The sequence below is a fragment of the Solanum lycopersicum genome, chromosome 10, assembly GCF_036512215.1.
Source record: "Solanum lycopersicum chromosome 10, SLM_r2.1".
NCBI lineage: Eukaryota > Viridiplantae > Streptophyta > Magnoliopsida > Solanales > Solanaceae > Solanum > Solanum lycopersicum.
This window is the reverse complement of record NC_090809.1, coordinates 13,839,897-13,911,985: the sequence shown is the minus strand read 5'-3', so window position 1 is coordinate 13,911,985 and position 72,089 is coordinate 13,839,897. Positions and strand designations below refer to the sequence as shown.

Below are 72,089 nucleotides of genomic sequence, written 5' to 3'. Positions count from 1 at the left end.
TGCTAATTGAATAGTACTCTGACTATCACAAAATATTGTGATTCCTTCTTGTCCAATACTAAATTTTCTAAGAAATCCTTGAAGCCAAATTTCTTCCTTAGTAGCCACTGTAATTGTCATGTACTCTATCTCAGTGGTAGATAAAGCAACTATTGACTCCAAAGTAGGCTTTCAACTAGCTGGTGCATTTGCAATAGTGAAAACATAACCAGTAGTTGATCTTTGTTTATCCAAATCACATGCATAATCTGTGTCACAATATCCAATAAGATTTCGACTATCTTTCTGCTCGAAAACCAAAGCAACATCCACAGTATTATGATTATACCGTAGAATTCATTTTATAGCCTGCTAATGGTCCTTTTCCAGGATTATGCATGTACCTGCTTACAACTCCAATAACGTGTGAAATACTATCCTTGTGCAAACCATTCCATACATCAAGCTACCAATAACATTCGCATATGGTACTTTTGACACATATTCTTGTTCACATTCATTCATAGTGACATAGCATCACTAAGCTTAAAATGAGGAGCAAGCAGAGTGCTAACCGACTTTATTTTTTTCATTCATACCGAATCGGTTTAGCACTCTCTTCAAATATTCTTTCTGAGATAATTAGAGTTTCTTTAAATTTCTATCTCTTTTTATCTCCATGCCAAGAATCTTCTTTGCATCACCCAAATCCTTCATCTCAAACTCCTTTCTTAGTTAAATTTTTAACTTCTCAATTTCTGCTTGACTTTTAGAAGATCAACATATCATCAACATATAGGAGAAGATATATAAAGGCATCATCTTCAAGCTTCCGCAAATACATTCAATGATAGTATTTGCTTCTTATGGACCTTTGCTGCATCATAAACTTGCCAAATCGATTGTACCACTGTATAGAAGATTCTTTCAATCCATACAATAATTTTTCAAGTTTGCACACTATATTTTCTTTTCCATCAACTTTGAATCCTTCTGGCTGATTCATATAGATATCCTCTTCCAAGTCTCCATGTAATAATACAGTTTTTATATCCAACTGAACTAGTTCAAAATTCAACTATGATACCAAAGACAACAAAACTCTAATGGAGGAGTGTTTCACAACTAGAGAAAATGCCTCATTATAATCAATTCCCTCCTTTCGAGCATATCCTTTGGACACCAATCTTGCATTATATCGAATTTCTTCTTGGTTAGAAAATCCATCTTTCTTTGCAAATGCCCATTTCCACCCAATTGCTTCTTTCCCTCCGGGAGATTGGCCAATCTCCATGTATGGTTCTAATAAAGGGACTACATTTCTTCATCCATGGAAATTGTAACATCTGGGAATACTTCCTAGACGTAATCAGGGTTGTCATCATCTTTGAGGACTAAGACTAGCCTCTTAGCTTACATCATTACATTCATAGGTCAAAATTAGTGGAAATTTATAACTTTTTATTGCTTATACATTGGGGTTTACATAGACCTCTACATACACATAGTGTATATATATAGAGAGAATATACATATACCCTTTGTATACATCCAGATTCGATAAATTTTGTGGGTAATGCGCAAAGAGGGGGAGACCAACAAAACTATGGGAACACCTACAACCTGAGTTGGCAAAATCACCCAAACTTCTTGTGGGGTGGAAATCAGAGTCAAGTTCAAGGTCAAAATCAGTACAGATTTCAAGGTAACAGTCAAGGATATCAAGGGCAGATTCAAAGAGAACAATCTAAACCACAACCTGGTAATATGAGTGTTGAAGAGATGTTAAACAAAATCATGGCAGATCAAGATGATGATGAGGGAACTCATCAACATTAATTTGAACCTATCCCAAGCTTGGTATAAGTTTTCACCACCTTTCTTCCTAAAGGTAAGAATATCACTTCTTAACTTAGTGGTCTTCCCAAAAGGGAAGATTCTAATGAGGAATTTCTAGGCAAGATCATCCCAAGTGGTGATTGAGTTAGCAGGATCTGAGTTCAACCATATCTTTGCTTGCCCCAAAAGAGAAAAGGGGAATAAGGTGAGCCTCACATGATCTTTATTTACTCCTGATGGAGTATATGTCACTGATCTCTAAGAAATACTGAATGTGAACTATGTGATCCTTATGAGAGAGACCAGTAAATTGCCCATTTGAGTGCAATATCAGCACTTTACTCTGTTTAAATTCAAATCTTCCACCAGCCTCCGGTTTCTGAATACAACAAGTAGCATTGGTGGGTCATGGGATTGCTACATCTCTAACTCTCATTTCATTAGCAACCATTGTTTCGGGTGTCAACTCTCTTTCTTATGTTTTTTGAATTAGAGTTGCTGATTCCCCAAACTCTAGAGAAATTGAATGCTCTGCTTGTCTCAGTTTCCTATGTATGAATATTTAAGGTTCTGAGAGTGGTGACAATAGGTCACGATCGTTGTCCAGTTTCCTATGTATGAATCTTTGACGTTCTGAAATGCTAAGATCAAGTTGCCAACATTTGTGATAGGCTTTTAGAAATAGAAATTAAATGACTTCTAATTAATGCAGTCCCCAGCAGCGGCGCCAAAAACTTGATGCGGTCTAATCACACACGGAAGTGCACGTGATCATATAAGCAATATAATGGTTCTTGTTAAAAAGTTGGGTATCGTACACACAGAGACTACAAACTAGATTGTATTAACTTTTCCAATTCCTAGATTAAAACAAGTACACTGTCTAAATTTCAGAAATGGCTATACTAAAATTTATGGTTAACTAAAACTAATTACTATGATTCAATTTCCTAACTTGTAATGATTATAAATGGAGAGATCCGGGATTGTAGATTTAATCAGGACTTAGGAAGTTGACATCATCTGATAAAATTTTCAGACGTTATCTCATCGATGAACCACAGGATTAAATATATGATGATGGTCTCTGCTGTGAGTACTCGTAGTGGGATACATTTAGACGAATTGTCTCCAAGGAAAAATGTTATCGAAGTGGTGAGTAAAGACGGTGAACCAACAAAGGGTGTGTCCCAGAATAAGGAAGAAGTGGAATCTGCAACAAACAGTAAGACCACCTCCTCCATTCCCTAAAAAGTTTACGAAGCAAAAGGAGGATGAATGCTTTGGTAAGTTTCCATTTTTCTTTAAAAAGTTCATATTAACTTGACTTTGGTAGATGTTTTGCAAGGTATACCCAGGTATGCGAAGTATGTGAAAGAATTTGTAGCAAATAAAATGAGATTGACTGAATACGAGACAGTTGCACTTACTAAAGAGTGTAGCTCGAGGATTCAGAATAGGTTTCCTATGAAGCTAAAAGATCCTAGGAGATTTACGGTACAAATTACCATCGTCCAAAGTATCCATGCGTGAGGTTGTGCCATTTGGGGGCCAACATTAATTTAATTCCAACTTCATTATATAAGAAACTTGGGTTGGGTAACCTAAGATAACCATTGTAATTTTACAATTGACTGATAGATCTGTAGGTAGACCAGAAGGAGTTGTAGAAGATGTACTGGTGCAAGTGGGATCTTTAATTTTTCGATGGATTTTGTGGTATTGAATTTTGAGCCAGATCCTAAGGTTCCATTCACATTAGGACGACCATTTTTGGCCATTGGGAAAGTAATGATTGATGTAGCTGCTAGTCAACTAACTATGCGAGATCACGATAAGGTAGAGGTTATGATGTATATAAAGCCTTAAAAATTCCACCGCTGTATGAGGAGTTATCTGCCATCACTCTGGTAGATCTGGAGGTAGATAGTAATCACATCATGGCTAAAGACTCTCTAGAACGAGTAATGATGGGTGATGAGATCTATGGAGATGCTGAGGCATAGGAAATGATGCAGATGTTAGACTTGGTAGTCATAGAAGAATTAGGGTGAAGATGTAAACCATTGAACAGAGTATTAGGGTCGCAACCTAAGCCCTCTATTGAAGAAGCTCCTCAATTAGAATTTAAAGACCTTCCAGCGCATCTAAGGTATGCATTTTTAGGTGCAAATGATACTTTACCTGTTATTTTGTCTACAACATTAATTGATGGACAGGTGGAAGCAACATTCGTGATTCTAAAGAAGCGCAAAACAGCAATATGATGGCAGATGTCAGATATCCAAGTCATAAGTCCTGATTTGTGTATGCATAAGATCTACATGGAGGAAACATATAAAGCCAGTGCTCAACAGCAACAAAGATTAAATCCTTTGATGAAGGATGTGGTTGGAAAAAAGGTGATCAAGTTGTTAGATGCAGGGATAGTGTATTCAATATCAGACAACAAATGGGTAAGTCTAGTATAATATGTGCCTAAGAAAGGGGGGATAACTGTAGTGACCAATGACATAAATGAATTGATTCCCACAACAATAGTAAATGCGTGGAGAATATGTATGGACTACAATGTCGTATGAGTTTGTCACCAATTAGACCTATAAACAACCCCTTCTCATCAATAACAGTTATACCTTTCCACAATGACACAACACCTAACCCATTATTCAGCGATTTTGTTGGATATTCAAGACTTCACCAACTACATAATTCTCAATTCATCACCCTCACACATCCGGTTCCATTCATTGACCAAATGTTGGACAGATTGGCAAGTAAAAAAATACTATTACTTTATGGATGGATATTCAAGGTATAACCAGATTGTAATTGCACCTGAGGATCAAAAGAAGATAACATTCATATGCCCTTATGGTACCTATGCCTTCAAACGCATGCCATTCGGGTTATGTAATGCTCCAGCTACTTTTTGGAGATGCATAATGGCAATCTTTCACGATATGGTGGAGATTTTGTAGAGGTGTTTATGGATGACTTCTCATTGTTTGGTGAGTCCTATGAGCTATGCTTGTTAAATGTTGACAGAGTCTTAGCAAGATGTGAAGAAAAAAATTTAGTTTTAAATTGGGAAAAATGTCACTTCTTGGTAAGAGAAGGAATTGTATTGGGACACAAGGTGTCGAAGAATGGGCTAGAGGTGTATAAAGCCAAGATTGAAGTAATTGAGAAATTGCCACTTCCAGTATTGGTTAAATGGTTAGAAGCTTTTTAGTCTATGCGGGTTTTTATTGAAGGTTCATTAAATATTTCTCTAAAACTGCAAAACCGATGTGTGATCTATTAGAAAAGGAGGTTAAATTCAAGTTTGACAAGAACTATTTAGAGGTCTTGAAAGTGTTGAAATAAAATTTAATAGAAGCCCATATCCTTGTAGCCCCAGATTGGGAGTTGCCATTTGAATTGATGTGTAACGCAAGTGATATTGTTGTCAGGTCAATGTTAGGACAAAAACGAAATCAAGTTTTTCACTCTATTTACTATACGAGTAAGACACTAGATGCATCACAAGCGAACTACACAATAACTGAGAAAGAAATGTTGGCCTTAGTGTTTGCATTTGACAAATTTAGGTCATATGTGGTGGTAACGAAGGTGATAGTCTATACTGACCATGCAGCCATTAAATATCTTTTCAATAAGAAGGATTCAAAACCACGATTGATCAGATGGGTCTTACTTCTCCAGGAATTTGATTTAGAGATTAAATATAGAAAGGATTCAGAGAATCAGATAGCGAACCATTTTTTCTAGATTAGAAGATTCATCTCATGTGTCAGAGAAAAGAAAAATTCGGGAAGAATTCCTTGATAAACAGCTGTTAGCAATGGATATTACACAGGTACCCTGGTATGCAGACATTGTGAATTATTTGGTGAGTGGTTTATTCCCACTTGGGCATCACCACATTAGAGGCATATATTGAGGTACGATGCTAAATTCTATATATGAGATGAGCCTTATCTATTTAAGCAGGGTCTGGATCAAATGTCGAGAAGATGTATAGCTGAGGAAGAGGCCCCAAAAGTGTTAGAAAGTTGTCACTCCTCACCATATGGCGGACATCATGGGGGTGAACGAACTGAGCATAAAGTATTACAATCTGGATTCTTTTGGCCTACCTTATTTAAAGATGTTATGTTGTTTGTAAAAAGATGTGACCAGTGCCAACGAATGGGCACAATTTCAAGAAGGCATGAGACGCCTTTACGTAATATTCTGGAGGTGGAAATTTTTTATGTTTGGGGGATCTATTTCATGGGACCATTTCCATCGTCTAGAGGAAATCAGTATTCTACTAGTGGTAGACTATGTGTCCAAGTGAGTTGAAGTAGTATCCTTACCAACCAATGACTCTAAAGTGGTTGTGAAGTTTATAAGGAAACACATCTTTACTAGGTTTGGCACTACCAGCGCGATCATCAGTGATGGAGGTAAGCATTTTATAAATAAATCCATGTATAACTTATCGGCTAAGTATGGGGTAAGGCACAAAGTGGCTACTACATACCATCCTCAAACAAGTGGACATGTTGAAGTATCTAACTGGGAAATTTAGCAGATCCTCCAGAAAACTATAAATGCTCAAAGGAAGGATTGGTCAGATAATCTAGATGATGCTTTATGGGCATATAGAACTGCGTATAACACACCAGTAGGGACGTCTCCCTACCAAATGGTTTTTGGAAAAGCATGCCACTTGCCCGCCGAGTTAGAACACAGAGCATATTGGGCAATAAAAAAACTAAGTTTGGATGCTAAGTTAGTCGGGCAGGACAGAGTAACACTACTGAATGAGCTGGAGGAGTTCAGGCTGCATGCATATGACAATGCAAAGTTCTATAAGGAAAAAACAAAAAAATGGCATGACAAGCACATAGTGTCACACACTTGAGCCAGGCCAACTAGTATTGTTGTTCAACTCCAGATTGAAATTGTTTCAAAGGAAGATCCGTTCTAAATGGAGTGGTCCGTTTGAGGTGGTGCAAATGACTTAACACGGAGTAGTTGAGTTACAAAACAAAAGCAATAGTTCCACGTTCTTAGTGAATGGATAAAGGGTCAAACTCTACATGGGAAAGGATGTAGATCGTGAGGTTGAAGATATCATTCTGGACGAGGAATGAGTTCTAAGATGGGTCGTGCCGCGATGTTTAATCAAGCGCTCCACGGGAGGAAACCTGTGACTTAATAGTAATAGTTAGATGTTATTTTTTCTAAAAAAAATAAAAAATTCATGCATTGTGCGTTGACCGTAAATACGGCGCTGGTTGGAGGCACCCCATCAAGGTTTTCACTAACAGGGTGTTTATGCAAGACTTGGCATCAAAGGGCGGAAAAGGCAGTGTACCTCGTGTAAGCTTTGCGTTGCAAGGTGGAATGCTAAAAATTTGAGGCAGAATACCTCGTGTAAGGAGCGCGTCGCGCGGTGTAGGTTTTAAATTAATTTCGACGGTAAAAGTAATTTACATAACACAAATACACTACCTCGTATCGTCGCGCGATGGGGAGCACGTGTGCGTCAAATTGAATTAAAATTCCAATGGACCTCATGCCACTCGCGCGTCGCGAGGTCCAGGTGAGTTTTTGAATCTCATTAATTATAAACGAGTTTACCCGTTTCCAAATCAATAAAAACACCCAACCCATCCCCCAACTCCCCCTATCGGAATTAAAACCGTCATAATACCCTAATTCCCCTCCCCCATCACGCCTCCCTCTTTCTTTTCTCTCTAATTTTCCATTAAAAATCCTTCTTCATGCGTCGCCCAAGCTTCACATTGCTTCTTCTTGCTCTTGCACGTAGGAAAGGTCACTCCCCAGGTATGTCCTTCTTTATTTGTTCTTGTTTGGAAATTACTCAGTTGAAATTGTATAGTGGTGGTGAAATAGAATTTAGGGGTAGTGTTTCTATGTGGGATTCTGATTTTGAAGTATTGATTAGAAATTTGGATGCATACAAGAATGGGGTACTAAAAGAATTAAGGGGATTTATATTTCTCATCACTAGAAGTTTGAAATTGTTGAGTCTCATGTGTGAGGGTGATGAATTGAGAATTATGTAGTTGGTGAAGTCTTGAGTATCCAACAAAATCGCTGAATAAATGGGTTAGGTGTTGTGCCATTGTGGGAAGGTATAACTGTTGTTGATGAGAAGGGGTTGTTTATAGGTATAATTGGTGAGAAACTCATATGAAATTGTGATGGGTTCAGTGTGATATAGTATTATGTGGGAGAATATGTGGACCCCCATTAAATATTGTTTGTTATCAAGTATGGGGTAGAATGTGGCTAAAGTGGGCATGAATTAAAACTAAATTATATCGTGTTTCCTTTCGCAGATACAATGTATTCGTCACAAAGGTCAGGACACACAACTGCACATGGGTCAAAGAAGAAGAGGCCTCATAGTGAGAATGTTCCACTTGCACCCCCCTCTCTCGGAGGGCAGACCCTCATCTACAGGTCAAAAGTAGTCTCCAAAGAGGGGAAGACGTGGTATAGGCACACCGAGTCCTAATATATCTCGGATGTGTGTGTTGATAGGGATAGTATAATCTGAGAGTTCCCCCAAATTGTGAGGCAGATACAAGAGTTGCAGATGGGGTTTATCTTCCAGGAACAAGATGAATGCAACCTTAGCATGGTTCACAAATTCTATGCTAACTGGATTCCTGACACTCACTTCTCACTTTGTCACGGTATATGGTCGGAATATGCCTACCATTCCAACCATTATAAATGATATTCTGGGAAAAACTGATGGCACCAACCCTCTGGTGTTAACCCGGTTGAACATCCGGCCACCGTATCAAGAAATCTGCCATTTAATGTGGTTACCTCAATCCATGGCTCAGTGGACTTGTCATAGTCGAAAGCAATATCAGAAGATGCTCCCGTATGCTCATATGTTACGTGAGACTCGTGTTTGGCTAAAAAATGTTATGAACTGTTTGATACCTGGGCTGCACTGCACTGACATTACACGTGACCGGGTGTGTTTGGTATATGCATTGATGACGAACTCGAAGTTAAATATTGGAGCGATTATCAAATCGACTATGCAAAAGTTTAGAGTGCATAAGGGCCACGGTATGCATTTGGAGGTCTTATTACTAACATCTGTCATCGTGCAGGTGTATCAGAAAAAGATTTAAATTACATTTCCCCTTTATTCCCTGCAGTTGTGGATGTTACTCGTGCGAAAGGGCCTGATACTGAGTTAGGCCCCACTCTCATCACTGCAGAGAGGCACATAAGGATCGAGTTAATTATGGCACGGATGTACGGATTAAAGATGTTGCGGCACAAAACCAGAGGTCAACCGTCAAATTGCTCTGAGCTTGACGCGGTCATCTGCCAATATCCCTATAATGTGCATGCTAATGTGCTATTGGGGATAGGACCTATGTTTGCAGATCCATTTTGGGATGATGTCCCAACTGATGAGGACAATTTACAAACTGGCTCCAATGTTGAGTCGAACTCGGAGGATGAAATTGAGCTTCTTCACACCGGCGCTGATAATGACATGGAAGATTAGCAGGAAGTATTTCCCTTACCCTTTCATGTGTTTTAGTATGTTTTCTGTGCACTGAGGACAATGGTATTGTTTCAGTATGGGGTGGGGAGGCATTTTCTATGTATGCTTTCAGTTTATTCTGTTTATTTTTTAAGGCATTGTTTTGTGTTTGGGTTTCTTGGTAGTTTTTAAAGGTTCTTTAGCCAAGGAGAGTCCCTTTGAACCGTACCAAAAATAGTTAATAATATTTTTTTATTTGTTAGGAGTAAGTCTGTAGTTGTTATAAATTAAGTCAGACCTCCCAATGATAGATGGATGACGACCGTCTTAAAGGTGAATGTCATTGATCGAGTTTAGGGTGGGTCGTGCTGAAATTGTAGTCCTTCTGAAAAGCTTTGTACGAAAAGAAATAGTGAGATGAAGGATATATGAAGTGCAACTGTTTGTCATGCTATAGAAAAGTACAACCTAAGTTGAAATGACCCTCTCGTGTAACACATAATGGGCTGAGTTGATCTTTCAAAAATGCAACATGTACGTAGATTTGTGAGTTATTTTATATTCACTGTATGTTGATTGAGTCTAGAACTTGCCCAGGTTGTAATTGAAGCGATATATGATTGTGTGGTACTCAAAAACATGATAACTGTTCTTCTTTTGAATTAGTATAGAAATGCAGCCTCATCTCATTCCTTAGTCAGCCCCTTTGAGCTTTTAACTTACCCTTTTGTTGAAACCTTGAAAATAAGTTGTATCCCCTTTATTAAGCACCTGAGAATTGATCTCGATCCTTAATGCACTTTGTTACACTGAGGGACTAAGATAAAGAAATATGTCCAAATGAAGAAAGAAAGTATGTTTGAAGGGAAAATAATAGGTAAAGGCAAAATAAATACTGGAGGTAATTTGAAGATCCGTAAAAAATAATTAAAAAAAAAGACACACACACACACACACATATATATATACACTTAAATTTAGGATACGAAAATTGGGAACGATTAAATTTGAAGAAAACATGTTAAACAAGAAGGATGAAGAAGAAAAAGGAGATATTTAAAGTCAAAGTCAAGCATAGTGCATTAGGTAGAATAAGTCACTATTTTCCTAGATATAAATTTGTCGTGACCCTGAGCCAACATTACAACCTTAACAAGTCCTAGTTGATCTTTGAGTATAATACATATCAGTAGTAGAGATATACATAATGGGCAAACATATGGTTCTCAATGCATACATGTGATTTCTTTTAGGAGAGTGAGATGATTTGATGATGATCCGTAAATGAAGTGAAATAATGCATAAGTAAGCGGATTATTCATTAGTGTGAGAGGTACTTGTTGCATGAGGTAAAGTGATACAAGAAAGTACATAGTGAATTACAAGGATGGGTGCATGAAGTTGTCTTAACATGATCCAATCAGTAGCAGGTCATAAACGGAAGCAGGAAGAGATGATGATAGAAGCACGATCTAAGTAGTATCCATGTCTAGAAGTCACTAGAAATTATCCAAGGACAAACAAAGCTTTTAGGTGTGGGATAGTGATTTTGGGCAGATTTCCATGCCCATAATACTATTTATGACTGCATGAGATCTTTTTTTGAAGTCGATAATTATAGATTAATATTATTATTCAGTAAATTCAGGATTTCAAAACTAGCCAACATGATTAGCTATGCAGGAAGGCGAGGTGCAAGAGATCTGAATCAAAAGAGCAAAAAGAGGCAACGTGTAAATCTGAGGATGAAAGAAAGCAAAGTGAAGTGGAGAAATGCAGCAAAGGCATGATCACAATAGCCTCGCGGCGCGCAGAGTGGAATAAAATTTTAAGTGTGAAGTAAAATTCTAAAGAGAATATTGCGTGTCTACTCCACATCGCTAGCTGCTGGGCCTTAAATTTGAGATTCCAAAATTTAGCATAAATAAGACCTTAATGTAATTTTATTATGACTCTTTTTTTTCAATTTTTAATGAGGAGACATCAAGAACGATTCTAGGAGGTTGTTAGGGTTTCATTCTATTTCTTTTTCTCTGGTAATTATTAAGAATTATTTCAAGAATTTTGAATATTGTTATGACAATCATAAGTAGCTTAATACCCTAGATCTAGGGTTGTGGCTACAGGATGAATGAAGTTCGCTTAATTTGTTATCAAGAGTTATATATGATTCGATCTTACTTTCATTCTTTTTATATTTCATGTCTGGCCACCGTAGAAATAGAGTTATTGTCCAAATTGAACTCGGGAGAGGAATAAGAGGATAGAACATGGAAAGTAAGAAGTCTGGTTGACTCTAAATAGATAGGGTTGATTCGTTTTTAGGATAGAGATATGCCTGGAAACCGCTTCACACCTTTCGCCTATCGGAACACCACCCCGATCTTGAAAGCTGAAGTGGGTTTACTTGGACTATCATACAGTAACATTACTTAATGATCAACTTTTGTTCATCCTATCCCCGCTCAACAATGTAGTTAAAGTTGTAATAGTTGTAGGCGATTAGAGGTCGAGAGACCATGATCATATATTTAACCATGTGGTTCATCGATGAGATAATGTTAGAAAATTTTTATCAGATGATGGCAACTTCATAATTCCTGATAAAATCTAGAATCCTGGATCCCTCCATTAATAATCGTTACAAGTTAGGAAATTGAATCATAGTAGGTAGTTTTAGTTAACCATAAATTTCAATATATCCATATGAAATTTTGACAGTGCACTGTTTTTAAGCTAAGAATTGGAAAAGGTATATATTCTAGTTTGTTGTCCTTGAGGGTACGATGTCCGACTCCTTAACAAGAGACATTATATTGCTTGCACAATCACGTGAACTTGCGTGTGCGATTAGACCGCAACAAAACCCCTTGAGGAAAGAGGTCTTAAAGGTGAAAGAGATCCTATAACTTACTAATTGATGAGTATTGATGGAGAAAATTGACCCTTTTAAGCCCTTAAATCCACCTCTAGATTGTTCTTCAATGGGGTTTATTTGGGAGAGAGAAAGAAGAGAGAAAGAAGAGAGTTTTGGGTTTGGGAAATTATAAGAGCTTAGGTTAGTCTAATTAGGTTAGGGCTTTATATAGGTGGTTAATTAACTTAATTACACCTCCGTTAAACCATAATTAAGTTTCTAACTAATCCAAAAAATTAATTAACTAAAGTTAAAACGTGCAATAAAAACCATTCATTAGAGACGACACACGATCGACGGATCGTGGGTCAATCAACGACCACTGCCCTCTTCCGTGCTGCACATTCGTCGATGAGTTCAGAGACTATGAAAAATGACCCTTAAAAGAATTTGGCTAAGTGACCATCGACGCCCCGCTATTGACACACGCCCCGTCGATGGCACTTGTTTCTGCAAATTGTCTTGGGCAGTCCTTTGACCTCAAGATGCAAGGGTCCTCATCAAGGTCCCTTTGGTTGGTCCTTGGGGAATCATTCCCAGAAGTTTCGACTCTTTAATACATGTTAGACACCCTTCCACAAATTTTCATCATTTTTCGACTCCTAAAAGCTAGACAAATACGCTAAGGCACACTAGCACCTCATTGAACTAGTTTCCAAACGTCATGGACGTTTTTGGATGTTTTGATTTCTAGACTTCCTAAATGACTTTTATTCATTAAAATAGACTTTAAAAAAGTGTCTAAACTGTATGACACTCATTTGTCTCTAGAACACGTCTTAGATTTTTGAAGTGTTACACTATCCCTCCCCCCACCCCCACCCCCCTTTAGGAACATTCGTCCCCCAATGACACTAAAAATCTTTTGAAGGAAGGAATAGACTCAAGACTAGAAGCACAACAAACAAAAACGCATAACAACATCAATCATATCCTTTACACAAGGCAATTCAAAACGTCAATTACCATGCATAAGGTTCAAAATCACATTATGAGGAATTTCTTTCTCACAACAAAAAGAGTTCAATAATATCTTATATGAGTCAATTATGTCATATCTTAACTTATTAACATGCTACTGTCATTTCATAAAGACTCACTATCAAATTGCACAATAACTCATCACAAGAAGATATGCATATTTTCAAGTCAAAATCCACATTTCACTGTAATATTCACTGTGATGACACCAAAGATGCACATTTTTTAAGACTTCACCAAAATCAAAGAACTTCAATTTTTAGTCATTATTTTCATTATTAATAGGAATACCTAACCTTAGTTATCAAATATATGAGGGCAATAGGACTTCATGTCGGCCTCGGCCTCCCATGTTGCACCCTCAACTAGGTGAATTTTCCATAACACGTTTACAGAAGCTACCTCCTTGTTCCTTAACTTCTTTACTTGCGTATCAAGGATTTGAACTGAAACCTCCTCATAAGAGAGGTTATCCTTCACACTAATACCCTCAATCAGAAGAATAGACTCGGGATTATCAATACACTTCTTAAGCATAGAAACATGGAAAATCGGATGAATCGAAGCCAATTCACTAACCAACTTCAACTCATAGCCACCCTACAAATCTGTTGCAAGATTTCATAGGTACCCACATAACAAGGACATAACTTCCCTTTCTTGCCAAATCTAACCACCCCTTTGATAGGCAAAATTTTCAAATACTCATTATCATCTTCTTCAAACTCTAATTCCCTTCTCCTTATGATATGAACCGTCTCCAAAGTCTTATAAATCAAAGAAGGACCCAACTCGCCCACTTCAAACCATCCAATCGGGGATATATATGTCCTACCGTACAAGGATTCATAGGAGCCATCGGTATAGATGAATGGTAGCTATTGTTGTAAGCAAACTCCACCAAATGCAAATAATTATCCCAATTTCCCTTGAAATCAATGATACAAGATCTAAGCATATCATTAAGTGTTTGAGTAGGAACGACGTTCCGCTTTACCATCCATTTGGGGATGAAAAGTGGTGCTTAACTTCACCTTGGTAGGCAACCCTTCTTGGAATGACCTCCAAAATCTAGATGTGCATTGTGCACCCCTATCTAATATGATGGATAATATAATACCATGGTAATACACAATCTCATCTATGAAGATCCTTGCATGATCCTCTGCTGAATAGGTAGACTTGACGGGAATAAAATGAGCGAACTTGGTGAACCTATCCACAATCACCAATATAGAGTCATGTTGATTTTGTGTTCGAGGCAAACCTAACACAAAATCCATATAAATGTCTTCCAAGTTCCAAGTAGGAACTTGGATTTCTTGAAGTAAACCATCCGACTTTTGGTGTTCGGCTTTCACTTGTTGGCAATTTGGACACTTAGCAACAAATTCTGCTATGTCTTTTTTTTAACCTTCCCACCAAAACATTTCCCTAGGGTCATGGTACATCTTTTTTATACCGGGGTGAATGGTGTAACGGGACCCATGAGCTTCCTCAAGAATCCGACTCCTCAAACCATATATATTGGGAATACATAACCTTCCTTGGTACCTCAAGACACCATCCCTCTAAGGAGAATTACTCATTATGTTTACTAAGAACCGACACTTTAACCTCCATCAATGTTTGATCAAGATGTTATTCGGACTTCACCTCGACCACGAAAGATGACTCGGAGTTACGACGTACCACCAAACCACCCATAGGTGAATCTTCAACCCGAACCCCTAAATGACCCAACCTATGAACATCCTTCACTAGGTTCCTCTTGGATTCCTCAACATGGGACACACTTTCCATGGAAAACCAGCTTAAAGCATCCGTTACCACATTAGCTTTAACAGGGTGATAGAGAACCCTCACCTCATAGTCTTTTAACAAATCTAACCGCCTTCTTTGTCGGAGATTCAACTCATTTTGAGTGAACACATATTGAAGACTCTTGTGGTTGGCATAGATATCCACAGGAACACCATAAGTAATGCCTTCATATTTTCAAGGCGAATACCACAGACGCTAACTCAAGATCATGAGTTGGATAGTTTCTCTCATGCACCTTAAGTTTCCTAGAGGCATAGGCTACTAATTTCCCATGTTGCATAGGCACACACCCTAACCCACTTGACATGCCTCACAATATACAACTAACCCTTGGTACCCTCCGATAAAGTCAACATCGGAGTGGAAGTAAGCCTATCCTTCAAGATTTGGAAGTTTCTCTTACATGCTTCTGACCATTCAAATTTCTTACTCTTTTGGGTCAAAGTAGTCAAGGGAGATGAAATGGATGCAAAATTATCCAGAAACCTCGGACAATAACCCGCTAGACCCAAGAAACTCCTAATGTCGGTTGAAGTCACTGGTCTAGGTCAATTCTTAACCGCCTTGATTTTCTTTGGATCAACATTAACTCTTTCACTAGAGATGATATGACCAAGAAATGCCACCGATCTCGACCAAAACTTACATTTGTTATACTTGGCAAATAATTGGTTCTCCTTAAGCAATTGTAACACCACACTCAAATGATTAATGTGGTTACCCTCATTTTTCGTATATACCAAGATGTTTTTAATGAACACGTGACAAACGAATCTAGGTAACTTCGAAGCACTCTATTCATGAGATCCATGAGATCCATGAATGTCGTCGGAGCATTAGTGAGACCAAAGGACATTACTAAAAACTCATAGTGACCATATCTAGTCCAAAATGTTGTTTTTGGTATATCCTCACCTCTCACCCTAAGTTAGTTGTATCCCGGTCTCAAGTCAATCTTAGAAAAGTAGCTTTCCCCTTGGAGTTGATCAAACAAGTCATCAATCCAAGGGAAAGGATACTTGTTCTTAATAGTGATTTTATTGAGTTGGCGATAAGCAATACACATCCTAAGAGAACCATACTTTTTCTTCAGAAACAATATAGGAGCACCCCATGGAGAAATACTAGGTCGAATGAAATCCTTGTCTAGTCTTTCAACTCTTTCAATTCGGCTGAAGCTATCCAACAAGGAGGAATTGAAATGGGATTCGTATCCGGCAACAAGTTGATACCAAAATCAATTTCCCGTTTGGGAGGAATACCAGGAAGATCATTAGGAATGATCTCTGGAAATTCCCTCACTAAGGGGATCGACTCTATGGGAGGAATTTCGGAGTCTAAATCTTGGACTCTCACTATATGGTATAAACACCTTTTATATATCATTTTACAAGTTTTCAAACAAGAGATGATATGACCTCGAGAAATATTAGTTCCCCCTTTCCACTCTAAAATGGGTTCATTTGGAAAGTTAAGCTACACCACCCTTTTTCTACAATCTATAGAGGCAAAGCAAGAGTGCAACCAATCTATACCCAATATGACATCAAAATCAAACATATCAAAGTTCTACTAGTTCAACATAAGTAACTCTATTGGGAAACATTATAGGACAATTTCTATGCACCCTCTTTGCAACAACCGACTCACCCACCGGGGTAGATATCATAAAAGGTTCATTTAGAATATCGGGTAAAATCTCAAACTTCTTAGCCAGTTGAGTATCAAAAGATAATATATCACCCGGATCAAGTAGAGCATAGATATCAATAGAGAAGACCTTCAACATACCGGTCAACACATTGGGATAAGTCTCTTGCTCACTTCTAGAGCGGAGAGCATAGAAGCGATTCTTCTTCGGAGCATCATTTGGACCACTTACTTGATCTTGACCACTATCCTTGCCTTGACTATTCAAATTAGGGCAATCCCTAACCTTGTGGCCATTCTTGTCACAACCAAAGCAATTGCATGTTCCCACTGGACATTCACCAAGATGACCCTTCCCACATTTGGCACAAGTACGATTCTTGTTAAGTGAACTAGTATCTCTACCTTTCTTAGGCTTAGCGTTAGACACCCTATCATCCCTAGCCTTAGGAAATTTGGAAGGAACATGATTAGAAACCCTTTTCTTGAACCTTGGCTATCATGAATCTCAAGACTACCTTTGGAAGAACCATCATCAAAAGATCTTGCCCTCTTAGCATCTCTACTCTTTCTCTTAGCCCTTGTCTCTTCCACTTGTTGAGCATGAACAATGAGAAGAGAAATGTTCATATTGTCTTGTAGCATAGACAAATGACACTCCTCTCGCAAGTCATCCGACACTCCCGTCACAAAGTGATTCATTTTATCTCTAGGTTCAGAAACCAAAGAAAGAGCATACTTTGTCAATTCAGTGAATTTCAAAGAGTATTCAAGAACACTCGTACATCCTTGGTAAAGGTTGACGAACTCCACCACCTTGGCTTCTCTCTTCTCCCTAGGAAATAAGCTATCAAGAAAAGCCTTCTTAAACACCTCTTAGGTCACCGGTCCACCCCTTAAAGGCCTATTGTCCCACCATTAGACATACCATGTTTGGGACACATCTTTGAGTTGGTGTGAGGCTAACTCAGTCTTCTAACTAGTAGACAACACCATAGCATATAAGATCTTATAGATTTATTCAATGAACTTTTGGGGGTCTTCTTCAACCTTGGACCCATAGAAAGTAGGGGGATTAATCCTAGTGAAATCCTTTAGACGGGAGGCCATGGTAACAACTTGTTGGTTTGCTCGAGGTACAACCTCCCGATTAGCTTGGGCAGTCATGGCTTGATCTTGGGTAGTGGCGAATTGTGCTTGGATAGTTTTGGCTTGGGATATTTGGAAGAGTGCAGCCCTTCTGGAACTATCCGCCAAAGGAGGATTGCGTGGAACTTGGTCATCACTAACATCTTCTTCAATAGGAGGAACTTCATCACCACGGGGAGGAACTCGCGCATTGGAAATCTATTCCTCAAGTCTTCGGCGCCGCATTCCTTCGAGTATTCATTGCCTATAATCACAATAAAAGGATTAGATGCAAAATCACATAGAGCTAATCTCTAAAGGCACGATATTAGACATCCAAGAAAGTGAGAGTTTCCTAAGCATCACATAGGCTTGATAGTGGCATTGCCCTCGGAAAGTGAGGACCTACCAAACTTGGATGATCAAGAATTCCAAGTGTTTTTAAAAGTAGTCTCCAAAAGTCCTTCAACGATCGGAACCTAAATGTTCGGGAAAAGGAAGAAATGGGGTTAGTTCACCAATTGTACCAAGTATGAGACCATATGCAGACATATCATGAAAATATGTTTAAAAAGGACATTTAATTAAAGTATGCAATTTACTTTGAAAATTTTTATGCACATTCAACAAGACCATACCTATCAATAAGACATATCCATTAAGTCATGGGCATGCACATCACAAGACCAACAACATCAAGTCTAGTCAAGTAAACATGTATATCATATTATTGAATACATAGTCAAGTAACTCTATCATCAAGTCATAATAGCAACAAGAATGAATAAGAGTTCAATTTGACATAACCAAAGCAAGACCATCAATCATGAACCTCTTTAAGTCCAATTGTGCAATAACCGAGCAAAGCCCCATAACCTTACTTAATTAACGAAACTTATCAAGAACCATAACCAATGTCCAACCTCACATAACATGACATTAAGAGTACATGATATCATACCTTAGCATTATAGACCAAATACATGTTCATAAGAGTAATTATCCTCACATAAAGCCATTAACATGAAAGGTCGTCATATACATATCATTTACATCTATAAGCATATATATACATAAGAAAAACCTCCTAAGACTTCCTTCAAGTCAAACTAGTGTAAGGCATAGGTATAGTCTCATACCCCTACCTAGGCTAAGTCAAACATCTTAAGTCACCTTAGTTGGTTTATACTTCATTTATTAATTTTAATTTAGGGAACACTTGCCTTAACCGACATAGACCACAAGATCTAAGTGTGGAATCTGGTGTTGTAAAACCTTACCCCGAAGGAAGATGGTCTACCAACCAAAATAAAACCAAACATAAACATAGCTTTCTAGGTGGATCCATTAGCTAGTCTTCCTATGACAGCAACACAGTTCAAGAACTAAGATATTGGTATAATCTCTTTACATGCCACTTGGAAATTGGAGAATCCTCTCATTAGAATCCATAAAGTAAGTATCCCTCATATGGGAGTCAACACTCATGTGGAACTATATGGTGAATCTTCCTCTGTGGAAAGTCAAAACCTCCCATTTTCAAGTTCACTCGGTGCTAAGCTAATTCCCTTTTGGAAATGTCTTTAACAACTTTATTAATCATCATAACTTAATTTAGGTCATAGGTTCTAACCCTTGTATAAACATCATCATCATCATATATCAATATGAATTGCATGACTATTGTCCTTTCATTCGAATTCATATAGGCCATGTTATCACATTAACATTTTCATATCATGATAAGGCACATTAGTAAATCATCATCATCCTTATAACATCTACATCTTAGCCAATACATCACAAACCATAATCAAGACATTTCAATTCAACATCATACAAACCCTATCAATCCTAATACAAGACATACATTAATACAACATCATGACTTAACCACAATTAATTATATTTGAAGTAAATAATTACGAGACTTACCAAGTCTCTTTCATAATTCATCATCAAGGTCTTATCTTAAACCCTTAATCAACCCAATTAGGGTGTAGCATCATCATATAACCATAACTAACATGATAAAAAGGCTAATTGAATCATACAGCACAATCCAACACTAGCTCATAGCTTAAGAAAGGAGACATAGATCAAAGTCATAGTCTAACTCAATCACTCAAGATCTAGAATTATAGGACTATAATTAATCCTAATATATTAATGATTAATAAAATAATATCACCTAGTAGTAATTCAGCCAATAGCCAAGTGAATTGAACCAACATTACACAATTCATATCTAGATCATAACCTAGGGTTAAGGGGAATAGGTCATCTTCTACAAACTAGACCAATTCATCAAGATAAAACATAATTGATTTAAATATATGTTAATATATTCATAATATCCAAAGTAAATCATAAGAAATCAATTCACAACATCAATTTCGTATTGGATGAAAACCAATTTGAAAATACAACTTTTGAAATCAATTTGATGGAACCCTTTAAGAAGAGAGATCTCAAAGGTGAAAGAGATACAATATATTACGAATTGATGAATATTGATGGAGAAAATTGATCATTTTCATCCCTTTAACCCACCTCTAGATTGGTATTCAATGGGGTTTCTTTGGGAGAGAAAAAGAAGAGGGAAGGAAGAGAGTTTTGGGTTTGGAAAATTATAAGAGCTTTGGTTAGTCTAATTAGGTTAGGGATTTATATAGGTGGTTAACTAACTTAATTATACTTCCCTCAACCCCTAATTAACTTCCTAACTAAGACAAATAATCAATTAACTTAAGTGAAAACGTGCAGTAAAAAACAGTCATTACAAACTAAACCAAGATCGACGGATCGTGGGTCGATCGACGACCACTGCCCCCTTCCATGCTGCACATCTGTCGATAAGTTCAGATACTATGCAAAATGACCCTTCTAAGATTTTTGATAAGTGACCATCAACATCCTCTCGATTGACACACGCCCCGTTGATGGCACTGGTCTGTGCACACACACCCCGTCGATGGCACTCGTTTGTCCACACTGCCTTGGGCAGTCCTTTGACCTAAAGATGCAAAGGTCCTCCTCAAGGGCCCTTTGGTTGGTCCTTTGGGAGTCGTGCCCGGACATTGAGACTATGAATTAACTCTAATACATGTTAGACACCCTTCCACCAATTTTCATCATTTTCGACTCCTAAAAGCTAGTCAAATAGGCTAAGACACAGTAGCACCTCATTGAACTAGTTTTCGGACGTCATGGACGTTCTTGAACATTTTGGTTTCTAGACTTCCTAAATTAATTATATTCATTAAATAGACCTTAAAACAATTTATAAACCTTATGAAACTCATGTGAGCCTCTGGAAAACGTCTTAGATTTTCAAAGTGTTACACCAATCCTCCACTTATCTTCTTGTGAACTTTGGACTGTGTCTTTATAAGTTGTAGGAATGTAATCGGCTGCAATTGAGTTAGCACAAGACACCTTATCCGTGAGTCGAGCGTGTTTTCTTATTGTCCTTTTTGGCCTGCTGGTTGCTATTGATTCAAGTTGTGGTTGAGGTTCTTGAGGTGGAACCTCCTCTTCAACTAGCTCTCCTTCGAGAGGAAAATATTCAATTTTTTCCTCATTTGGTCCTTGTGTAGGAAAAATTATCTTCCCCTCAAATTCCACCTTCTTTGAAAGATCATCAATTTGTTTGGCTTCTTCAATAGTTACCTTATTAGTAAATGTAGATTTATCAAAGGTAACATCCCTGCTGAAAATAACTTTTCTTGTCTATGGACACCATAAACGGTATCCTTTGACTCTAGAAGTAATTCTCATATATAAAACTTTCTTTGCTCTTGGGTCAAATTTTGACTCTCTTACATGATAATGTGCAATTGAGCCAAATAGATATAAAGAACTATAATCTTCAGCAGGTTTTCCATACCATTTTTCAAATGGTGTCTTCCCACCAATAGCAGCAGATGGTAGACGATTAATGAGGTGATATGCATATATCTATTGCCTAAACCCAAAATTCTTTGCCCAAGCCAGCATTGGACAACAAACACCAAACCTTCTCCAACAAAGTTCAATTCATGTGTTCTGTCACTCCATTTTGTTGTGGTGTATTTCTAACGATAAAATGTCTGACGATGCCATTTTCCTCACAAATTTTCTAAAAAAGATCATTTTTTTATTCTCCACCATTGTCTGTGTGAAGACACTTGATCTTTGTTCCACTTTAAATTTCTATCATCGCCTTCCATTAAGAAAAATTCCCCATACTTCATCTTTTGTTTTCATCATAGACACCCACAGACTTCGGAAAAGGTCATCAACAAAGGTTATAAAATAGTGTTTCCCACCTAATGAAGGTGTTTTGGAAGCACCCAAAAATTTGAATGAACATAATCCAAAAAACCTTTAGTATTATGGATAGTTGTTCCAAATTTAACACTTGTTTGCTTTCCCTTGATTCAATGCTCACAAAACTCCAAGTTGCAAGTTTTTACTCCTTTTAGCAATCCTTCATCTGATAAAGATTTCAAGGATTTTCCTCCAGCATGTCCCAAGCGCATATGTCAAAGCTTGGTCATTTGTGCCTCCTTCTCGTCATTAGATGTTGTTGCCGCTGTCCCAATAATTGTACTACCTTGATAGTGGTACATGTTATTATTTCTTCAAATTACCTTCATTAGCACCAGTGCGCCAGAGCATAATCTCATCACACCATGATCTGCAATGACTTTGAACCCCTTTGACTCTAGGGCTCCAACATAAATAAGATTTTTCTTCAAATATTTTACATATTGAATATCTGTTAATGTTCTACTTAATCCATCATAGTTCCTTAATCGGATTGAACCAACATTATATGCAGTAAGAGGATTATTGTTTGAGGTGTGAATAAATCCACATTCTCCTTCTTGTAAGTCAACAAACTAGTCTCGATTGCGACATATATGATAGCTACAAGTTGAGTCCATCAACCATGCATCTGATGGTTTACATGGATTTTTCATAACTAGTGAGTAATCGGAGTCATCAAAATCATCCACATTTGAATCCATGACAGCCTTCCCATTATTTGGTTTGGCTTTGCTATTCAACTTTAGGCAGTCTTTCTTTTAGTGCCCTTTTTTCAGCAACAGGAACATTCATCTTTGCTGAGTCTTGATCTTGACTTGGATCTCTTTCTTTGTTCTTATATGATTTTGAGAATGACCTCCACAATCAATGCTTCTTCTTCTCTGCCTTTTTGTTTTTTCCTCTTTCTTTGTTCATAACTATGTAAGGTAGAACAAACTTCTTTGATAGATACTTTATTATTCCCATGCAGTAGAGTTGTTTCAAGATGCTCGAACTCATCGGGAAGTGAACTTAACATTATTAAGGTCACATCTCCATCCGTAAAAGTCACGTCCATATTCCGCAAATTTATCGCCAACTTATTAGAGTTGGTGATATGATCATTCATTGAGTTACCATGAATATAAGTTAAGCATAATATTCTTCTTTTCATGTAAAGTTTATTTTGAATGTTTTTCTTCAAGAATTTTTTCTCCAATGAATTCCATAATTTATTTGCAGATGTTTCCTTCATGTATGGATACTTTTGTTCTCTTGCAAGGTAAGATCGAACGTATCGCAAGCAACACAGTTGATAATCTACTTATCAAACGCCATCTGGTTTCTTTTCTTCAATGGAAATATCTAGCGCTTGTTGAAAAAGAACATCAAGGACCTCGTCTTGCCACATTTCGAAATGTCCTGACCCGTCAAAAATTTCAACTGCAAATTTCGCATTTGACACAATTCTCATCATAAGCGAAGATGCCAATTATGACGTATTATTGACACACGATGTGGACTTATCATTTTTCTTTGTCTCCCATTTTAGTTCAAATACTATTTACTAGCTAACAATGCAATGACCAAAGTAAATCTTTTTCTAATATGGAAGTTTAGACCATGTTGCGACCATAGACCATACTCAGATAATACATTGTCTCTGATACCAATTCTTGCGGAAGCCGAATATATATAGAGTGATGAAATTACAACTACTATATATAAAGGTAGCTAATAAATAGTAAATAAAACAATAATACAAAATAACACTAGGAATTAACGAGGTTCGGTAAACTTTTGTTTTCTTTTGCCTACTCCTCTGACACAACCAACCAATATCTATTTCACTCCAAAAGAGTACAAGTGAAATACTACAAAGAGATAAAGAAAAACAAATGTCTTAGGAGATGAGAAGACAAGTAATAGATGTGTTACAATGAATTAGGAGCTACCTATTTATAAGAGTGAATTCTTCCTATTGATGTCATTCATGACATCAGAATAAGTCAAAATGTCAAGATTTACCTTGTGAAACCAATTTATGGTTCACCTAAATTTCACCTACAAATGGTGATATCTTGAATTTTCTACCAATGAAGAATTATCCTCCTAACTACCATATCTTCTCATTAATTCATTTTTGAATCTTGTCAAATTTAACAATACAGACATTGTACGATGTACGTTTATATGATATTTCTATTTACAATATTTTAAGCATCTCCTGTTTGTGAGAATCTCTTGTTTGAGCAACAAGGAAAAATATAACAGAAAAGGTAATTTCTATTCTAATATTTAGAAAGATGAAGTAATGAACGACCACTGGTATATATGACATTTTACATTGATACTCAGGATTATTCTAAAATGTAATTTGCTACTCTCTTGCACTGATACAATGCGTTCTCTTAATCTTCTTAGAAACGTCTTCTTTCCAATTTGAGCTTAACTTTTTCTATTCATTTTTGCCCAAATTCTCTCCTATTTCTTTTCAAGTTTCTCAACATAGAGATAACAATTGGATATACAAGAGATATTTTTTATTTTTATTTTTCTTGTGAAAAACAAGAGACTTTACTAAAGAAAAGAAGACAAGGGAAAAGATCTTAATTTTTTACCGTGTATCTAGAGATACAAATCTCATGTTCAACATGTCTTCTGTCTCGAGGAACAAACATTCGTGGACACAAGCTCATGTAAATTTGAGCATTCGACAAATTTGAAGTCCAACATATTATCTTTTTCTATTAGAGACTTAAGTTGCCATGTCTAGGATATGTACTTCTCTCCAATATATTCGTTTCCCTCTCGACTGTAAAGTGAGCATGAAGATGTACATTTTCTTTTGTTTTCAATTGTCAATATCAATATAAAATTTGTCTACCTAATCTCAATCAAACAATTCGGCACTCAGTGATTGTACAATGCACTAAAAGATAATACAATACACAACTTGAAACAGTTGGACAAACACTTTTGGTTCTTTCTCTGTCAACGTGTGTAGACTATTTTGTTCCATAAAATAACTTGTGTTGTTGATTGCTTCAGTACTTCACATTTCAAGTTCTATTTCTTCTAGCAGTTTTCATTTCTTTAATCTCTTTCTTTCATGTGCCATTAAATTTCACTGGGAGGGGAAAAAATTATTTGGAGAGTGTGTTAGAGAAAGGAGGAACTTTTTGTTCACTCTCTTCTCACTTAAGGTTGCGGGTGGGTGTTTGAGATTGTCAAACTCTATTTTAAGTGGATTTTTTCAAATGGTACGTGTTTATATACTTGGTTATTTTTTAAAATTGTTGAAATTTAAGAATGTAAGTATCAATTTATGTTAGTTTAGAAGTTTAAAATTAAATTGACAAATATATATATATTTTTTGAAGTAAAGTTGTTGTACTCATTTTATTTAATGAGACAAGGAATGTCTTACTCATTTCTTATAAATTGTACATCCATGTTTCTCTAGCATATTTTTCTTGGAAAATTAACTTCAACCTAAAATAATCCCAAAGTATTGTATGTAGGTGACAAGCACAAAGAGATCTTGCGTGCCGTATAATGTTCTTGTGATTTTATCTCCCTGTATGTCATTCAGTTTGATGGAATATTAACTTAATTTAAATGTAAATATGATATTTAATTCGTAGAGGCTTCGAGTATATTGTTTTAGTGTTTCATAAAAAAGGTAAAGAATACGAAACAAAGTTTCTCTCTAAACCACTAACTAAATTATGTCTTCTTTTGAATCTGTTTCACTGAAGCTAGAAAATATCTTATGTTAGCCTCAATTGAAGGGAAAATGACTATTTCTTCGAAGAATTTTAAAAGACTAAGCTATTTACCTTGATTGTAATTACTGAATTCTATCACCAACTCCCTAAGAAGCTCAAGAGGAATTCTGCTATTGTCATACTGATCAAAATTCTTTCCGTTCTTTCTTTTTCATGTTCAAAATATCTTCTTTTTCTTTCATAGCTCAGAGTCCATATTCGAACTTATCATTGACTTTGTTTATCCAACCAATGGAGGCTCTATATATGTGATAATGATAATATCTTCCATATTCTATAGCTGTTTTGAGAGGAGTTTGAGGATGATTAAAGCTAACATCAATTGTCTATTGTATCTGCTTTAGACTATGTTCATTTTTATCATCAAATATACAAAATATTTCTCAGACATTCCATATTTAAAATGGTATCCTACTAAATTTGTTAGCATTATATAGGATGAATGTGAATAGAAATATTCTCATAGTAAACTGATGAACAATTTTTCATTTAAGAATTTTTGTAGGCCTTTTTATCGTATATATGAGATATGATAAAGTATCTCAGAATATCTAAAAGAAAATATTACTAATATGCATATTTGATCAATTTGTTTATAAAAAATAAATAAATTAATAACCTAAATTGTAACCCAAATTTAAAGGAGTTAGATCCTTATCTTACTTGAACGTTGTGGCACCCAGGACCTTCAAATCCTAGATTTAGCTATGTGTTGACCAATAGATACACCTCTTTCATAGGTATAATACTACCGTAAGTGAAGATGTTAAAATCGGATGGAGTAAAACTAGGATTACATGGAAGAAGTAGGGTGTGTTTGGTACGAAGGAAAATGTTTTCCTTGAAAACAAGTGGATTTCTAATTCAATTTCTCATTTTTGATTGGTGAGTAAAATGTACCCCCTCTGTTTCAAAAAGAATGACATGCTTTCCTTTTTAGTATGTTTCAAAAAGAATGATCAGTTTCTCTTTTTGGTAGTAACTTTCCACGTGACATGTTTAAGTCCACAAGATTAAAGAAATTTTTTTTTACATTTAACATAACTTTAATTTATGACCACATGATCAAAAGTCTGTGTCAAGTCAAATTAGACCGTTCTTTGTAAAACGGAGGGAGTATTTTTTTAATGATAAAATGAACATTCGAAACTTTGTATTGTAAGGTCATTGCTTTACATGGTTGATTCCATCTATTCTACCATTTAGCAGATGTACTTCATAAATCTTTTGTATATGCCTTTTTAATGTGTATTTTCTGGTGGAAATTTGAGTATTGTTAGTTACTATAACATGTTGTTGAATGACTTACTTCTCCTTTAGATTACTAATATAGTAGTTTTACCTCGGCATCTTTACTTTTTTGTATTCAAACTTTTTTGTTTGGATGGTATCTGATCTTATACGCCCCCGACTTCTAATGCCTAGTGACCTCCCTTGTGTTCTTTGCCCTTTATCGTAAAACAGTGGTGGTTGAGGACTATTTATCCATATTTCATGTAAGAGAAGTGTGCTTATGGAGTCATACATTTTGTCTTCTTAATTTTTCATGTTCCATGGAGTTATGCTTCAATCTCTAAATAACATTTTCGTGATTTCACAGCGTATCATGACTCCTGTATAATGATTGATTTCAACTCCATCACTGTCTTATGAACTACAAAGTTGTTTACCTGGTCACGATCACATTACAACAACTTTACCAGTTACTCGAGATAAAATCGAAGATTTCACTTTCTTTCTAAACTTGTTCGTACATGGAAGGAGCTTATTACCTTGTTTTTGTGGAGCTTGTACAACTTATCCCAATATTGTTGAGACCTTTTGCTGGAGTGGTTGTTTTCACTCTGACTGTAAAATGAAATCCGAAATTGAATACTCAAATATATCCGGCTTACACGTGGCACTGAAATACCTTCCCATTTTGTCGGCGACACCGTAACCAGAAGAGCACCGACTGCATGCGTTTTTACTCTACCCAAATCCCCCACGCTTACGATTGGTTGTTTGGAAATTTTGGATGAAGCAAGCTAAAATGACGTAGTAGACGTGAGACGACTCTGAAAACGGCCACGTATGACCGTGACAGTTGTCATTTTCACATAAAAGACCCTTAAGTATTTGGTTCGTTTAATTTCATCCTTTAAATATAAAAATTACGCATAAAATGTTAATCCAAGTTATGTTTGGGCACTTATGGTTTTAAACCAACAAAACATAAAGAGGAACTTAAAATGGAAATAATTTCAAGGGAAAACTTTTTTGTTTCCTATGTTATCACATTATTTCTGTTTTAGTTCGTATGATATTCGATGAAGAATATTTGACCTTTAATTAAGTAATATTTATGTTTTTGATCCTTCGACTAATATAATTCAAATCCAATCAAACATTTTTATACGCATTATGAAGACAAATTGAAAATATTTAGATTTATATTCCATCAATTCCATCTTGAATTATATTTAACATGATGGATTAATCATTATATGTGGAAACATCTTTCAAATTGAAAATATTTAGATTTATATTCCATCAATTCCATCTTGAATTATATTTAACATGATGGATTAATCATTATATGTGGAAACATCTTTCATTTTGATTAATTATCCCACTTATTCTGCTCACGGTAGAATATAACCTAGCAGTAGTTGAAGCTAATTTACCTTTTCTCCTCCTTTACAATATAGGTCATTAGGTTGTTCTAATCCCCCAAAAAAATTCAAAACGGAGGTCAAGGAGGAAAGATTTTGTCCTTCAAAGAATAATTACTTAAACAAGAAATTCATTTAGTATTTTTGCAGAATATCGTTCTACAAGCAACACAAATGAACATAATTATTTTGAAATATGAAAAGAAAATTGAAATTATTATCCAATTTTTATGGTCGAATCCCCATATAAATGTATGTATATATATATATATATATATATATATATATTTGTGTGTGTTTTTCAGTCGATCACCAATATTAACCTTTATCATACAATATAAATGAATCTCCTACTCCGCTCATGTAAGAACAATACTTAAAACCATCTCTAAACTAGATAGACCATTTATGTCTAAAACTCTAAATATCAAGGTGGGTGAGAATATTAAATGGAACCTTTTCTTTATCAGCACTACACGAGATTCGAAAATCGACTAGTCACTGAAACTAAACATGTCAAAGTCCAAGTGATATAAATCGAATCACCAAACCTTGGAATAGCGGAATTAACACGCCGACCTAAATAGATCTAATTTTTTATTAAAAACTTGTCCTAATTAAACGCAGGCACATTTTGGAGAGGTGTAATAATATACAAGAAAAAAGGAACGAATCTTCTCCTCTTGAGTTCTCTGCGGATCGGAAAAATAGCAAAACCCTAGCTCAAACCTTAGAACTAATCAAGAAGGAATCCAAAGCGCATCAACACCAATCACCTAATTACACTAGAGACAACGATGACAACAAGAATAAAACTTTATAACCCTTACCAAGACCTACAAGTTCCAATCAAAACATTTTACAAGGTTCCTACCTCACCTGAATTTCTGTTTTAGGAAGAATTTGTTGTTGCACGTAGATCATGGGAGAAAACTTAACTTATTACACTGGTATCAGTTATCTCTCTGGTGCCATTTTCAGTGTCGGTAAAGGATTTATTGAAGGTGTGAAAGCTTCGAAGCCATGTGATACTATGAAGCTCAAGATCAATAGAATCCTGAATGTGTCGGGTTATACGGGTCGTAAATTTGGAAATCGAGCTAGTGTTATTGAGTTGCTTTATGCTGGGGTGGGGAGTGGAATGGTTGCTATTAGGGATACATATGATGTTATCAATAGCGTGGTTGCTGGCTTGGGAACTAGTATGTTCTACAGGGAGACTTCGGGGCTGAGGTCAACTGCTGTGGCCGGAGTTATTGGTGTCGTCGTTGTTGGCTTAGGGGTGACCGGAAAACAAGCAATAAAATGACATGTATTGATCTGAGATTTGTGCTTGTTTCAAGTCATGCCTAAGATTACGTCAATGTCAATAATATCTAAAATCACCAAATCATCTAAGTCTGAAAATCCATAAATAAAATAGGACAAGCACAATAGACATGGGTGACTATGAAAATTTTTTCAACTAGGTCAGAAACATTGATGGGGGCATCAAGTATATCACAATTCATATCAAATTCTGAGGCAAATCTCATGGATACATAAGAATAAGTAGAACCTAAATCAAACAACATATTATCCATATGGCCACAAACAATAATAGTTCATGTGATAACCGCATCAGACGCCTCTGCCTCAATCTTGCCCGAAAGGCATAACATTGAGCCTTATCACCTTGACGAGCTACCTCCCTTCCTAGTTGCATGTTACCCCTGCATGCGTTACCATTTCCTCTACCTCCTCGACGACCTAGCTCATTACTTCCTAGCCCACCTTGTGGATGCCCTCAACCATTATTACCATTCCATGCGGGCACCACTGCCTTAGACTGCTGGTGCGCGGAATCCAACATGTGCGAGCAAAGACAATCTCTCATCATATGTGGATGTTCTCCACAATTGTAGCAAGTACAATAAAAGATGGTATGTTTCTCACTGAAGACGTGATTCCCTGTCTATCCTGAATTAGATTCTGAGGTAGAGTTCCAAAGTAATTACCTGTAGAAGCGGGCATGGTCGATTGAATATGTAGGGATGCAAGTGTTAGTCTACTAGACCCTCTAGAATAGGAGCCCTAGAATTTACCGGAGTTCTTGGCTTTCTTAGCCAAAGCCTTAGTCTAACTGTCTCACCCCTTCCTCTTTCTTTACAAAATCTGTCACTTTATTAAAAAAAATTTGTGCAGACGTCATATAAACAGACAATATGTGTAGCTCATAATTCAGTCCCCAAATGAATCCTCTCCTCTTCAGTAGTCACCAACTACGTAGTATATCTAGACAAAGTGTGGAACCTAGCCTCATAAGCAGTCACATACATACCACCTTGCTCTAAATCCATAAACTCATTCTTCTTACGATCTCTGAAAGTCTGTGGCATATACTTCTCTAAAAACAGAGCATGAAACTGATTCCAAGTGAGTGGAGGTAAAGACGAAGATCTGCATTTCACATAAGCTCCCCACCTCTGATTAGCCTCACCTTAAAGCTAAAAAGTCAAAAAATCTACCCCATGTTGGTGGACAATTCCCAACTTGTGAAGCTTCTCATAGCAATCTAAAATAAACTCATAGGCATCCTTACTCTTTGAACCCAGAAACAAAGGAGGCTTTAGATTCGTAAACATAGTCAACATTTCATTCTCATCATCTTCCTCATGCCAAACATCCTCATCATCCTCAACCTCAACATCCTCATCTATCTCTAATGGTGCATAGGATGAGCATCATTCCTAGGAGTATTCTCAACATGAGCTCCATCCCTAGTAGGTGATACTCTTTCATGACCTTTATCCCTTTCTCTTTCTCTACCCCAGCATCGACCGCAGCCTCTCAATGCAGAGTCTTCAGCTGGATTAACAGGAGCTACGAGCCTAACACTGTTGAATCTAGTATCACCTATTTGCGGCCAAAAGAGTGAAGTAAGTTATATACCAATATGAACCAAGTCATAGCATGAAAGGAGACAAGAGAAAATAGAGAGACTTTCTAAACTGTTATAGGCTTTTCAACGAAAAAAAATAAACGTCTCCATACTGTTCCACAAGAATCTACTAGACTCGTTTTGGTACGTCGAGATCAAGAAACCTAATGTCTGGTACCAACTTTGTCACGACCCAGACTATCATAATTGGCACCTAAACAAATCCTCTGGGGTAGAACTATTACTACAGTTCAAACCCCCAACTAATAAAAAATACTAGAGCATTTTTGTTACGGAATCAAGTTAAATGCAAATGAAAAAAATAAAAGTTTCCATAAACTCCACCAAAAGTCTAACAACAAACTAGCATTGCGGAAATTATAACCTAGAACCTGAAATTCAATGTACTAAAACATCTAACAATGAATCATAAGTCTAAACAAAAAGGATCACAACCTCAAACTAATGAACTAATATGTAACTAGAAAAATCTAACTCCGAAATATGGACATAGATGAAAGGAGAACTCATGGCCGCCTGGAAGAACTATCTCACCCTTGAATTTAAAGCGATCATTATCTTCTAGATGAGTTCTGTCAATAGCCTCCTGAAGATGCGTGGTACTCAACAAAAATAAGAGCAAGTGTAGTATCAATACACAACCACAATGTACTGGTAGAATCACACGACTATCTCACTAAGTGCAACATAAGTAAGTCAATGCAACATAGTATTAACTTACTTTCATCTAACATATACTATATCATAATCATTTACGAATTATGGAGCATTTCACAATTCTCTAATATCACAATTATATCAATTAGTTAGTCCTCTCGTTGAACCTAAACCGAAACTGTAAGCATACTGGAACGTGGTAATCGATCCAATGTTTGTATCGGATGTGGACACTAATCCCATAATTATGTCTGAATGTGGTAACTGATCCCATAATTATGACGGAATGTGGCAACTGATCAAACTTAGTTATGCAAAAACGTGGCAACCGATCTATTCAACACACTACAATCACAATCAGAAGTATATTCTCAAAATCATACAATGAAAAAGTGATTCATGATATATAGTTATTCATTCACATTAATTTACATTTAATGTGATAAATAATGCATTATTATTGTACATGCATCATAATGAAGCAATAACAAACATACATCACACAATCATAGAATCACAACCATTACCTACCTCGAAAAAAATCGAAACCCTAAGATATTTGATCCTTCCCTTTTCGAATTCATTCGAATTGTTCTTGGTCTACAAATAATCAATATAATATGGGAATCAATAAAAATAACAATTACCCAAACCACTAACAATTCTATGAACCCTAGGTTAAACTCATGATCTCAAGTATCCGATCTAGGGATTTTTCCACCTTAGTTTCTAAATCAAAACCCTCACCCATTGATAATAACCGATTACATTATATTCTCCGGGTCATAAAATAGATTCGGGGGAGAGAAAATTTTACCTTTAACCTCAAGAATGGTGGAAAACTATCAAGAATTGCATGGGGTTCGTTCCTTATCTCTAAAAACCAAAAAGTACAGAACAAAGTGTTGGGTTTTATTTGCCCTGATTTCTTACCATAAATAGGTTTTCCTTTTAGGAAAAGGTTTTGAATTGACTAATCCTTTTTTGGTAGGAAAAGGTTTAGGACTCTATAAATAGAGGCATGTTCTTTATAACTTAATCAGCATTCACAATGTAGTCTTAAGGGCTTTGAGAGTTTTGGTTAGGGGGAGAATTTATGGGTCACAAGCTTGATACGTCATCACTTGTGTGAACCTCCCATGTATTATGAGTGAATTGGTTGAGGTTGTTTCTCTCTGTATTTTGTACTCTCATATTTATAGTGAATTGCTCATCTCCTTTGTGGACGTAGGTCGATTGACCGAACCACGTTAAATCTTTGTGTCTTTTGGTATATTTCTCGTTGTCTTCTTACTCATGGTCTTTCGAGGTTTGCTTTGCTAGCTTCCGCATTTACACCTGCTTATTTTTGGTCCTAACAATTGGTATCAGAGCCAGATTCAATGATGAATTCAGGTTTAGTGGTTCGATAATCGATTATTGAACCAGAGTTCGATAGAGGTGTTCATCTTGGCAGGTGTAGTTCTAGCCGCAACCTTTTTGACAGTAATGAAGATGTTGTTAGAGAAATTGTTTCAGAGAGGTTCTCTGTGTAGAGACATAAAATTTGCAAAGGAGATTGTGGAAAGGAGAAGCAAGTTGTTGAAGATTAAGTGAAGAAGGTGGACAAATTTATTTTGTCAGAAATTCAGGCCAAAGGGGAGATTTGTTGGGTTTTATTTGCCCTGATTTCTTACCATAAATAGGTTTTCCTTTTAGGAAAAGGTTTTGAATTTACTAATCCTTTTTTGGTAGGAAAAGGTTTAGGACTCTATAAATAGAGGCATGTTCCTTATAACTTAATCAGCATTCACAATGTAGTCTTAAGGGCTATGAGAGTTTTGGTTAGGGGGAGAATTTATGGGTCACAAACTTGATACGTTATCACTTGTGTGAACCTCCCATGTATTCTGAGTGAATTGGTTGAGGTTGTTTCTCTCTGTATTTTGTAATTTCATATTTATAGTGAATTGCTCATCTCCTTTGTGGACGTAGGTCGATTGACCGAACCACGTTAAATCTTTGTGTCTTTTGGTATATTTCTCGTTGTCTTCTTACTCATGGTCTTTCGAAGTTTGCTTTGCTAGCTTCCGCATTTACACCTGCTTATTTTCGGTCCTAACACAAAGATGTGTTGGGGTTAATTTACAACTTTGAGTCACGTCAGGACTGCTACAATGACACTCACTTCAGCACAACGGCCCCGCCAGAGCGATCAAAAGCACGACCAAAGTGACTTTCACGAAATAGTGAGCTATTTTAATAATTTCAAGACTCCTATTCACAACATACCTTTGACGAAGGATTCTCAGAAAGTTATCGTTTACGCTAAGATCGATATAGGGAGCTCTACTCACCAAAATTCAATTCCATAAAGTCATATGGGATCCTTGATGACTTATCTATCGACTTTATGTAATCAAATTCATTATTAAATCACCCGATTGTTATTAGATTTTCCTACACTTTAATGAATCCGATTTCATCCAAATCTAAATCTGAGTTAGGTTGGGAAATCTCAAGTTACTACGAAAAAATTTTCCGACCAAAAATTTCCCCTCGTTGACTTTCCTATAATGAGGGAACCTAGTCGTTACTTTTGTGCTCATCTTTCGTTCTATGTTTGGTTAGTCTACATCGTTTGTAAAATTTTCATTATCAATTTGTAATTGTAAGAATTCTTACTGATTCTTTAATTTATATTCTCTAAAATTTCATGCATATTCTTCTTCTTTTCATTGAGAAATATATAAATTATCATAGTTACAAGACGAATATTCTCCAAAATAAAAATGTATGTGAATTTTTAATTTTTGTATCTCCATCTTTTAGAGTTTTTAAATATAAATTCAAAATTGATTATTATATTTTTGTATTCTTCATTTCTTCTATCTCTAGGATATAAATGTAATCAAGCTAATTTCGATTTATATTTATAAAACTATTTTGAGGGTAAGCATGTTCCCTAATCCTTCTTACATGTTAGAGAAATGCAAGTTCAACATGAGGAGATTGTCCGTATGATGTTGGAGAATTATATTATAGACTAGTTTACTACAACTTATGTTCAATTTTTTTTATTGAATTAAAGTTTGATGAAATAGTTACTTAAGTGGGGAAAGTTACTTAAGTGGGAAAGCTTTGTAATAATAGTTTTATAAATTTTTATTTATTTGGTAAGATTGAATAAACAATTAGGACTATCTTAATAGTTTTATAGCTTATAAGATTCTTATGTTTATGAGAAAATATACAACACAAAAATTACATAGTCCAAACAAAACTTTAATCTTATAATTCCATATTATGATACCATATCATGATTCCATATCGCATGACCATATATCATGATTCATGTCTGACCGGTTGAATAAATTTTGCAATCGAACAACTAAATAACACATACATGTTTTGTAAGCCTATAAGACTTTTGGCAAAACATGCAAATAAATTTAACAAAGGGAAGTAGAATAAAACAGTATCAAGTCTTACCAATTGCATAATTTGTGAACAATTGAACAACAAATGCAAGTTTTGTCAATATGATAAGATTTAGGAATAATTTAACAAGACATTAGGATAAATATGATAGTAAATTGTGCCCAATTCAACATAATGTGTTAGAGATTATTTTGTTGTTAAACATGTAATTTAACTTGGTCTTAATTAGCACTTATATCCTTCAGTATTTGGTATGCTTAAACATATGATCCGAAAATGAAACAATTAAATGTATTTTGCTTTCATTCTTCCAATTATGTTGTGCCTGAGGTTAATTTTGCAAAAATTCTTCAAATTTGGCCAAAATTATCCAGTGTTCTCAAATAGTCACAATCCAACCCAAGGATCCGTGCAGGCATCTACTCTTACATATAAGTAGGAGAATCATCATACCACGAAAGTTAAACATGCGGAATATTTAAGAAAATTACCAAAGAAAAGCATGCCTTATAAATAATCTTTTCGTACATACTTGTGTTTAAAACTCTTTCAGTAATTTTAAACAACTCCCATGGATCTAGTCTAAACAGGCACAAGAGATATTAAGAGAACAATTTGGACAAAAATAAATAAATGACACAACTCCCACCATGTGAAAGGAATAGTAGAAACTGCTAGAGAATTTCTTCGTCTTCACCTAATGGAACGTCGCCAATTCTACATCCAGACAATGTCAAAAGATATACAAAGAGTAGTATCAGTACAAACACGCATACTGGTAGGCATCATCGGTCAATTCAACGCCCACCTCATAAGATAAGAAATCAATTAATAAAATTATGAACTAATTAAACCACTCGCTTCTCCACCCTTACCCTTTCTTAGAACACAATGCTCTAATTTCTAATGCCTTCTCAATTAACTTACGCTTCCGGTTCGTGATCATAACCTAAAACATGCTACCACCTTAATGATCCCTAACTTTCACCCACAAGCACTTCAATTAACCCCTCATTACTCACTCTTACTTCCGTCACCTTACTCAATCATGATCACATAGAAACATCAACACAAGTTCCTTACCACTAACCCCAATCATTTCCTTCATAAGTTCACCCAACACAACCAAACATATACCAACACAACACACAATGATAAGTGTCACCTATATGATTTAACACAATAATAACAATAATGCAGACATAGAACATATATAATAACCTCAAATAACAACGTATTTCACAATTCTCAATTATCTTTAGCATGTCAAGTAGTTGGTCCTATCATGAAACCCAAACCCAAAATGCTAGTGCATCAGAACGTGGTAACCGATCCCATAATTATGTAAGAATGTGACAAATTTGATCCCATTAATGTCGAAAGGTGCAAATCTTATCCAAAATTTATGTCAGAATGTGGCAATCCGATCCAAGTTAGTTATACCGGAATGTGACAATTGGATCCAAGTTAGTTATGCCGGAACACGACAATCCGACCAAAGTTAGTTATGCTGGAAACCAACAATTCGATCCATCAACACACCATAATCACAAACACAAGTATATTTCTAGTCATTCAATCAAGAGTGATTCATGATATATAATCATTCGTCTATCTGATTTACAACATGTGTGATGCAACATTCATGTATGCGCAAGTATCATAGTGAAACAAGAATAATAATACATCACCCCATCATAGAATAACAACCATCTCCTACATTGTTTCCTCCTCGCATACCTTATGTAAAACTTAATTCAATCATAACTTTAGTTCATCGTCTAAGGCTTCTTTCTAGGGTTTTAATTCATAAATCGTTCGGTAAATGAAGGCCTACGCATAATCCTACCATTTTTTCACATAAATCACTCAATGAGCACAAATTTAAACCACTCAATTCATAAAACCTAGTCTACCTGGTTGCAAACAGTTGCACAGAGTTATTGACTTTGATTCTTATTTTTTGAGATTTGTGACGGTGAATTCGGCCAAGAATCCGCATGATATCGCCAATCATGCTAGAAATCTGTTTATCCTTCATTCCAAATTTAGAGTATCTTTTCTAGAGTTTTCTAGGGTATCATACGACTTATTTAGGCATTTTAGGTAGATAGAGAAAATAAAATTATCTATAATTTACATTCTGTCTCGCTAATTTTTCTCTGGTGTCAACTTACCCTGCAACTGGAGGCGGGGCCCCAGTGGCACATGGTCCACCCTAGCGGGTCAGTGTCTCATATTTTCTTGAATTCTTATTTTTCCTGATTAACGATGGTACAGGTCGTTACACAAATGATCTTATTTGTGCAAATCTCCTGGCATGCAATAGTGTCTTATGGATCATGCTACTACGATTAGTTCTTTTCAGATTTTCTTCCATTTACCTTATTCCCATTTTTGGTATGATTTTTTTCTTTCAAAATTTATTTATAATATTATAATTAGAGTTTTCAAAAAAGGTCAGTCAAGCCTCATATGACATATGTTTCGTGGATTAAGGAATTTGATGAGCTAGGGTGAGTCGGCCTTTCATTTGGAAGGGCCTTAAAATTCTCAACCCAACTCAATCCTAGAACGGTCGTGTGTTGGGCGGGCTAACCCTTCTTTTTTCTCTTTCTTTTCTTTTCAAACTTAAAATTCCATAACATCAAGAAATGAGAATATTTCTAAATCAAATGTGACAGACAATGTTGTTGTTTTAATAAAACTAGTAAAAAAGATAATGTGATTAGCATGTATCTAGGATACTAACTACAAATGATGCATGTATCTGGTGATACGCGAGCGAAATAAGAGAATGACGAGTGAGATTTGAGGAAAATGAGGGCGAATAATTTTCCTATGTATCATAGGTATATGTGAATCCAGTTGGATAGAGTATACTTAGAACAAATTACACCTAATTTTGAGTCAATGTATCATGAGACGCACATGTATCTAGTTGCACGAAAATCTAGCAAGATTCGTAATGTTGCAATATACCGTGCATCTAAATAATAAGCTCATACAATAGTGAGATTTCTCTAAGTTACCCTTAAATAAATAATTTGGCTCATGGGCCGACCCCAATCAAGCCTCAAGCTCCAAGAGCTTACATGGATTGGACTTATTATCCTAATTTTAAATAAGCTTGAAAAATCTTACCTCAATAAAAAAAGAGTTGATAGCGATACCATGAGCTAAGCTTATTTTGACGGCTCTAATTACACTATTATTGTATATTTATGAGGTAAATGTGAATTAACTTACTCCATTTACTGTAATCCTAAGTGAGACTTTGTACCAATTCAAGAAATGGAATCTCCAAATTGAATATACATGGCAATTGCATTTTTTTTTGTGTGTGTGCGTGTGCTTTGTTAAAAATGATGTATAGATACAATTTGCCTAACAAGTATTGCATGTTTAAAACACGAGTAGTAGAATTGTCCTAAAATCAATTATTTGTTTCTCTCTAATTATTATTAATCGTACAAAAATAAAAGTAAAATTAACATCTCACACACATTTAAGAGGATAAATATCAAGTTGTAATCATACTCTTTAAAAATAAACTATTTATAGCATATTATTATCATCTTGTAGCACATCAATTAATAATATATTAATTAAAAAATATTTAAAAATAAATTATTTATAGCATATTATTATCAAGTTATAACATATTAACTAATAATATATTAATAAAAAAATATTGTATTATTTAACTAATAATTATTATGTTTAAATAATTAGTTTCATTCATTCACTTACCTTTTATCGACAAAACCTTTTAAATTATTACTGATTAATCAATTACCTTTTAAAGTTTTCAATATAATTAACAAATAATTAAATATTGATCAATTACCTTTTATTTTAATAATATAAATAATAAATTATTATTTAGAATATTAATTAAACTTCATATTATTTAGTTATCTTTTAAAAGCAAAATCTAAAAATTAGGGATTTGATTTTAATTAATTTCACATTATATGGTTACCCAATAACTACCCATCCCCATAACAACTAATACTCTTTTATCTTCCCCCAATACACTCAACCTCTCCCCTATTTACACTCTTCTCTTTCTACCATATTAATTTTGCACGCCTTTTTCACGTTTCTCTCTCTATTAATCAATTAAAGGCAACACACATTTCTCTCTCTATTAATTAATTAAAGACAACACACCTAATTTCTCTGTCATATTAAATCTGATTCGCACGCTTAATGTCATCTTCATGTACAAACTCTTTCAAGCTTTAAACTTATTTCCCAAAATCAAATTAAGCTTAAAATACTCATTCAACTACATCTCTATCAATCTTCCACAAAATTAGATTTTTTATTTTTCGACCGTCAAATTCGCAATATTGCATGATTTTCGGAAAAAATCGTGTTGTATGGATCATCAAACAAGTTTATTTTTTAAAGTTTTTATTTTTTCTCTAATTCTTTTGTCAAATTATTTAATTTTTATATTTTGTTGCTTGATTTTAGGAGAAGTTTACGTTGAATAGATAATGTAGGTTTCTTCAAGTTTTATATTTGTTTATGTCAAATTCTTTAATATTTATTTGTCTATAAATTTTTAGGACCTGGGTAGTTGAATACAATATCTAAATGAAATACCCTAAGGAGATTCACAAGAGGTACAAACTATATCGGTAACTTCATGGTTGAAATAACATCTTTAGATCTATGTATAACTCAAATTCAATAGAAAATCTCAGGCTATACAACTGCGACGAAATTAGAGAAGAAGTCGAATGATGAACTAGTAAGGAAAATAGTGTCAACAGTGAAAGCAATCGGAAAAAAATGTTACAAGAGGAGGAAAGTAAAATTTTTTGTCCCGAATATGATTGGAGAACCGGTTGTTAATGAAGAACAAGACGAAGTGAGTGAAGAATCACATAGTTCATCAATTTCTTCTTCTTCTTCAACTTCTTGGTGTGTGAAATCAAGAGATGATATTGACTTGTCACAAAAATCCAGCAGTAGAGATCTTGTAACACTCATGTTTGCAGGTTGTATAAAATATATTTAACTATATATGTCATAATATATTAACTGTTGTATTTAATGGTAGTATGATCAAAATGAATATTTGCACTTTAATAAAAGTTATGTTTTTTGTATAAATTTCGATTACAATATGCAAAAATATATGAACATTGTATGAAATATGTATAAATATTGTATAAATTATGAATGTCATATTGAGCTTTGATATATGTAACAGAACAAATGGTATGTATGTATGTATATATATATATATATATATATATATATATATATATATATATATATATATATATATATATATATATATATATATATATATATATATATATATATATATTTTATGAATGACTGTAAAGTTCAATGTATATATATATAATGTATAAACATTGTATGAATTATGTATCCCATATTGAACATGGATATATGTAACAGAAACAAATGATACATATATGAACATTGTATGAATACTATATGAACATTTTATGAATGACAATATAGTTTAATATATATTTATAATGTATAAACATTGTATGAATTACGAATGTCATATTGAAATTTGACATATGTAACAGAAACAAATGATATATATATGACAATCTTTTACGAAATCAAACTTTATAAATGTCAATGATAACAACTACACTCAATAAAACAAAACATGTTTCTAACATCAAAACAACACAATAACAGATGTAACATTACGAAATCATTGTTCTTGCACAAAATATTTTGACCATGTCTTTCTATTGTGTCTAACTTGACGACATCTATTGCAAGTCATTTTTGTCCTTTTGAATTTCACGTTAGCAAATCCCTTCCATATTTCAAGTTTTGGTCTACCCGCTGTACAAAATTAATACAAAACATATATTCTAATTTCATTAAAAACATATACTGTAATTTTGAAAAAAAAATAAATGGACTTTCATACACAAATGATACACGTTTCGTATTATCTTCATACACTATTTAAAAAAATTCAGACTTCAACGTTACACATCAGTTCATATAATTCATACACAGTCAATATATCATTCATTGTCCTATACAATACTCCAATTAAACAAACACAATATATTTTCAATACAAAATTAATATAAAAACATATATTATAATTTAAATAGAAACATATAATGTACGCCAAAATTTATCAGGTTACTAAAAAAAAAAAGAAGTGAAATATGCAGTTATGAAAATATTCTTGAATTTTTAGAAAAATGACTTATATGTTGAAAGCAATATGAAAATAATCGTGAAATTTTGGAAATAAGACTACTTGTAACGTTGATCCAAATATGTTTGAAAATGACAATCTGAAAGTATTATCCGAAAATATTTGCTATTATCTGGTTGAGTTTTTTAAGGAATTAATTAAAAAAAGTATTATTTTAACTAACTAGAGATATTTAAGACAATGATGATAATTTAAAAATGTTTAATATCTCTAAGAACATGCTAATCATATATTTAACTTTAATTAAACTCCTTAAAAAGTGCAACTATTATATTAAAAAAACGTGTTACCGATATTAAATGTAGCAATTAATAAATAAACAAAAGTTTCATAATTTGTGTTGTCAGTGTGTTAATTATTACCATTAATTATCCATTATTACTTTATTCCCTTAATTTTTAATTAATTGTTAATAACAACTTTTTTTAATAAATTATAATTAACAATATAATTATTAATAAAATGCTATACAGTGATATATTAAATGATACGCAATTAAATTGAAACTCTAATGCCATAACTTAATAATATTACTGTATAAAATGCTTTATACAAAATTTACACAAAATAAAACAAGTAATGTTTGTATAGTAATACAAGGATTATATATGTCAGGTATCCTAAGTTCAGATTATTTACATTTTCGGAAGACATTTTCTACCTCACTACATATCGTAGAAACAAATCACTAATATGTAAGCTGCACAAGCAGACCATATTTTTTCTGATTAAAAAATCGAAGAAAGAAAACAGAACCAAAAATGTCCACAAACAGAAAATTCAACAGCCCCACCTTTGCTCTCATATTAACAACATAATGGGTTGATAGAAAACATAACAGAGATACCAAAACTTATGAAATACAGTACGAAAAACAAAAGTTCAAAACCAAATCCGAAAATCATAGCAAGAATGAAAGCAACACAACAACAAAAAAACCAAGAACACCTTCAACTGCAGAGTCGTAAAGATGGGAAGTCAAGTACACGGCAAAGTTAAGTAAACATTTCAAATCAAAGAAGAAGTAAAAGTAAAAGTAAAAGAAAATACTTTTTTTTTCCTTCGTGAAAACTGAAAAAACCTGAAAATCAAACACTTTTTGGGTTTTTTTCTTATATTTTCTACCATAGATTAAACTTGGAAGAAGATGGAAAGACAAGCTTTTGTTGATTGATTTCAGATAAATTTCTCGAGCTTCTTTCTCGCTCTCATCTATTTTACATAGATGATTGGTCTCACATACGGTGTAAGAGACGGTAGATGAATAGGTGGAAAGTGGGGAAGCAAATCCGTGAGCTGAAATGACCAAAAATAGCCTTTATGAACAAAATTAATTACAACAAACGATACAAATATTTATACTGACATTTCTACTATGGTAGAATAAGGTTTTAGTGTTGGAATCAGAGGAATATTAAAATATATTTTCTTGTCATATTAATTTTATTCAAAGAAAAAATGAGTCAGATAATAGTCTGTATCACCTAGAGAAGATTGATATCCTATTTTCTTGTTTAAAAAATGTGATATTATAAGCAACATTTTATTGCGGAATCATATGTTTGATAAAATATATGATTTTGTCGGGTAACGTAGGATTTTCCTTAAAACTTTCTTCTTTGGTTTTTTGTTTAGCGTTAGAATATTTTGTCTAATATACGTTGATCATTCATTAAAATTAATTATTTCATATTAGTTGTTTATCTTGTTAAAGAATAGAAATATTAATGAATGTTTTCATATATTACTTTTGCAATTAATTTTTTTTTAAAAATATTTACTGAGTTAATATCCTAGATGAACACTCAACTAATAGTTTTTCTCATAGAATATCATTCAACTTTCATTTTTAACTATAAAGTCACTCAAATATGAATTATTTTTCACAGAAAGTCACTCCACTAAGGCTTCTTCTCACATAAAATCACTTAACTTTTCTTTTTAACCTTAAAGTCACTCAACTATGAACACAGTTAACTTATAAAGTCATTCAAGTATTGATATTTCACTTTTAAGTGAAAAGTCACACAACCCATTTAAATAATTGTTTAAACTTAAATTTTGTTAAAATACAATTCTTGTTTAAAGCTAATTTTTAAAAAATAACAAGATGCTCACTTAATTATTTATTAAATTTTCTTGAAATGTTTTTTTTTAAATTTAACTGAAATACAGAATAAGACGTTCGACTCCCTAAAACACATATAATTGAGAGAGTCATCATATCGGTGCCATGAAAAAATACCTACCTTCAGGAGAAAAATTTTGGTTTAAATAAGTTTTTTAAAAAACAATAAAATACTCATTTTAATAAATTTTATTAAAATACTATTTTATTAAAACTAATAAAGCGAAATTTCGTAAAAGGGAAGAATATGGACACGAAATCAGAGCAGTAGAACTTGATTGACATAAAACTAAAGGATATTACTATTCATGCTATCTGGCGATGCATCTGCCGTAACTCACCATATGGATCAAAGACGATAAAATAATTTGTATTTTAAATAATAATTAAAATGACAATCTGTAACGACCTGTTTAGTCGTTTTGAGCAGCAGATTTTATTCTGGAAAAACGGGCTGAGGCGACGGACCCAACGACGGACCGTCATGGGCACGACGGACCGTCGCAGGGTCTCGTTTCAAAACACTTAGAAAAACTGAAAATTGGGTACTGAAAATCGACTCTCTGAACTTCGTAACGAAATGGCAGGACGGACCGTCACAGGTGTGACGGACCGTCACAGACCCTTGGTGGAAATTTGGGTCTCTGAACTTTGCGACGACCTGCAGGACGGACCGTCGCAGGCACGACGGCCCGTCACAGGTTGCAATCCCAGTCCGGGTCGGATTTCTTGATATGTTTTAAGGGACGTTTTTGACTATTCTTGCCTTAATTATAAAGTTAGTGGGTTAATGTTAATAAGTCTAATTACTTGGGGGTTAAAAGAAGTAACCTTAAGTTAATTAGTGGGGCATTATTGCCATCTTTTATTCTTAATTATATACTAATTAGGGTAAAAGAAAGAGGGTTGGGATAAGAAAAAGAAAAGAACAGAAAAAGAGAGAAGGGAATCGATAGAGAGAGAGACGATCGAGAAGGGGAAACACAAAGCTTTGGAGAAAAATTTGCTTGCTTAATCACTAATCTTCGGTGGAGGTAGGTTATGGTTTTTATGCTTTCATAGTAAACTCTTAATAGAGAATGATATGTATTGGTAGTATTGTAAAACCCTGCTATGTGCTTAATTGTATGCATGCATGAACGTGATTATATAATTGTGATTATATTAAGCATGATGAAGCTATTGAATCCCAAATCTTGATAAAAACCTAATCTCTTGTTAATGATGATGCCTTGAGATAAAAGAAGGCTTGATGAACTAAAGTAATGAGATTGATGATGCCTTGGTGAGAAAGAAGGCTTGATGAATTGATAGAAAGAGATTAGGGGATCGGGTGTCACGAACCGACACGTAGAATTAGGGGATCGGGTGTCACGAACCGACACGTAGATTTAGGGGATCGGGTGTCACGAATCGATACGTAGATTTAGGGGATCGGGTGTCACGAATCGACACGTAAAATTAGGGGATCGGGTGTCACGAACCGACACGTAGATTTAGGGGATCGGAGTGTCACGTACCGACACAAGAGAATTAATGAATATGAGGGAGCGGAGTGTCACGTACCGACACAAGAGAAATAAAGATAATGAATCTTGAAAGATGTTAATATACTCAATCTAAAGAACATAATTCCCAAATGAGTATGGTATTAAGGCTTGAGTCCTCATGTGTGAACTTGATGGTAATGGTTAATGATATAGTACTTGTTGTTGCTACATGTTGAGTATCATAGTTGAGTTTATGATATTACTTGTATATATTATTTTCTATTTTGAGTTGGCCGATGATATCTACTCAGTACCCGTGTTTTGTACTGACCCTTACTTTTATGTTTTCTTCTTGTTAATTTGTGGAGTGCAGCAAACGTGCCATCGTCTTCAACTCAACAGTAATTCAAGCCAGTCTTACTATATCGGAAATTCAGGGTGAGCTAATTCTTCTAGCTTGGACTGGATCTCCTTCTTCAAGTCTTGATGCCTTGAACTTCCGGCATGGACTAGCTTCTTATGTATTTTTAGCTTTTAGAATATTCTTAGTTTAGTCATTTGATCGTAGATGTTCTTGTGATGATGACTTCCAGATTTTGGGGGAATAATAGATGTTGAATTTTAGAAGTTAATGAATTGGTCTTTATTTAATGAGTTTAAGTCTTCCGCATTACTTTCTGTTGATATTATATTGAAATGTTAAGGTTAGATTGGTTGGTTCGCTCACATAGGAGGGAAAGTGTGGGTGCCAGTCGCAACCCGGTTTGGGTCGTGACAAACTTGGTATTAGAGCATTAGGTTCGTTGGTCTCATCACACAAGAACAGGTCTAGTAGAGTCTTAAGGAACGGTAGGGGGACGCCTTTACTTTTCCTTGAGAGGCTATAAGACTTTAAGAAAATTTCACTCTTTCATTCTTTCTTTCGTGCTACTACTTGAGTCCAATTGGTATCTAGGCGATACGAATTGGTATCTGACCATCTTCACTCTCTTTCGTAGATGGTTAGAACTAGAGCAACGACTACACCAACTCCAACACCAGCACCGGCGGTACAGGGTGCGTCTGAGCCAGCCACTTGGGGCTGTAGCTCGAGGAAGAACAGCGGCAAGGGGTCGTGGTAGAGGTCGTGGGAGGACGTCCTCTAGAGGAAGAGGACGAGCACCGAGCCCATCTGGTACTAGGGCGGCGACTCCTCCACCGACTGAGGAAGTGATAAGAGAGGGGGAGGATGGGGTGAATGAATAAGTGCAAAATGAGGAAATGCCACCCCAACCTACCCCAGAGATTATCAATTAGGTTCTGGCTTATCTTAGCGGGTTATCTGATCAAGGTCAGGCACCTCCAGTGTTTTCTGCGCCAACACCTCCGGTTTCAGAAGTACAACATGCAGCCACTATGGCTCCTCGTATGGAGGCCTCATTGGACATAGGCACATTTCCACGTCTGACTACTGGGCCTATAATGACAAATGATCAGCATGAACTTTTCAGTAAGTTCTTGAAATTAAAACCTCCGGTCTTCAAGGATGCTGAATCGTAGGATGCTTACGATTTTCTGGTTGACTATCACGAGCTACTACACAAAATGGGTATAGTAGAACGGTTTGGTGTGGAGTTTGTGACTTATCAGTTTCAAGGGAACGCCAAAATGTGGTGGTGGTCACATATCGAGTGTCAACCAATAGAGGCACCACCTATGACTTGGGCCTCATTCTCTAGCTTGTTTGTGGAGAAGTATATCCCCCGAACTTTGAGGGATAGGAAAAGGGATGAGTTCTTGAGCCTAGAGCAAGGTATGATGTCGGTCAATGCATATGAGGCTAAGTTTCGTGCATTATCCCGGTATGCCACCCAACTATGTTTCAGTCCACAAGAGCGAATTCGCCGGTTTGTGAAGGGGTTGAGGTCAGAATTGCGGATTTCGGCCTTACAGATAGCGGCAACGGCAAAATCCTTCCAAGAGGTGGTAGACTTTGTGATAGAAGTGGAAGGAGTGAAGCCAGACGACTTCACTACGACATCGACATCAAAAAGGTTTCTAAAGGGAGGTGAGTTTAATGGTGCTTACACTAGAGGACAGGGTTCGGGAAGTTACTTAGTCCGACCAATTCAGTCTTCACTACAGACTGTAGTTGGGGGACCACCTCAGACCGGTCAACACTTCTCCGAGAGACCTATGCTTGACTCCAGAGAGTGTTACGGATGTGGGGAGACTGGACATATTAGGAGAAATTGTCCAAAACAGAGTTACAGACCCCCAATAGCTAGAGGTAGAGGTGGTCATGGTAGAGGCCGTTTTTCTGGAGGGCGTGGTGGTCGAGGGAATGGTGGTCACCAAAACGGCCAAGGTGATGGGCAAACTGGAGCCACTACATCACAACATGGTAGGGGCAACGGACAGACGAACGATAGGGCCCATTGTTACGCTTTCCCTGGGCGGTCTGAAGCGGAGGCATCTGATGCTGTCATCACAGGTAATCTTTTGGTTTGTGATTGCATGGCTTCTGTATTATTTGATCCCGGATCCACATTTTCTTATGTATCTTCCGCATTTGCTAATGGTCTTAATTTACATTGTGAATTGCTTGACATACCTATTCGTGTTTCTACTCTGGTGGGTGAGTTTGTGATAGTTGAAAAGGTGTATAGGTCTTGTCTTGTAACTTTTGTGGGGAGCAATACTTATGTAGACTTGGTTATCTTAGAAATGGTTGATTTTTACGTAATTCTGGGTATGACTTGGCTTTCTCCGCAATTTGCGATCTTGGATTGTAATGCTAAAACGGTGACGTTAGCCAAGCCTGGGACAGATCCGTTAGTGTGGGAGGGTGACTACACTTCCAATCCGGTGCGTATCATCTCCTTTCTTCGTGCTAAGAAAATGGTTAGTAAAGGGTGTTTAGCTTTCTTGGCACATCTCAAGGATGACACTACCCAAGTACCTTCGATTGAGTCGGTTTCGGTAGTCCGCGAGTTTTTGGATGTGTTCCCTGCAGATCTTCCTGGTATGCCACCAGATAGGGATATTGACTTCTGTATCGATCTTGAACCGGCACACGCCCCATTTCTATACCCCCTTATAGAATGGCTCCCGCAGAGTTAAGAGAGTTAAAGGCCTAACTTCAAGAGTTGTTGAGCAAAGGCTTCATTAGACCAAGTGCATCTCCTTGGGGTGCTCCGGTTTTGTTTGTGAAGAAGAAGGATGGGAGTTTTCGAATGTGCATAGACTACAGACAACTGAATAAGGTAACCATAAAGAACAAGTATCCTCTTCCTCGCATTGATGACTTGTTCGATCAGTTACAAGGTGCTTGTGTATTCTCTAAGATTGACTTGAGATCCGGTTATCATCAGTTGAAAATACGGGCAACGGATGTGCCAAAGACTGCTTTTCGAACGAGGTATGGGCATTACAAATTTGTAGTGATGTCTTTTGGTCTTACGAATGCCCCTGCTGCGTTCATGAGCTTGATGAACGAGATTTTTAAGCCATATTTGGACCTCTTTGTGATCGTATTTATTGATGATATATTGGTATACTCAAAGAACAAGAAGGAACATGAAGAGCATTTGAGAATGGTATTGGAAATGTTGAGGGAGAAAAAGCTTTATGCCAAGTTCTCTAAGTGTGAGTTTTGGCTAGATGCAGTGTCCTTCTTGGGGCACGTGGTTTCTAAAGAAGGAGTGATGGTGGATCCTTCTAAGATTGAGACAGTGAAGAATTGGGTAAGACCTACTAATGTGTCAGAAATAAGGAGCTTTGTTGGGTTAGCTAGCTACTACCGCCGATTCGTCAAGGGATTCTCTTCTATTGCTTCCCAACTGACGAACTTGACTAAGCAAAATGTTCCATTTGTATGGTCGGATGAGTGTGAGGAAAGCTTTCAGAAGCTCAAGACTTTGTTGATTACCGCACCTATCCTTACCTTGCCAGTAGAGGGTAAGAACTTCATTGTTTATTGTGATGCATCCTATTGTGGTTTGGGTGCAGTACTAATGCAAGAGAAGAGTGTGATTGCTTATGCTTCAAGGCAATTAAAGGTGCATGAACATAACTATCCGACCCACGATTTGGAATTGGCTGCGGTGGTGTTTGCATTAAAGCAATGGAGACACTATTTATATGGGGTTAAGTGTGAGGTCTACACGGATCATCGTAGCCTTCAGTATGTCTTTACTCAGAAAGATTTGAACTTGAGGCAGAGGAGATGGATGGAACTACTGAAGGACTACGACATCACTATTTTGTATCATCCGGGGAAGGCGAATGTTGTAGCGGATGCTCTAAGTAGAAAGGCGGGAAGCATGGGAAGTCTAGCTCACTTGCAAGCTTCTAGACGCCCACTGGCTAGAGAGGTTCAGACTCTAGCTAATGACTTGATGAGATTAGAAGTAAACGAGAAGGGAGGATTGTTGGCTTCTGTGGAGGCAAGATCTTCCTTTCTTGACAAGATTAAGGGAAGACATTCTGATGATGAGAAACTGCGCAGAATTCAAGATAAGGTATTGCGAGGAGAGTCTAAGGAAGCACAAAGTGATGAGGAAGGTGTTTTGAGGATCAAGGGAAGGGTATGCGTAACCCGCGTCGATGATTTGATCAACACTATTCTGACAGAGGCTCATAGTTTAAGGTATTCTATACATCTGGGTGCAACCAAGATGTATCGTGACCTAAAGCAACACTTTTGGTGGAGTAGAATGAAGCGTGATATTGTTGACTTTATTGCCAAGTGTCCAAACTGTCAACAAGTAAAGTATGAACACCAGAGGCCCGGAGGAACACTTCAGAGAATGCCCATTCCTGAATGGAAGTGGGAGAGAATTGCAATGGACTTTGTGGTTGGTCTTCCCAAGACATTGGAAAAGTTTGATTCTATTTGGGTAATTGTTGATAGGTTAACTAAGTCTTCTCACTTAATTCCGGTCAAGGTGACTTACTATGCAGAGAAGTTAGCCAAATTTACATATCGGAAGTGGTGCGATTGCATGGGGTTCCACTATCCATCATATCAGATAGAGGTACGCAGTTTACTTCTAAGTTTTGGAAAACATTGCATGCGGAATTGGGTACTAGGTTGGACCTTAGTACTGCATTCCATCCTCAGACCGATGGTCAGTCTGAGAGAACGATTCAAGTGTTGGAAGATATGCTTCGTGCATGTGTGATAGAGTTCGGTGGCCATTGGGATAGCTTCCTACCCTTAGCGGAGTTTTCATACAATAATAGCTATCACTCAAGCATTGATATGGCTCTATTTGAAGCATTGTATGGTAGGAGATGCAGGTCTCCCATTGGTTGGTTCGGTGCATTTGAGGTTAGGCCTTGGGGTATTGACCTTTTGAGGGATTCGATAGAGAAAGTGAAGTCTATTCAAGAAAAGCTTCTAGCGGCGCAAAGTAGACAAAAAGAATATGCAGATCGAAAGGTTAGAGACTTAGAGTTCATGGAGGGTGAACAAGTCTTGTTGAAAGTTTCACCAATGAAAGGGGTGATGCGGTTTGGTAAAAGGGGTAAACTAAGTCCAAGGTACATTGGACCATTTGAAGTACTTAAGCGAGTAGGAGAGGTGGCTTATGAGTTAGCCTTGCCTCCAGGGTTGTCCGGAGTACATCCGGTATTCCATGTGTCGATGTTGAAAAGATACCATGGGGATGGAAACTACATTATCCGTTGGGATTCAGTTTTGCTTGATGAGAACTTGTCTTATGAGGAGGAGCCTGTTGCTATTTTAGATAGAGAAGTTCGCAAGTTGAGGTCAAGAGAGATTGCATCCATCAAGGTGCAATGGAAGAATCGACCCGTTGAAGAAGCCACTTGGGAGAAGGAGGCGGATATGCGAGAAAAATACTCAAATCTGTTTACAGATTCAGGTACTCCTTTTCGCCCTTGTTTTCCTTCTTTTGATCGTTCGGGGACGAACAATGGGTAAATTGGTATCTATTGTAACGACCTGTTTAGTCGTTCTGAGCAGCAGATTTTATTCTGGAAAAACAGGCTGAGGCGAAGGACCCAACGACGGACCGTCATGGGCACGACGGACCGTCGCATGGGTCTCGTTTCAAAACACTTAGAAAAACTGAAAATTGGGTACTGAAAATCGACTCTCTGAACTTCGTAACGAAATGGCAGGACGGACCGTCACAGGTGTGACGGACCGTCACAGGTGTGACGGACCGTCACAGACCCTTGGTGGAAATTTGGGTCTCTGAACTTTGCGACGACCTGTAGGACGGACCGTCGCAGGCACGACGGCCCGTCACAGGTTGCGCAATCCCAGTCCGGGTCGGATTTCTTGATACGTTTTAAGGGACGTTTTTGACTATTCTTGCCTTAATTATAAAGTTAGTGGGTTAATGTTAATAAGTCTAATTACTTGGGGGTTAAAAGAAGTAACCTTAAGTTAATTAGTGGGGCATTATTGCCATCTTTTATTCTTAATTATATACTAATTAGGGTAAAAGAAAGAGGGTTGGAATAAGAAAAAGAAAAGAACAGAAAAAGAGAGAAGGGAATCGATAGAGAGAGAGACGATCGAGAAGGGGAAACACAAAGCTTTGGAGAAAAATTTGCTTGCTTGATCACTAATCTTTGGTGGAGGTAGGTTATGGTTTTTATGCTTTCATAGTAAACTCTTAATAGGGAATGATATGTATTGGTAGTATTGTAAAACCTTGCTATGTGCTTAATTGTATGCATGCATGAACGTGATTATATAATTGTGATTATATTAAGCATGATGAAGCTATTGAATCCCAAATCTTGATAAAAACCTAATCTCTTGTTAATGATGATGTCTTGAGATAAAAGAAGGCTTGATGAACTAAAGTAATGAGATTGATGATGCCTTGGTGAGAAAGAAGGCTTGATGAATTGATAGAAAGAGATTAGGGGTTCGTGTGTCACGAACCGACACGTAGAATTAGGGGATCGGGTGTCACAAACTGACACGTAGATTTAGGGGATCGGGTGTCACGAACCGACACGTAGATTTAGGGGATCGGGTGTCACGAACCGACACGTAGAATTAGGGGATCGGGTGTCACGAACCGACACGTAGATTTAGGGGATCGGGTGTCACGAACCGACACATAGATTTAGGGGATCGGAGTGTCACGTACCGACACAAGAGGATTAATGAATATGAGGGAGCGGAGTGTCACGTACCGACACAAGAGAAATAAAGATAATGAATCTTGAAAGATGTTAATATACTCAATCTAAAGAACATAATTCCCAAATGAGTATGGTATTGAGGCTTGAGTCCTCATGTGTGAACTTGATGGTAATGGTTAATGATATAGTACTTGTTGTTGCTACATGTTGAGTATCATAGTTGAGTTTATGATATTACTTGTATATATTGTTTTCTATTTTGAGTTGGCCGATGATATCTACTCAGTACTCGTGTTTTGTATTGACCCCTACTTTTATGTTTTCTTCTTGTTTATTTGTGGAGTGCAGCAAACGTGCCATCGTCTTCAACTCAACAGTAATTCAAGCCAGTCTTACTATATCGGAAATTCAGGGTTAGCTAATGCTTCTAGCTTGGACTGGATCTCCTTCTTCACGTCTTGATGCCTTGAACTTCTGGCATGGACTAGCTTCTTATGTATTTTTAGCTTTTAGAATATTCTTAGTTTAGTCATTTGATCGTAGATGTTCTTGTGATGATGACTTCCAGATTTTGGGGGAATAATAGATGTTGAATTTTAGAAGTTAATGAATTGGTCTTTATTTAATGAGTTTAAGTCTTCCGCATTACTTTCTGTTGATATTATATTGAAATGTTAAGGTTAGATTGGTTGGTTCGCTCACATAGGAGGAAAAGTGTGGGTGCCAGTCGCAACCCGGTTTGGGTCGTGACACAATCTTATTATTTTTTTAGTTAAAATAAAAATTGTGGTTCTATAAAATTTGATAAAATAATTAAAATGAATATTTTTTAAGAAAAACATATTTACAAAAAAAAAATATTTTCCATAAATTTTAATGAAAAAATTATTTAAATTGTTTGAATAACTTTTTAAATGAAATATCAAAAGTTGAGTGACTTTGTAGATAAAATATTTACAGTTAAATGATGTTGATGTTAAAAAGGAAAGTTTGAGTGATTTTTCGTGAAAAAAATTCTTAGTTGAGTGACTTTATATTGAAAATAATTCATAATTGGGTGACTTTATGGTTATAAAAGAAAGTTGGATGACAATCTGTGAAAAAATCATTAGTTGAGTGACCATCTGAGATATTTTCTTGTTTATGATTTTATAATATACATGTAAAAAAGGAAAATATTCAATTAATACGGGACAAATAAATTATTATTATTCAATCAATAAGTGTGGTATGATGTAGTGTTTAAAAGGCAGGGACATTCTACTTAGCATTGGTCAGGCATACACCTCCAAACATGGGGCGTAAGCCCTATAGATCCTTAAACAAAATAGCATAATAATATAATAAAACAAAATTATTACAATACATCTATATTTGCTGATAATTACAAACTAGGATTAAAGAAATTCATAGAAAATAAAAATTGGTAACAAGATTGTATAAGTACAACCAATCTAACATCTTAACTTTCTTATAATAACAGGAACATTATTTTTAAAAATATATTATTTTTATTGTTGTTGTTTATTTTTATTACCCCTAAAAGAAAATAATCAATAAAACTTAATAGTATTATAATAAAAACACCACTTTTATCATGAATAAAAATAAAATTACTTTTAAATAGCTAAATAAAATATGATAATTTTGAGACGTGACAAAAAACATGAAGACCAATGATAAAAAAGAAATGTTATGTAATAGTTTACCATTGAACTATTGGGATTGGTATTTCAATTGACATGTTTTAACATAAATCGTGTTTCCATCCGGTAGGATTGCTTTATAGATTGGTTTATCAATTATGGATTATTAAATGTAATGTAATAGAATAGTCAATTGATAAGATATCAATTAAATTCGATAAGAGATGATTAACAATTATTGAAGGATGTAATACAACAAGAGTCACATTTTATTTGAACTTTTGATAGAAAAAATGCAATTCCGTTGAGCACATTTTAATTATGTAGAAAATCTTGAATGGTGATTGTGTTAATTAGAATGTGGTGGAATTCTGTCCACTCGTGAACCATTATTTTTACTGTTTTCGTTTATCAAATGGGAAATGTACGTTTTCTTGGCATCACAAAATCTCCTTCAAACTGGGGCAGAAATCCCTTCCTTAGCCATGCATGCATAGTTGCTTGAATTCTTTCTACTATCATTAAACAGAATATCAACTAATTCATACTTTTTTACCTTGCACATGTTGGGAGGGCAGAGATTGCAGCCATGAGGAGAATCAGCATAAGAAAGGAATTGAAGCCTGGATTGGTGTTGAAACAATCCCTAATTCCTAGATTGTTTCAATGAAAAATACATTTGCATCGCTTATTACTCTCAAATCACACCGGTGTGGGGTCCATACCCATTGTAGATAAACATAAGGAAAGTTAAAATGCATCAACATTGAATTTTGTTTGTTGCTTATTGTTAAAGTTAACAAATGCGGCAACAAACCAAAGCTCACCATTTCTTTTTTCAACTAATATCTTACCAAAAAATCTGCATAGGTAAAAAGGTTGAAACTTTGTGTTTTTTGTGATATCACTGGTGACTTAGGAGTAGATTTTCCTATAAATACAGAGCTCTTGCTCATTTCAAAGATGCACCAAAAAATTACAAAGGAGAGAAAAGAAGAGTGAGGCATCACAAAGGAAAATAATCTGTGAGCAAAAATAGAGAGTGTGAGCGATATTGTAGTGAGGTGGAAAAATCAAAAGAGTGTTATTTCTTTTGAATGTGTAGTGGTCTTTGAAGTTTTGCTCAGACATACAAGTGTAAAATCCTTACTATAGTGATATTCGTTGCTCCTCTCGGGTCGTGGTTTTTCCCTTATTTAGGAGGGTTTCCACGTAAAATGTTGGTGTCATTATTTCTCTTTTATTCTCGTTGATTAACCGTATTGTTGTGTTCTGCATTTAGTGCATTTATTACCGCAACTATTATTTCTGTTACGGATTTATTCCCAACGACCTGATTAACACACATTAGTTTAAGCCCCTAATGCATGAGCTGATTTAATGGCTGAGACAATCCTAGGATGTATGGGAACCCGTTTCAATACCTCTTGGCTTGTATATGAAGCTCCTTCATCATTAATTCTAGCCTGAACCAGACATGCATGATGAGAAATTATCAGCCTCTATTGCATGCAAGAAGGGCCGGATAAAGTATTTTTTACTATAACAAACAAACCGTGAGAGAGAGAGTTCCAAGGCATAGTGGGGAGAAGTTCATTGAACAAATCAGTAGCGCTTAACTCATCCACCACCCAATTATCACTATCTTGTCATTTGTCAAAGTCCAAAACCACTACAATTCCAGCCATTTCCTTTTTCCGATCCAAACAATTAGAAAAGAGATGAATACAGAAAACCTTTATAATTTTTCTTCTTGTTTCTGAACACCAAACTCATGAAGAGGGTTCGTTATAGGGAGGGAAAAAAAAAAGATGCTAAGGGAATACTACATAAGTTAACCCAAATTTCTATGCTCACTTCAGCATCCAGCTTGCCTTCACGTACGTTAGATGTTGGATTATATGGAGTACTAACTTTTTATTTTATTAATAAAAATGGGAGGTTTTATGGGATTTCATATTGAAAATAATTGATTTATCTTCTCCAGTCTAACACCAAATGAATCAGATTCAGAATTGTATGGAATATGGAGTTAAAGTTGTCAAATGAATTAATAAACAGAAATATTCATGTTTTGAAGATATAATTTTTATGATTGCAGTAATATAATATACAATTCATCCACACAAATAATAGATAACAGACAAAAACTTTGAAATATTGCTTTTGAGCATTAAAACAAAATTTATGTATATCACAAGCTTTTTTAATAATAATATGATTGTGATTTGTCTTTACGTGTGTGAGACTATCTCCAGGTGTAGTAGAATAAAATATCAAGAGGACATGAGAACTCTAGGAAAAATGAAATTACGTAATGAATTTCTTGATTTTTAGAGTCATCCAGATTTTATTTTTTATACGATTCTTGCTTTTATTTTTCACTCATCTTGCCGGTTCTTGATTTTGTAATGCACCATTATATATCATGTGATATGTTTCTCAAATGTTTACTTTTTGTATATGGACTTTGAACAATATCAATTATTACGAAGTCATCGATTTTATATGTTATGAACATGACGTGGTAATCCTAAAGAAAAAAACTTGTATACAAGTTAAGGTAGCTCTTAAATATAACTTGTGGACTTGACAATTTTTTCCTATCCTACAAAGTTATGTCGCACTTGATATAATTTCGAAACGAGACAATATTTGAGAAGATTTGTGAATAATTTGCACCATAGTTATACCGTGCCTGACATTATAACTTGTGAACAAGATATTTCCTATAATTTATCAATTTGACAAAACTTGTGAAGAATCTATACCAAAATTATGCCCGGCTTGACATAATTTGTGAACAAGATGTTATATAAAAAATAATAAATTGTTTATATATACATATATTTGCATTAAGAATGTTCGATTGGGATGTTTTTCGATTTTCTTTTATAAATTTAAAAGGCCATCCGAATTGTTTGGAACGCTGCAGCTGAATAAAAATCCACAATTCATTAAGTATTTATTTAATAAATCGTTTATTCTTTTAACATTCCTACATATAATCATATATATCGCATTCATCTATTACTGAAATGACTACTTTTCTATTACTTTCTTGAATACATTTGCAATATCAAACCCAAGAGTATGTGTCATTGGTTCATTACTAACTATCCACCATCTTATACTACATGATCAACACAATGTATCACTTCTCTCTCTATCAGTGCTCGTACTTCGTAGTTTGTACGATGAACACATAAATCAAATAGGGAAATTCAAAATATTATCCATGGAAAGAAATATTTCACTGCTTTGTTTTTTTCAAAGAGATGTTTCCCTATTACAAAAAGAGAATAAGAGATTAAACATTTTGAAATAGAAAACACTAAACCAATAAAAATTCATAGCCACATTTAAAAAATTACTATGGAGAACATGTGTGTGTGAAAGAGAAAGCAAGAAAATATATTAAATTAAAACAAGGAACAGTGAAAAAAAATACTTATGATTACTATACCCAATAGTCAAGTTATACTCCTTTAGAGAGGAGTCTAGCTAAGAGGGCACAAAGTTAATAAAGATCAAAAACCGTTACTGCAATCTGAGGATACATAGAAAATTTAATTCTTTCTCAAACTAATATAGGATCATTTCATCATTAAGAATTAACCAATAAACAATTCCTTGTTTTTTCTTTGATAAGCCAATGTTGACAAGCAACAACCCTATGGAGATGCTATAAATTAATGCATACAATGACCAAAATAATTGATCACATTGAATTCTTTTTAGCACCACATGTTGCAGCCAAATTGACACAAAACAGTTGATGAAAACAAGCATGTACCTTTCATAAAAGTCACAATCGTTCAGAAAAGTCACAATTTTTTATAAAAGTCGAAATTCTTCATTAAAATTGCAAATTTTCATAAAAGCCACAACTTTTCATAAAAGCCGCAACTTTTCATTAAAGTTGCAACTTTTCATTAAAGTCGCAATTATATTTCATGAAAGGAAAAATCTAGAATTAAAAATAAATAAATTAAAAGAGAATTAAAATTTGTGGTAGCGCACGTAGGCGAGTGGTGGTGAAACCGCCAACATCTTTAGTTGATTTCTTTTTAACCTTAATGATACAATATTACCACATATTTATGGAGTATGCAAATGTGGCAAACGAAACATCATCTAATTATCTATAAATCGAATAAAATTTGTATCAATTATGAATTGAACAAATAACTAATCGTAAGAAATCAACCAACAAAATATTAAATGAACTAAACTTGTATTAAAAATGTATTAAACAATTATTGAAGTTGAATTAGAAGAGAGAATTAATTTTGAATAAAAAATTGTAACTAATAATAGACCATGCGTTAATCTATAGAAGTGAATTAAACAAGTAATTCAAATCAATCAGTAAACTACAAAATGAATTAAATTTCCATTAAAAGTGTATTACAAATATTAAAATTGAATTTGAAGAGAGAATTAAGAATGAAGAAAATATTAGTAACGAAAGACAAGATGATGATCTATAGACTTAATTAAACTTGTATTATTCATGAATAAAAAAGTATTATATGTGTCTTATAAATTATTTTAATTTGTATCACTAAGGGGCCGTTTGGTTACGGTAGAGAAAATGTTATTCATGTATAAAACATTGCATTAGTTTTACTATGTTTGGTAAAAGTTTTTTATTAGGTTGAAAAGTTAACATTACTTATACAATGTTTGGTTGCATTTTTGTAGTCCTACATAATTAATATCAACATAACTTATGAGAGAATCTGTATAAAGTTATGAAGAGTAGAAGGTGGAATAAGTTATGTGGGTAGTAGTCATACATGTATTAAAGTGATAAATTACATATTTATCCTATTAATTTATTTTATTATTTTTAATTGGAAACTTTATTGTTTTTTCTATATATAGGTTTGTTTTTTTTAAGAAAAAGATATTTATATCATTTTTATTTCTTTTCATTTATTTTATTTTTTAAATTGGAAACTATATTGTTTCCTATCAACATGTGTTGTTTTTATTTCTTATTATATATAGATTATTTTCATTTCTTTTTATACTTACCGTTTTGATTGATTTAAGCAAATATAAATATTTCTTAACATTAGAAGTTGATTGTATATTTTTTAACAGTACATATGCTAATCAAATATTAACATTATATATTAGTCAATATATTTCACATTTATTAGCGTACATTAATATTTTGTAAATAGTTTTTATATATAATTTACAACAAGTTTAATATTCAATAGTTAGTAACTCGTGTATTGTAATCTCTACATAACTAAATAATATCTGCATAACTAATATCCACATAGCTAATACATGCATAACTAAACCCAACATAACTAAACTTGCATAACTAAGCCAGTAATACCTGCATAATTAAATCTTGCATAACTAATACCTGCAAAACTAAATTCTGCATAACTAATGCCTGCATAACTAAACCCTGCATAACTAATACCTGCATATATTCTAACCAGTAACCAAACAGCCCCTAAAAACATGAGAAATGTTTGCAATATGTATTAAAAATGTAGTGTGCATGCATTATAAATGTATTATAAGTGTGTTACCTAAATCATTTGGTTGGTATCACTAAGAAGAGAGTAAAGTTTCCAATATGTATTACTATATATTTATTGTTCATGAATAAAACTTATATTATATTTGTCTATAATTATTTTGATTTTTATCACTAAGAAAATGAGTGAAGGTTGCAATATGTATTAAAAATGTATTGTGCTTGTCTTATAAAAATATTATTTGTATGTTACCTAAATTCTTCTTGTTCGTATCTGTGAGAAAGGAGTGAAACATACAATATATATTTATAATATATATTATAAATGTAGTATTCATGAATAAAACATCTATTATATGTTTATTTTTTTTATTTGTATCACTAAGAACATCAATGATATTTACAATTTATATTAAAAATGTATTGTGCATGTATTACAAATGTATTATAAGTCCGTTACCTATATTATTTTGGAAAATACACAAGTAGCCCGCTAGACTATGACCGAAATCCTAGAGACATACCTTAATTAAACTAAGGTCCTATTACCCCCTCTAAACCAATATTTTTATAATTTTGTGCACCTTTTTTGGCTTACGTGGCATCCAAATATCTCCCACGTGCCTCAATTGTGTAGAGTCACAGAGTGTGCCACGTAAGAAAAAAGGTGTATAAAATTACAAAAAAATAAGTCCAAGGGGTAATAAGACTTTATTTTAGTTAAGGTGTGTCTCTGTGATTTTTGTCATTGTTTGGTTTTGGGGGTTGAGTGGGGTATTTGTGTCTTATCCCAAATTATTTTAGTTGATATCATTAAAAGGGAGTGAACTTTGCAATATATATTTTAAATGTATTCTTCATGATTTTAATACAATTATGAAACATATCTTATATAAATTTAATACAAATGTGATATAGTTACATAAACTTCATCCTTTTCAAGTTTCAATATAATATTTCTCCTAAAATCAATTCTAAACTTAACAGAGCCCTCTTAAAATTGAGATATAACTCCAAATGATTTTTTCAATTATTTGTAGAAACAACCTATCCAAACTAATCACGAATAAAAGAGTAGTCAATGATTTGTTGATTGAATAAAACTTATATCAATAATTAATTAGACGAGTAATCTGATCATAACAACACAATAAACTTTCAAATAAATTAAACTTGAATAAAAAATATATTACACATATATTAGAGTTGAATTGGAAGTGAATTAAATACAAATACAAAATGTAGCAAACAAAAGAACATTTTGTGATCTGTAAACTGAATAAAACTTGTTCAATAATTCATTGATTAAATATTTCAATCGTAACAAATCAACCAATAAATTGTAGAATGAATTAACTTATATTAACGTGTGTTACACAAACATTAAAGTTGAATTAGAAGAAAGAGTTAAGCATGAATAAAAAATGCAACTAATGAAAGACGAAACAATGATCTATAGAATGAATTAAACTTATAATGATAATGAATTAAATAAGTAATCTAACAAATAACAAACTAAAAATGAATTAAATTTTCATTAAAAGTGTATTTACACAATATTAAAGTTGAATTAGAAGAGAAAATTAAAAATAAATAAAAAAACGTAACTAGCAAAAGACAAGACAATAATCTATAGACTAAATTAAACATGTATTATTCATGAATAAATATATAATTATAACACAATTTTAATACAATATAAAACATATCTAATATAACTTTAATACAATTGTGATAAAGTTCCATAATATTAACATTTTTTTGAGTTTCAATCTAATATTTATATTAAAATTAATTAAAACTATATCAAAACCTCTTAAAAATTTGATATAAACTCCAAAGAACATTTTCAATTATTTGTAGGAGCAACCTATCATTACTAATCACAAATTTGTAAAATTGAAATAATGAATTTAAAATTTGAAGCTTTAAATAACCATCAATGGTGAACTCTTGTTGCTTTAATTTTATAACTTAAAAATTTATGTTTGAAAACATCATTTTGTATATTTTTTTTTGTCTTTTTGATTCACTTCTCGACGTGTTTTGGATAAAAATGGTGAAATATGAGCAAAATTGAAGGATAGTTATTTAAATGAAATTTTTATGGAAAGAAGAAGAAAAATAAAAAGGAGAAGAAAAGTACGAATATAAAGTGACAGAGAAAAAGTCGAAAAAGAAGAAGAATAACAAGAAGAAGAAAAATAAGAGAAAAAAGTGCAGAGAAAGAGGCAATAGACTGTACAATTTTTGAATTTCAAAAAATTGTTATATTTAGTTAGAAATTATATTGGTATAGATGGTAAATACTTTTTTAATGTAGCATATTTATGTGATTTTCGCTTATTTTAACTGTGTTTGATCTACAATAAATGTGTTTGAAATCCAAATTAGCAAAAAATTCCTTTGATTAACCTAATTTTAAAATGCATAACACTCATCATTTAGCAACAACTCATACTTCCTAGCTTACTTAATAAAAATAAAAGAATCCAAAATCTCTTGGTCAGCCTCATAACTTTCAACGATCAATTCAATATAAGTTCGTTAGATTCAAAATCTGTTGATAAAGAACTCAATATGAGAATTTACAATGTTCATACAAGTGTTTGCTTTTCGCTTTGTAAAGAAAAAATTAAAATTTTATCATCAAACACCCTACTCAAAAATCAGAATATGCCATAGGTGTAGAATTTAGTTGATTCATTTAAAGTACAAAATATAAGGGGCGCTCATGATAAAAAATAAGGTGCAAAAGACTCGCTTTACAATTATGAAAGAACCATAACACATTTTATTTAAGATTTGTATCCCCTAGATGTTCATAAAACATCTTCTTTAAGAGTCGTCATCAAGAGAATTGTGCTAGCTCCTTCTAAATTCTTGCACTATAAACTGTTATTAGTAATACAAAGATGATTTTGAAAATCATGACTCTTGAAACGAACAACTAGAGGTTGTTGGAACCATTGTTGTAAGTCACAATTACATCTAAGTTCATCTCGCACAATACTTTTGATCTCAGTAGCCAATGTCTGTTATTCTACAAACCAAATCTATTGAGAAGACATGAAGTATCTTCAAAAATTCAAAAATTAATAATTCAATCAACTAAATATATAAAATGATCATAGTGAAAAAAATGGATATTAGAGAGCTATAAAGTAAAAAGAGATATTTGTTGTCTCTTTTGCACATACATTTTGCAGGAGAAAATTCAATGAATATACCCTTGTACAATAGTTGATGACAAATTAGCAATATAAAAAAGCAAACAGTAAAAATATTTGATGTAATTAAGGAACATTTTTGTAAATGCCTATTTTTACAATGAATTTTTCAAACCATACAAGCCTACAAGGTGTGGGACATATGAAATGCTGAAAAAAAAGGTTGACCATTTTTTTTTACCTGGATGTAGCTTGAAGATACACTTCTCTTTACATATGCTTGACTCTCTCTATCTACTTACAAAATTGTAACTGACAATATTTTATACTTGTAAGTGGAATAAAACCTTTTCCCATTATTTCATTGGAGCAATGATAATATATAAAAGTATTTACTATTAATCTTTATGTCCAATAAAGTTAGAATGACATTGTCAATCACTCCTTTTCTTTAACATGTTAACCACATGCACTGTATTGTTTAAATATGTGATAAATAAATGAAAGTATTCAATCGAGGTGCACTTATGTTCATGTGTTATTTTAATGCCATTGTATTTGATTGTTGTTGAGTTGTTTTTGCTTTTTAAGAATGCTGGTGAGACATGTCCATCATGAGTCGTATATCGAAAAGAATTTGGTGTTGAAGCTTTGTGAAGTGTATAAGTTTCATGTTAAAGGAATTTCGAGAAGCTATTTTCTTTGTTAATCAGGATTTTAACCTGATAATGATGGTAGCTTATGTATATAGTACACGTCGTTGTGCATTTATTAGCTAATTCTTTATGAAATATCTTTTGTAGAACTATTTCTGTAATAATTATAAAAATAAAAGACCTATGTCATGCATATGATTCTTTAGGATTGCATCATGCCTTACTCTTTTAATAGGCTATGCAATTTCTTTATCAACTTTTTCTTTGAAGTGAAAATAATATAATTTCTCTTGTCCATTGATTGTTCTAGCATGAAAGATTGATGATACTTTAGTGTGCAAAATGTTGTGAGCTATTCATCAGTCAAAGGAGGCATCGTCTCTGCTGAATGCAACCGATCGAGAGATGCTTGCAATTATAATGTCAAGGTGGGAGACATCTTGTTCAAAATGATTAAAATAGATTACTTTCATGTCATTTTTCTTCTCCTACAATTGAACAGAAAATTGGATTTTATCAAGAAAATGGTCCTTTATAACACGCATCGAAATATCAACAAATGATATGGTGATTACTATAACTAAAAGTTGCATTCTTTACATTAAATCATATTAGAAAATATGTAATATTATAAAGTACCTTGGTGATAACAAGAAAGTGCATATCTGTCTATTGCTCTTAGTTTTAGAACAAAAAAGAAAACAGAGCAGATATAAGTGTTGATATTGTATTTTTTAAGTATTTCTATGGTAGTAGAATTTCATATTTAGTTTCTTCCTTATCTTTAAAATTATGAAAAAAATATATGTCGATAATGTATAATTTTCTAAGTTTTGTTCTCAGTGAAATAAAAGTTTTGAAATTATTTGTCGTATATAGCATGGGGAGTCTTGCATCTCTTAGTGTTGAGGAGAGACCATTGGCTAGAGATGTTCAATTGTTAGCTAACAGTCTTTTCCGATTACAGATTTCAGAGGAGAGTGATGGAATGATTGCTTTTATTGAGGCTCGATCTTCTTTAGTCGAGCAAATCCGTGCACACCAATTTGATGATGAAAAATTATGTCTCATTCGAGACAAAGTATTGAGAGGGGAAGCTAAGGAGGCTGTCCTTGATTCTGATGGTGTCTTGCGGATCGGAGGCAGAATTTGTGTGCCCAGGACAGGCGATTTGATTAGACTGATTCTTGAGGAGGCCCATTGTACTCGGTATTCCATCCATCCGGGAGCGGCGAAGATGTATCATGATCTGAGTCAGCATTACTGGTGGTGTGGGATGAAGAGAGATATCTCAGACTTTGTTTCGAGGTGTCTGACTTGCCAGCAGGTCAAGTGTGAGCACCAGCGGCCCGGGGGTGTATCTCAGAGGATGACTATTCCTACTTGGAAGTGGGAGCAGATTACTATGGACTTTGTTGTGGGTTTGCCTACCACAGTGGGTGGTTATGACTCTATTTGGGTTGTTGTTGATAGGCTGACCAAGTCTGCCCACTTCATCCCGGTTCGGGTAAAGTATACAGCAGAAAAGTTAGCCGAACTATATATCAGTCAGATTATGCGACTACATGGAGTTCTTGTTTCTATCATATCAGATCGAGGTTCACTATTTACTTCTCACTTCTGGAAGGCATAACAACATGGTCTGGGTACTCAGTTAGATATGAGTACGACATTTCACCCTCAGACAGATGGTCAATCTGAGCGGACCATTCAGGTATTGGAAGATATGCTTCGAGTGTGTGTTATCGATTTTGGTGCAAGATGGGATCGACATTTACCCTTAGCGGAGTTCGCCTATAATAACAGTTATCACTCTAGTATCCAAATGGCCCCATTTGAGGCATTGTATGGAAGACGGTGTAGGTCTCCGATAGGTTGGTTTGATTCGGCGGAGATGGACTCTTTGGATACAGACTTGCTTAGAGATGCTATGGAGCAATTCTGTATGATTCAGTATAGACTGTTGACAGCCCAAAGTCGACAGAAGAGCTATGCAGACCGGAGAGTTAGAGCTTTAGTGTTTATGAAGGGTGATCACGTTTGGCTCCGAGTATCACCCATGAAGGGTGTGATGAGGTTTGGAAAGAAGGGCAAGCTTAGCCCTAGGTTCATTGGACCTTTTGAGATTTTGAGCCGAGTGGGAGAGGTGGCTTATAAGTTGGCCTTGCCACCTAGTTTGTCGGCAGTTCATCCTGTTTTCCATGTCTCTATGCTTCGGAAGTATATTCCGGATGAATCTCATGTGCTTTCACTTGACTCCGTGGAGTTGGGTCAAGACTTGACATTTGAGGAGGAGCCTATATCTATTTTGGATAGGCAGGTTCGAAAGCTTAGGACCAAGGAGATTGCTTCAGTGAAGGTCCAATGGAAGCACCGATCAGTGGGAGAGGCAACTTGGGAGACTGAGTCTGATATGCGTGCCAGATACCCTCAACTTTTTAAAGCTTCAGGTACTTTCTTTTACTTTATGTTCGAGAACGAACATGATTTTTAGTGGTGGATAATGTAATGGCCCAGAAGATAATTTTTGGAAATTTCAAATATTCGTATAACTTGAGTTAATTTATTTATGGTTAAGCGTAAATAATGGAATTAATAGAGAGTTAGTGGGTTAAAGTGATCATTATTTAATACCTTACACTATTAGGGTCATGTAAAAAAAAATAAAATAAATTAGTGGGTTTGGTCAGTTAAATAAACAATTAATTTAGAAAAGAAGAGGAGGCAGAAACTTACCTGAGCCGACGCCACGAGAGGAAAAGAGAAATCGACTTTGCAGGTAACAATCGCTAATGCTTTGTCACAATTGGTTATGCTTGATTGATTTTGGCTAATTATATATGTATATATACATAGTGTGTGTGTGAATTTAAGAAAAGTTGTTTGGCGGTGCAGTTAATGCCCTTATGATTTAAGTTGGGTCATTAATAGTGAGATAACTTAAGGATATGTGAAAGGATATAAAAAAAATTAGGTGCCAAAATGGTGAAATGGAAATTATGGTATGTTTATGTTTGTAAAAGTGACTAATGAAGTTCTGGAAATTTAGGGCATATATTTAAAAAAAATAATAATTTTGTCATGATTACCAATGATTGGCCATAATGAGCCAATCATTGGTTGGGAGGAAATGGTAAAAAAAAACGTTACTTCACATCCATTTTAGGGTAGTTTGCATAATTTTGATTATTATATTGTGGTTCAAGTTTTGATATATTGGTATATATATATATATATATATATATATATATATATATATATATATATATATATATATATTAGAGTAAAGGTATTTTGTGAGTACCACTTGAATCATGATATTGGAAAATTGGGATGCAATCCTAGACTTGAAACTTGGAAAAAAATTATGAAGTTGAAATTTTAATTGACATCAAGAATTACAAACTTGATTATAAATTTGGGGTGTATTTTTAGTTCTAGGTTAAACACATAAAAGTGTGAGTGTTGTTAGTTCTGAAACCTTATTGTGAATATATACTTGAATAGATTCCATTGGTTCAGAAGCTCAACGGAAAGGGAAGGCTCAAGTCCAAGAATAATTATTCGAGTCGTTAAGGCAAGTGGATTTCTAAACTCTTGTTAAGCGTACGAAATTTGTGTATTTCCTTGTGTGATGTTGAGAATGATTTGGAGACTTGTTGCTTAATTGTTGGTGTTGTATTTCTTGTTGCAAATTGTGCTTTGTTATCAAATGGTTATCTCCTCCTTTTCATTTGAGCATGTCATTTGCATTGTATCTGATACATGGTTGTGGTAAGAGGATGTACTATTTTCGAGGGTCGTATCGCGCGCCGCGATGGATATTATATTTCGAGGGACGTATCGCGCGCCGCGAAGGTTACTATTATCGAGGGTCGTGTCGTGCGCCGCGACAGATGCATGGACAGATATGTCCCCCATGGATCCCGGACTGAGAGACAGCGGGTGTGTATCGTTAGGGAAGACATGCATCACTATAGTTGACATTGCATCTCATGGCATTACACATTTTATTATTGATGAACTTGAACACGTGTTTTGTTGATCTTGTGAGTGTTTCTCTGTGAACCTTGTGACTGTTGAATATTGAGTTGTTATTGAGAATGTGTAAACTGATAGAGTGTGGTTATTGAGTTGTGTGTTTGGTAAACTGTAAACTATTAGACTGTAGCGTGGAGGTTTAGATATGGTGTAAGAAGTGCCCGTATTTTGTTCACTTAACTTGTGTTTAGAGGTTTGCTTGTTGGGTACCGCGTGGTTTGGTACTCACCCCTTGCTTCTACAAATTTTTGTAGGATACAAGCCTGGATCTTCGTGATACCTGTCATTCTTTTCGTTTCCGAGGCATCTTGTGGAGGATTGTGAGGTAGCTGCTTGTCATCTCAGCGAACTTTCCTACTCCAGTTTATGACTTTGTTTTTACTTGAAAGACAACTTCATGTTAGACTTCTATTTTATTTCAATTCTAATATTTACATTAGAGGCTTGTGCACGTGACAACCTGATTTTGGGGATTGAATTAATATGACTTGGTTTCATAATAGGAATTGTAGTTGGATTGTCATTTACTTCCGCACTTTGTTAGATATTTGGTTTTAGGCTGACTTGTCTTAATGGGATAAGACGCGTGCCATCACACCCATTTTTGGGTTGTGACAATTATCCATGTCAACATTTTTATTTGCCACTCTTCTCTCTATATCTTTGGCGAAATGGTCAGGTGGACCCTTATACCTGTATCAGTTTGTATTCTGAACTATTCTACTTACCCATTTGTCATTTGGACTCCTAAATTAAATAAAACACAATATATTAAACTCCTCTGTCCATTGACCATGCTTATGTGGCATTAAAAAAGTTGAGTTGGTGAGAGAGTGTTATTACACACATTTAAGACGAGTGAAAATCATTTTTTAAACTTTTAATTCTAAATTATTAAAAATATATAATAAAAATATTAAAAAAGAAAAGAATCTTTCTTCTTCCCCACATCACTTTTTCAGCGACCCCATCGCTGCCCAATCTCTTTTTTTTTTCTCCACACCATAGTTATCTTCTTTAGCCCGATCTTGGTATTAACAATTTGGTGACATTAAGTTTCATGAAGATTATTTCTGGAGAGAGAGAGAGAGAGAGAGAGAGAGTCGTGTTTGTTTCATGATGGTGCTCACGGATTCACAATGGTGTGAGAGGGAGAGAAGCGGCTTTGGTCAGCGATGTTGGTCATTTTTTTCGCAACAATGGTAGGTGTGGTACACTCAAATCATACTTTCCTTAAGAAGTATAAGGGGTCGTATCAAGTAAAGAACCCAATTGTTAGGTTGGGGTCGATCCCACGAGGAAAATGATTTAGACATCATTGTTTTTATGCATGATATCACTCTTAGGATCATTCATGTGGATCATACCATGACACATACTCACTACGCACCGACACCACTCCTCTTCTATCTCTCACAAGGGTACCAACTTTTCAATATTGCAACTAGTGTCCTCACTTTAAAAACAACATCCTCTTTTTTCACACAGAGATTTCAATTTGAGCATGTGGATTACTTTTAACACGCTCTCAAAACCAATTCACACCTAGTTGATACTTGTCGCCATAGACTTGCCTTTATTTTCACTACTTTAAGTTCACCATAATAGACTCTCAGGATCACGATAGGACTTTCTTGGCTTGTAACGTAGGCTCAGGGTCAGGTAGGGTACCTTTGGATGCATTTTAGTGGCTTGTTTCCCTCCTTGTCATAACTGCTAAGCGTCCTACCTTTTCATCATTTATTATACCCTACTCTTCATCTTCTTATATCTTTTGCCTTGCTTTTCTCCTTTCTTTTTCTTTTTGTACAAATGACCCTTCTTTCATTTTTATTTTCAAATTTCAATTTTTCACTTGATTTCAACTTTGATTGAGCCACTTTTCTTTTCTTCTTTCAATAATTCTTTCAACCCCGCTTTTCAGGACATTCCTCATAATAGCTACCTCAACTCATGACTTTGCCATGACTCAAAGTACACAATACCCACGGTTCTTTCACGGCTAGGACGAGCTTTGTTTCTGCATTAGCCACCCTCAACTTATGCATTTAGCATAAGCTGAGGTGCACATGTCCAAGAAGGGACCAGGGCCAATACATTGTACCTAGAAAAGATGAGTTGGGGTAGAAAAGAAAGGTCGATTGTAAGCTCAAATTATTTGGATAAAAAAGGATTAATTTCATTTGGTTTTCTTTCATTTAGGCTAAAGATTGACTATGTTGAACAAGGGCCTATGATCCTTTCCTGCTTGTCTAACACACATTACTTTTTGCAGGACTAACCGGGCAAGTTCTAGCTTGTTACCAACGGTGGAATATTCAACTTTCCTCACACTCACTTAACACCTCATTACGTTATGATATTATCGGACACCTAGTTCAAGCGTTAGATCGAGTGTCATGCAATGGTGTACCTTTATGGCATGCTTAGAGTCAACACATTCAATATTCACTATGCCTAATCATGCAAACATTCATTTTAGACGAGATATAATTGTATTTGAGCCATCATGCTTCAGAGTTCACACATACTTTGTACGTGGTAATAACATGCCGGTTCAACAGTAAAATAATCAATCTCTTGGGGAAACGAACACAATCAAGAAAACCCCAAGAGAGGATCATGGGTTGGGCTACTCAGACTTCACCCTAGCACTCACTTTCCATTTACCCCAACCCCAAAAAAAAACATGAAATTGTCCTCAATGCATAAGAAATATAAAACACGGTGGTAGGTGAAGCAAACCTGAGGTGCATAATGACGATGATCAACAATTTGACGGGTCCAGTTTGTCGGAAACCGCTCCCTGAGATGTAGGGAAACCATCAATATTGTCCACACCAATAACAACACCCTCAGAAGCGCTTTTCTCAACATCAACAATCTTGGAGCTAGACGCCCCAACAGCCAACTCATGAGCCCTCATCTGTCGGGCCTCTTCATCCATCAACGCGGCTCTCCTCGCAGCCTCCAACTCAGTACACTCTCTCTTTCTAGCACGAGCCTCATCACCCTCTGGACTAATACCTCTTGGTCTGCTCAAATGGTGGCGGTGGTGGCGCAGTGGTAATCTGGAATAGAGCAGAAAACAATGTATCCTCAGCAAGCTCTGCACGTATGGCCTCAGACTCAGGTACCCGCGCATCCAGGATGGCATCCACGTCAGCCCTAAGACTCGCCACTACATCTTGGAGAGTCGTCAAGTCAATAGTAGGGGTTGAACGGGAGAGAAATCTCAACTCGAAAGCGTCAAGGCACTAATGGACTGCCAGAATCTGCCGCTCAGTCTGCTGGGCAATCTTTTTCTCAATTTTCTCCTTCGCCTCAACAATGAACTTCTGCATTCAAGGCTGGATATGGTGCAGTAGTGTGGCCATCTGTGCCTCTAACTTCTTGACCCTAGCAATCGGGACCAGTGCTACAATGGAGTGGAGCAGGAGGAACTCGTGGATGTGCTAGTACCCGAGATATACTCAATCAGGGTGGTGTCGGTAGGCTCTGATGTACTCTGATTATCCCCTTGGGCTTGCTCTAATGTGTCCACCAAGTTGTCACCTATCGGCAAAATCTATACTCTGGGCCCTCTGTGGGGTGCTGTCTCATTTGCCTTATCCTGGATGAGATCTATATCAACTGTCCCAGTAGGAATCCTAAGAACGTCAATATGCCATATGGGCACTCCAACAGACCTACACAACTCGAAGATCAAGCAGTGGAAAGGGTACGTGGTGGTAGCCTTAAAAGCCCTCTCATGAATGACTGCCAGAAAAAGTCTCGGAATGTCCACATCGAACCCAGCAACCAAAGCAGCTACAAATACTTTCTTATCCCATGTAACAATGTTGTCAGCAGCAGTGGGGGATAGGCAGTGACAGACCAATAGCCAGATAAATTTGTCCGTGAATGTAAGGTTGACCTTCTTGATGACCCCTTTGGGCTCCAGCACCCAATATGCACCCTCGCCATCCACAGAAATATGATGGGCTATCCACCTCTGGGTGGTCTCTCTCAGCCCCACATTACGCTGAAAATGGCCCTCCTTAATTAGCTTCCACCTATAGTCAAACTCGGGGGTAAGGAGATCCCTGGTAGCATCTGTGTCAGCGCCATATAAGAACCGGCGGATAGTAGGTAATGAGATGTCTACCCTACGGCCACGGACTCGAATATAATCAAGTGGTGCCTGTTTAGAGGGATTAGACCACATATCCAGGGAAGACTGGAGAGTCGCTACATAAGATGCGTAGAACTATCGCACCACCTCCTGGTTGTAGCATCCAACGCTCCTGGCCATCCACTCTAGCTGATGGCAGGTGAAGAGAGAATGTGCATCAGGGATAGTGTGAAGACTCCCTGTAAGAACTCGTCGTCCGACTGTTAGAGTTCAAGTCATGACCCCCTTATTGTTGAGTGGCTTGGCGTCCATGTACACCTGGTATTGTCCTTCTACAGACAACCGGTTGGTATAATCA

At 35.2% G+C, this 72,089-nt stretch overlaps 2 protein-coding genes and 1 non-coding gene across 3 annotated transcripts; all 3 read left to right on the top strand.

The window, feature by feature from the left end:
• The first annotated feature begins 1,787 nt into the window (after positions 1 to 1,787).
• Positions 1,788 to 1,893, top strand: LOC112940216 (small nucleolar RNA R71). Its single transcript, XR_003244181.1, has one exon. It is a non-coding gene; the product is annotated as a small nucleolar RNA R71 (small nucleolar RNA).
• A 27,628-nt stretch (positions 1,894 to 29,521) lies between these two features.
• Positions 29,522 to 29,908, top strand: LOC101265287 (mitochondrial import inner membrane translocase subunit TIM23-1-like). The gene has a single exon (XM_010329039.1). The coding sequence runs from the start codon at positions 29,522 to 29,524 to the stop codon at positions 29,906 to 29,908; it is 387 nt and encodes a 128-aa protein (XP_010327341.1).
• A 34,548-nt stretch (positions 29,909 to 64,456) lies between these two features.
• LOC138338721 (uncharacterized) lies at positions 64,457 to 67,136 on the top strand. The gene is made up of 4 exons (XM_069289804.1): positions 64,457 to 64,657; positions 65,261 to 65,652; positions 65,752 to 66,026; positions 67,084 to 67,136. The coding sequence occupies exons 1-4, from the start codon at positions 64,457 to 64,459 to the stop codon at positions 67,134 to 67,136; spliced, it is 921 nt and encodes a 306-aa protein (XP_069145905.1).
• The last annotated feature ends 4,953 nt before the right edge of the window (positions 67,137 to 72,089 follow it).

What these genes read in the sequence shown, in the direction of transcription:
- LOC138338721 (XM_069289804.1), top strand. Translation starts at nt 64,457, where the DNA reads ATGGGGAGTCTTGCATCTCTTAGTGTTGAGGAGAGACCATTGGCTAGA. An exon ending in TATGTCTCATTCGAGACAAA is followed by an intron (nt 64,658 to 65,260) that starts GTATTGAGAGGG and finishes TTTCACCCTCAG; the next exon opens with ACAGATGGTCAATCTGAGCG. An exon ending in CCCATGAAGGGTGTGATGAG is followed by an intron (nt 65,653 to 65,751) that starts GTTTGGAAAGAA and finishes CTTGCCACCTAG; the next exon opens with TTTGTCGGCAGTTCATCCTG.
- LOC101265287 (XM_010329039.1), top strand. Translation starts at nt 29,522, where the DNA reads ATGGGAGAAAACTTAACTTATTACACTGGTATCAGTTATCTCTCTGGT.